The sequence below is a fragment of the Bidens hawaiensis genome, unplaced genomic scaffold (assembly GCF_021521415.1).
Source record: "Bidens hawaiensis isolate Kalapana, Puna unplaced genomic scaffold, B.hawaiensis_p1.1 tig00002507_1, whole genome shotgun sequence".
Taxonomy (NCBI): Eukaryota; Viridiplantae; Streptophyta; class Magnoliopsida; order Asterales; family Asteraceae; genus Bidens; species Bidens hawaiensis.
The window spans coordinates 2,788,935-2,861,023 of record NW_027491137.1 but is presented as its reverse complement, the minus strand read 5'-3'; the positions used below and the strand labels follow the sequence as shown (position 1 = coordinate 2,861,023).

Genomic DNA, 72,089 nt, shown 5'->3' with positions numbered 1-72,089 from the left:
ATATTTAAAACATTCTCTTTCTCTCTCTAAATATATATATATATATATATATATATATAGGGGAAGGATTTTTTGAGAACCATGTTAAGTTGTAAGAACTTAAGAATTTCATTCTAGGCCACACATTTAATTAAATGGATTGGAACATGTGGTTGAGATTAAATCTGGCAAAAAAGTCAAAATATGAGAGAAAATAAAGATGTAAATGATTACACTAACTTTTACGTCCGTTACACATGTGTAAAAAGTCGACTCGATGCGTAAAAAATTATGTAATTTTTTTACGCGTATGTAACCTACATATATTACGTATGTGTAAAAAAAATTCGAAAAAAAAATCGTTACACTGAGTTCTTTCGAGTTCTTAAAACTCAAAGGGGTTCTTATTTGAAATCTCCTATATATATATGGTTAGGTTAGAATAAAAACCCACTTGAGTTGTGAAAACTCTAGAGATCCATTCTCAACCACATGTTTTTAATTAAAGATTAAATCTTGTGGTCCACAATTAAAGTTAATAAAAAATATAAAAGTTTATTTACATTTTCTCTCTCCTGAAAACATATATAAAAATTACTAAAAAAATATATAAAAAAATAGCAAAACATTTTTTTTATGTTTTCGATGTTTTGTATTAAATGTAACAAAATATATTACATGTAACAAAAAAAACAATGTTACATAGGGTTTTCACGGGTTTTCTCAACTTATGAGGGTTTTCAAATTATACTTCTCATATATATATATATATATATATATATATATATATATATATATATATATACACATATATATATATATATATACATATATAGGGGTGATGATTAACGTAAATTAATAGACTATCGTACATTAAGTACGCTGCAGAACGTCAAATCATTACGCAATGATATATTTGTAAGTAAACGGAAATTGGTGGTACATCGGTTATCAAAAGGGTATTTCCATCATCGATTTAAACATGATATATTTGTATATATATATATACATATATATATACATATATATATAGGGGTGATGATTAACGTAAATTAATAGACTATCGTACATTAGGTACGCTGCAGAACGTCGAATCATTACGCAATGATATATTTGTAAGTAAACGGAAATTGGTGGTACATCGGTTATCAAAAGGGTATTTCCATCATCGATTTAAACATGATATATTTGTATATATATATATACATATATATATACATATATATATAGGGGTGATGATTAACGTAAATTAATAGACTATCGTACATTAGGTACGCTGCAGAACGTCGAATCATTACGCAATGATATATTTGTAAGTAAACGGAAATTGGTGGTACATCGGTTATCAAAAGGGTATTTCCATCATCGATTTAAAATTAGACTCTTCAATTTAACTTCCCCCAAATCCGTTCTTCAATTAAACTTCCCCCACTAAGTCATCTCCTTCCCAAAATCCAAAACCCGCATTCAATCAAGTGTTATCATGTGTCATGTGTCAACGCAAGTTTGCTAAAGACATGCTTTCAAAATTTGATACTTCCAATCTTTCTATCACCAACTCTGCATTGCCTCATCATTTACAACTGAAAGCTCATGAAGGACTCGTTCTTGATGACCCTTAACGATACACAAAACTTGTTGGTAAACTTCATTTCTTCTTTTCTTTCCGTGTCATCGATTTTGACGATTACAAACGCACAAACGAGAATTTAGATAAAACAAACAACAATGGGCAAATTCATTCCAAACGAACTAGAATGTGGGATGCTGGTTTTTAGCTTTGGTGGATGGTGATTAGTTATTATGGTGGAACCTGTTGATGAATTTTAGGATACTGAAGGCGAATGACAGTAGGACTGAAGGCTTCCTTTAGGATAATTTTATCCATTAAGTTTTCTAACACTCCAATTCCACTAAAAATTTGCAAACCAAACATGTTAAAGAATGTTCAAATGGTTCCATTCAAATCCCTTAACAAAAAAAATTGCGAATCAATGCGCACTTAAGTTGTTAGATTAGGTTAATTGAGTATAATTTAGAATGGAATAGTGTGCTTATTTAAATATTAAAAAGCTTTTTGGGTTATAAAAATGCTAGTGTGTTTTAAAAGGGTACCGGGCTTTATATATTTAAATGTTGTCGAGTCTAAAAAGGTAATTGTGTTCTAATTTATTGTTTTTTTTTTAAATCTATTTTATATATGTAAAATATTTAGTAAAAGTTTAAAGATTTTTACCCCCATAAGAAATTGTCATGTGTCACTGTGTGGTTGCCTACCTTATGTGTGGTTGCACGCCTTATACATAGCCATCTTATCTCTTTCTCTCCCCTAAGAACCGAGTTCTCCTTCTCCTTGCTGCGGTAACAACTTCATGTTGTTGGTACCTTAGCAACTCTTTGCAGTTGAAGCTAGTTTTTTCAACCAATTCGTTTCGTACCCTCCGCTAATTAGTTAGTGCCAAAGGGTGTTTTTGGAACTCCGCCTCTAGGTCATCTTGCAACGGGTTTTTTCATGGTATAGCTTGTATCTAACTATCTAAGCTTGGGCTAGTTCGGTAACACGTGTCGCAGCTTCACCTGAAGTAAGTAGCTGCCAGAATTTTGATGTATCAAGAAAACATTATATAAATTTTAGTTGTATACTGCTATTAAATTGAAGAAAAATGTATGATGTCTGTACACATATCTCCATTTATTGCAAGTGTGACAATTTTTTTAATGGCAATAGTGACGGTTATTGGACCGATTGGACGACATCTAGGGAATCCTCCATCATAAAACTTTTCAGCCTATGACAAAACTATCCTGAACTTCTTTTGTCCGTAACATCTACCATTAATGTTCCACCTACAATACTTGTAAGGTTATTAGCGTTATAGTCTTATAGAGCCCTCTTAGGTTTTACAAACAAATTGTGTATATATATATTTTTAATTTATTAAAACTATTTATTTTATACTTTAAAATATTAGATATAAATAGTTTGAATACAAAATAAACACATCAAAAGTTAGTTATTTGGTTTGGGGGGGGGGGGATGCTTACTGAAACCAACTCTATAAGACTATAACGCAAATGCTTGGTAATTTTTATTGAAACCAATTTTTGAAAAGTTAAATGTTGTTTGGGATTGCTTATGTTGTGTAGAGAAAAATTCATTACATTAGAAGATTTTGACATATAACTTTCCCAAAAAGTTATAAGGAGCTAAAATAAGGAAACCCAAACACCCCCAAATATTTTGATGCTTAAAAAAACAATCGCAAACACTACGCTAAGAAATAGGCGAGTAATAAACCGAATAAACATGAATATAATATTTTTATATGTTCATTTAGTTATAGCTAAGCAAACAATGAGCACGAATACTTAAAGAAGTGATTTTTTGTAACATCCCGAAAATCCCAAAATAATATTAATTATATTATTTAATAATAGAGGGAAAGTTACTCGGGTTATCAGGAAATAAATAAAAGAATAGAGGTTGGTATGGGTCTGGCTAGTGTCGGGTAATGGACGTGGGTTATGGACTTGGATTAATAGAGATGGGTTAAATGAGAATGGGCCTTAGGTCCATGGGATCTCAGGGATATAAATACCCTAACACCCCAAAATATCTTCATTCTATCTTTATCCAAGCACACTCCACACACACATACACTAACTTCGCCGGAACCGGGCCGAGCCAAGGGAAGAATCGGACTGATCCGAGAGTGAGAGAGGGCGACTAGTTGCGTTAACAAGTTAAAGGAGATCCAAACAAGCTCAAAAAGGTAAGATTCTTGAACTTTGAAGTTTAAAGATCCAAGCTTTTTAGTGTTAAGTGACCGGAAATGGTCGGGAAGCGTAGTGGGTGATATTGAACCATAGCAAGGGTGTTAAAATCGCTCGAAATGCCGATCAGAAACTAAAATAGCGGCTGCCTGGGCAACTTCGCCTTCATCTGGGCAACTTCGCCTTCATCTGGGCAACTTCGCCTTCAACGTGACGAACTTCGCCTGCAAGCTAAGTTCGCCTGATGAACTTCGCCTGCAAGCTAAGTTCGCCTGATGGCAACTTCGCTGTAAAGTTAAGTTCGCCTGATGATAACTTCGCCTGAAGCCAAGTTCGCCTAAGGTTTAACTTCGCCTGAAGCCAAGTTCGCCTAAGGTTTAACTTCGCCTGAAGCTAAGTTCGCCTGAGGTTTAACTTCGCCTAAAGCCAAGTTCGCCTGAGGTTTAACTTCGCCTAAAGCTAAGTTCGCCTAAGGTTTTAACTTCGCCTAAAGTTAAGTTCGCTTAGAAAATAAATTAAAAACCTAATGGAAAATGTGTTAAGACAGTTAATGGAAATAAAATTTTTCCAAGCTGACCTGGCAGCTCGACCCCAGCCAGGGGCTCTGCCCCTTGGACCCTGCTAGGGGCTGCCGCCCCTAGACCCCGCTGCCAGGGGCGCTGCCCCCGGACCCCCGTTCGTTGTGGGTCATATAAAGATAGAAACATATTATAAGTAGTGATAGTTAAATTGATATGTATACTTGTTATACAGTCAGCCGAGCTCAGATAGATAAGGGATTTACAGCTATCAGAAAAAGAAGCAGAATTCAGGTGAGTTTCTAGCCCCATTCCTTGTTATGTTTTCGGGGCTGTGTGCATACTCAATGTGATAGTTAATACACTTATCCTAAGAGATAAGTGTATGCCTTATGTGGATAATGTGAAATGTATGAATGAAAGCTTGTCGGTACGTGAACGATCTTCGGATATTGCACGTACTGTCAGGTTGTAACGCTATGTATAAGGTAAGTATGTTAGGTATGTTTATGTGTATGAACATGATGGAGATAATAGAAGAAAGAAATGATAATGTATGGTTGTATGGTAAACAAGAGGGAATCGAACCCTACTAATATTTGGGAACTAGGGAACCGAACCATACCAATATCCGAGAAAAGAGGCATATGCCGTGTATGACATATGTGTTAGATACGAATGATTGTCTGACGGTACGTGAATGATCTTCGGATATTGCACGTACTGTCAGGATATAAATAAAGATATTAATATTGCATGTAATGTAAGGATGATGTATGAACATTATGAATGAAAGCTTGTCGGTACGTGAACGATCTTCGGATATTGCACGTATCGTCAAGGGAAGTGATTAGCTCCTTACATGGATATTAAATCATAACGTATAGATAGTGTTCCTTTTATGGAAAGTATGGTGTTCCTTTTATGGAAAGTATAGTGTTCCTTTTATGGAAAGTATAGTGTTCCTTTTATGGAAAGTATAGTGTTCCTTTTATGGAAGGTACAGTGTTCCTTTTATGGAAAGTATAGTGTTCCTTTTATGGAAAGTATAGTGTTCCTTCTATGGAAAGTATACAGAGTGATCTTCCTATGGAAATTATATATAGTATGGAAATGGTAAAGGTTCTTTTAATAGATATTACGTGATGATCTTCCCATGGATATTTATACGAGGTTAAGATAGTAATATGTGTCTTCGGATACGGGAAGAAATATATGGGAATAAATTGTATGTATGGTAGCAAGTATGTAGGTAGAATAGAAGGGTAACTAGTGAAGTATGGATATGTATCTACAGATATGTATGTATGTGTATGTATTGTATGGCGTTCGATTAACTAGAACTCACTCAGCGTAGCTGACTTTTAGTATGCACGCAGGTGAGCTGGTTATAGAGTTAGCTTGAGGATGACACACGGCATGGATTGAACGGCTGGCATCTGAAGAATGAAGTAAAGATGTTTTAAATATAAAGTTTTGTGTTATGGTATCAAAGAAAAGATTTAATGTTTTGTAACAAATGATTGATGTTTTATATTCCGCGAAAGGTTTTAATAAACTCTGATTTGAAGAACTGTGTTTATGAGTAAATCCGACGCTAAAGTAGGGTCACCGGGTTCGGGGCCTTACATTTTTTGTTCGTGTTCTTTCATTAAGAAAATAAAGATGTTTATGTTTGTATTCAGTTGTTAATATTCTAACCAAACACTGACAAAATTTAAACGAATATAAAAGTGAACAAAAGAACCTCAATTAAACATAAACAACAATATTCAGATTAAAGTCTACATGTCATCATCATCACATGATTCATCAATATGAAATATCATATAAGTAAGCAACAATATCCAAACTAAAGACAGACATACCATTTGACGATTCAAGAATAAGTCAAATACAATCTTAAGAAATAAACATAAACCAAAGCATAAGTAGCCAACAAACGTAAGTGAGGCCTAAATGAACAAATGCTCATAGGCTAAACAAGCAATTCATATGTACTTCATGTTCGCTCATTTAATTAAACAGCTAAAAGTTTCTGCTCATGTTTGTTCGTTTATTAAAAGACTGAAACCATCTAATACGGGATTCAAGTTTAGTTGACATAACATAAAGTACTTAAAAAGACACAAGTGCTAAGCAAAGGGAGTAAACTAGACAAGCAATACAAGTGGACGGACTTAATGTCCGATTACTTGAAACTCGGAATGTATATGCTTTCAACAAATCATTCACAGCAGCCGATCATCCCCCATCACTCTCACGAGTCCAGCTTCCACTGGCCAGAAATAATAATATGGCCTCTTCCCATTTTACCCTTACTATATCTTTATATTTCCTCTTATTATTATTACACCCCTCCACCACCACCACCACCACCACCGCCGTTAACATCACCCACCTCTTATCCCCATACCCAGACTTCTCCGACTTCAACAACCTCCTCACCACCACCACCGTCTCCGGCGACCTCTCCCACCGCACCTCCCTCACCATCCTCGCCGTCCCAAACGCCATCCTCCGATCCTCCGACGTCATCCGCCACACTCCATCCTCCAACAACATCGCTGACGTCATCCGCTACCACGTCCTGTTACAATACCTCTCCGTTACCGACCTCACCGGATTCCCACCCTCCGGCAAGCTGGTCACCACTCTCTTCCAAACCACCTCACGCGCCACCAGCAACTTCGGCTGCGTCAACGTCACCTACGACGGTCAAACCAACACAACCACCGTCCGCTCACCGGCGGTATACTCCCAACCGCCTAACTCCGCCACGGTCATCTCCGTCATCGAGACGTTACCGTACAACGTCAGTATACTCTCTGTAGATTCGCTAATCGTCCCGTACGGCTTCGATCTACTCGCGTCGGAGACACGGCCGCCGTTAGGGCTTAACATAACAAAGGCGTTAATCGACGGCCATAACTTCAACGTAGCAGCGTCAATGCTAGCCGCATCTGGAGTCGTATCGGAATTTGAATCCGACGAAGGCGGTGCCGGAATCACATTATTCGTTCCGACCGACGACGCGTTCGCCGATCTACCGCCGACGGCGAACTTCCAATCGTTACCGGCGGATAAGAAAGCCGACGTGTTAAAGTTTCACGTGCTGCATTCGTATTATCCGCTCGGTTCGCTTCAGTCGATTGTGAATCCGGTTCAACCAACGCTAGCTACCGAAGACAAAGGCGCCGGTAGCTTCACATTGAACATATCTAGGGTTAATGGTTCAGTAGCTATTAATACAGGCATTGTTGAAGCTGCCGTTACTCAAACGGTGTTAGATCAGAATCCAGTTGCAATATTTGGTATATCTAGGGTTTTGTTACCGAAAGAGATATTCGGAAAAAACTTAATTGTTGCAAACGTACCGTTAATTCACGGCGCTCCGTCACCGTTACCGTTGAATACTAATGCTCCACCGGAACTGTTGGTTCCGTCATTGTCACCGGATTCCAGAGACGAATTGCACTCTTTAGCGACGGTACAGCGTGTCAATTTAGCTCTTTTGTGTACAGGATTATTATTGTATGTATTTGTATGATTTTTCATTTTTTGTTACATTTTATTATATTATAAATTATAAATTTATAATTCAATTACTTCATAAATTATTAATGGAAAAAGGATTCAAATTCAATGGAAGATTTGGGGGGTTTGGGTAGAACGGGGATTACGGGGGAGGATGAGGGGTAAAATGGTCAATGTGGATAAATTACAAATGACTTGTTTGGATTGTAATGCCAATTTGGTGGGTTGTTATTCGCTGTGGGAGTGTGTAGGGAAGTTTGTGGCAATAATAATGAAGGAAGTGGATGACAGAGTGTGAGTTATGGTTTGGACGGCTGCGATTGGGAAGACATTTATTCCTAGATAAATTGTTGTGGTGGACTGCCAGCACACTCGAGTAAGACTTTGTACGGCTTGGAGAGTGATAGATCCGTTCTGCGTTGCTGTCGTCAGTTGGATTATCATATCATGACCCAATTTTTTGACATTTTATTTGGGCCTTTTCAAATGTAGGCCCTTTTCAAATGTAGGCCCATTCCTGGTTGCATCTGTCTTCTAATCCGTTAACCTGAAGGTTCGTTGAAGCTCCCCCAAGTTGATATTTATTTAAACTACTAGTTTGAGGCTCGTGTATTACACGGGTAATTGATGAAAATTTTAAACTCTATCAATTAAATGAATTCAGTCAACAAAATGATCATATATTGTTAATACAATTACAATTTATGTTAAAATTGTAAAAATTACATAACTAAGGTTACAAAAATATGTTACAAATAAGTAAAAAACTTTCTTGTACACTAATTTGTTGTTGTATTGGTCAGTATACATTATTTATCAAAAATCAAAATCTTTAGTCCATGTGTTCTTGTAACTCTTGATAAGATAATATAGAAGTTTGCTTGTAACTTTTGATGTGGCCACGTATAGTTGTTCGTGTGACAAATAAGATTCGTTCAAATACATACCAACCCTAAATAATGATAAATATATTCATGAAACTAACAAAAACATTATACATACATATAAAATATCATACATTTTACACAATTAATATAATGTCATCTAAGATCATCTTTTCATGTTTATCCAAAAAACATGATTATCCCAAAAATCAGATTACCTGAACTTTTGTTGAAATAATCATTTTTAGAATCTTTAGATTATGAAATTGATTGATTATGATAAATTTGTTGTTGTTAATATTCTGTGTATGACAAATTTTTAATTTATTTTATATTTTATAATTAAAAGTTGTATAATCAAGCAACATATAAAATCAAAAATTAAAATATAACTAAATGATTTGTTTCGTTTAATATGAATGTAATTAATAGGAAAATGAAAAAGACATACTAACCTTAACGTCATTGTTGAAATAAATGTGAATATTCTGAGTTATACGAATATTAAAGCTTAAAGTTGCATAAAGTGAATGCAGTGATTCTTATTTCTTATTTATAATAGTTCAAGGTATTGAATAAGGAATTTTTAAATTTTGAATACCAATCCCGTGCTATTAGTTCATATTATGGAAAGTTGTTGAAATACTTAATTAATGGATATATATAAATTTTAACAACTTATAGAAGAAGAAGCAAAGATTTTGGATTTTATGAAAGCATGCTAAATAACTTTTAACATAATTAATTATTTTTTTACAATTAGTATGAAAATAGAATATCCTTGAAATGTAATGAGGAACATGATTAAGTTACAAAGAATAAGAAAAATAAAAATAATAAATATTTCTATTAAGTTGCATTATAATTAAGGTGTGAATCTTAATAAATTTTTATAACAGATTTTAATAATAAATTTTATAACTGTAATTTTTTTAAAATTTTATGTATAGCTTTATTATTTTGACTATAAACCATAATAAACACTTTAATTATATATTAACCAACAAAAAACACTAACATAACCTCAATTCGTTGTATTTGTATAAAAATAAAATTATTAAGTTAATATAATATTAAAATTATGTAAAAACCTAACGAAAACGATATTCTATGAATCTAGGTTTCAATATCTTAAATAAATTTTGAAAAGCGAAATAGTGGGATGGAATTGAAATATATTTTTTGTTTTAAAATTTCGAATTTGAATGCTTTTAATTAAGTAATTTGTCTTATGATGCATGTTATATTAAGTTAAATATATTTAAATGTATTAAAAAGGTATAAATCAAGTTATAAAATATATGTTTTTGTAATATTCATACTTCAGGGTGTGATAGTTTTGAAGCATTTTGGTCTGAACTATAAAAGAAAATATTAAAAACTAAATATTGGTCTTCTTATAACTAAAACCCTTTATATTACATAAAAAGTCAAATAAATAAATTACATCTAGTTCATATAGTAAATCGCTATATATATGGATTGTAGTTATAACATTCAACTTTAGTGAATTAATTAAAGCTAAACACCAAGATTTATGTAATAGGTATTCTCCATGTTTGCAATATTTATATAAAATGTTTAGAGAAAATTAAGAAAATACACATTTTCCTGAAATCAAACGCATATGAGAAAATTTTAAATCTAAATCTGAAACTAACCTTATATAAAATATTATGCACTGTTGCTCGAATCATAGTTTAAAAACAATTTGTAGTTTATTACCATACAAATCCAAATTCTTCGATAATGATGCGCCTTTATTTTCTTTAATTTGCAATTATCCGTGACTTGAAAATTTTATTCTTGCAAGCCTGCAACTTCAATGTTAAAATTTCCTTATTTTCTTATTTCACCATTAATGTTAATGAATGAATTAATTAGGATTTACCTTTAATAAAAATAAACTTGAATTCATGTATTAAAATGCCTTAAAGATAAGGGATCATTATTGAAATAGGTTGAAAAAAAAGATAAGAAGAGCTATAAAATTGACAGGTAGCAAAATTAAGTAGTCTTTTATTAGAATAGATAGATTGTTAGTATTAGGATCGATTTGTTGACATTTTGTAATTATTATCGATGATTATTTATAGTTAAACAGGTTGGTTATATGATCAATGTTGAAAGTTCAGTAAAAATAATTGTAAAAAACTCAATTTTTAGTACATGAATTGTTGGAAAATATTATTTTGTTATTATTAATTAATTAAGCTAAAGTGGACAAATGATGTCAAGTGGGGGTGCTCTTCATGTTTGTTTTTCAAGTTTCGGGTTTGTCGGGTCGGGTTTCGGGTTTCAAAGTTTCAATTTTAGACCCGAAACCCAACCAAAATCTCTCACGGTTTTTTTGGTTTGGATTATTTGGGTTCAGGTTTCTTCGGGTTGGGTTAATCAGGTTATGGGTCTCCAAGAAAACAAAAAGAAAATAAAAAACGAAAGTGAAGAAAAACTACAAAGCGAAACTAAAGTAACATATTCTTCTTTACTTGTTGCGTAAACAACCAAATAATAAATAAACATAACATGGTAAAGCAACACATTCTTCGATTACGGTTGTTATTACTTATTAGCCATAAATAGAAAAGATATATAAAGAATAAATAGTCGATCAACCATAATAGGTGAAATAGGAACAAGGGGAATGTGTAGAGTGTTCCTTATACGATATAAATACCTAATAATAATATCATATTTTTGATCAAATAGTTTATTCGGTTTTTTCGGGTTGACCCAAAACTTAGAAATCTGACCCAAGAACCAACCTGAATTACTTTGGTTCAGGCTTAGGTTGGCCTTTTCTCGGGTTCGGGTTTTCGGGTCGGGTTAGTTTGGGTTTGGGTTTGGGTTTTATCGGGTCGGGTTTCGAGTTTGATGTAAAAGTGGCAGCCTTAATGTCAAGCGATTTTAGGAAGTAGATTATGAAACTTGATTGCATAAACAAGAAATGGATTATGATTAAATTCAGATTAAAAGAGAGCAACCCCCTTGTATCTCTGGCTTAATGCTTTAACCAAACCTGTTTAACCAGTTGGAACTTGAAACTCACATAGACATGATCTTGTAAATGGTTTAATTCAAGTGATAATTAAAGACAAGTATTTAATACCAACTCACAATTCATTTAAAGTAAACCATACTGCTAAAATACAAACTGCTTACCTAGAAAACCAAATAGATTAAATAAGACCAAACTATATTTAAACTATTTGTATACCCCCCCCCCCCCCCTCCCCCAAAAAGCCCAGTTACCAAACTGCTTACGATGCAAGAAAACCAAATACAAATGCTAAAATATATATTTGCAACACACAATTCATTTAAAGTATTCAAACCACAAATATTTGTAAATCAATGAAAAACAATCCAAATAAATATATTAAATAAATCTCAAGTTTCACGTAAACAAGCCGTCCACCTTAAGGTGGTTACATAGAAGTTTAGCCGCTCATGATCATCCATTTGTGAGTTATGGCATTCATCAACTTTTAAACCTGAAACCCGATCCGTTTTAAATTTCAGTGTAATTCAGATTTTCACTTATCAATAAAGTTTTGGATTTCATGTTATTTTGTTGTTTATGAATATATTGTCACTTATGTCACTTTACTAGCACAGCTCATTTTGAAAATCTATGTTGACTAGGTTGTGTGTTGGTTGATAAGCAGATATTAATTTCTTAATTCCATATTATTTTTGTTAACTTTTTAGTCAACCTGATATAAAGTGAATATATTGCGACATATGATGGTAATTTGTTGTTGCAAATTCATCTCTAGTGTTTGATTGGATATGGCGGGTTGAATTGGTGAACTTGAACACGACCCACATTATTAATTGTCGGTGGTCTAAACACCAACCCTAACCCAGACAAAATTAATTTCATATAACCTGAACACAACTCATATAACCTGTTTATGTAACCGTGTCAAACAACTCGGTAGGCTTTTATGGGTTGGTGGGTTTTTAATGGGTTAATAGGTTAAAACAGCATGCTAAGCTGAGTGTGATAACATATTTGAATTAAAGTCTATATAATTCTTTTAACCAAAATTTACATTCTAACTTGAAGTAAAGGTGATATTGTGATTAACAAAAAATATGCGCAGGGGAATTTAAGGGGGTGATAATTCGTAGAGTCTGCAAAGCTAAATGGAAACAAAAAGTATACAACTTGGTAGCTAGAGTCTTTAAAGTCTTGCAAATGTGCAGTTTTCATTATTTTAATGTTCTATGCAGAGGTGCAGGTATAAAAACTAAGATGGTTGCTACTCAACGAGCAAATGTTGAAGCAACAGAAACTATGGAAGCTCCTACTGTCGTTCAAGACCTGCTCTTATCAAGACTAAAACTTTTGTAAGGTTAGATTGCATAAATTTGAATTCCTTATTGCTTTAGCTCTAGGCAAAGTTAGTTGTAAGGTGTGATTGTATTCAAAACATACACAAGCTTGAATAATTAAAATATTGAAATTATTAATCAGACTCTTACTCTCAAACTCAATTCATAATTATTATTATTTTGTTTATGGATGGGTTTTGCATTTCAGGTATGATTTTTTTCAGTTTCTCGGGGATTTGCTTCTTTTACATTTGAAATTCATTTTGCTATTTATAAGGTTTTAAACTGGTCTACCATATTATAAATAAGCGGAATGGATAAGAAAGAATACAACGGATATTGAAATAGACTATCTCAATTCTACTGAAGAGGAATGCATTTGGTGAATATGGATTTATGAGTATATATGAAGTTTGTTTTCAGAGTTAGGAGAATTCAACGCCAGCTTGAGGCAATCTAAGGAACCAGACAAATCAAGTTTATTTCCTCGAATACTTTAGCGGGTCAAGTTGACATAACTGCTTACAACTGACAGGATTGATAGAGAACACATTATTGGATTACGTTTGTTTTATTGTGATGCTAACATACACTTAATCTTATCTAGTAATTATTTATTAACAATGTTTTGAACTTATGATGAACTTTTGGACGAACATGTAATGCAAAATCAACCAGCTTCATGGTTTAACACTTTGCGGCGCAACGCACGCAGGTCACAATACTAGTTATTTATAATCAAGGGGTGAACTTGAAATTTTTTTAAATGCCAAATTGTGATGGATTAATTTACTATGCCTAGTTTGAAAAACATCTTAATCTTAAATATATATAAACGAAACATTTAAAAGCTCTCTGCTTGCTTTCTACATTTTCTCAAGCTATCAGATTGCTTTATTTGTAAATAGAGACTTCTCATTCATTTGACCTGAATTCACGGGTATGGGTCTTACCAAACCCAGATAGCCCTTAAACGGGTTATAGCATCTCATTAAATTAAAATTAATTTCACCATATATTTGATATGAATATCCTATAAAATAGGGATATATTAAAAATTAATATCCAATTTTTTTTTTAAAAAAAAAGATATTATTTATAATTAAGAAATAATTTTATAGTAAAACAAAATAAGCGGGTTATGGATATCACCAAACCCATATAGCTTTTAAACTGGGTTACAAGTCCCCCGAATTACGGTTGTTGTTTTACATTATTCGTTTACAATATTTATATATTTTTTTGGATTTTTTATTGCAAAATAGGGATATATTAAAAATTAATATCCAATTTTTTTTTAAAAAAAATATTATTTATAATTAAGAAATAATTTTATAGTAAAACAAAATAAGCGGGTCATGGATATCACCAAACCCATATAGCTTTTAAACCGGGTTACAAGTCCCCCGAATTACGGTTGTTGTTTTACATTATTCGTTTATAATATTTATGTATTTTTTTGGATTTTTTATTGCAAGAAAGTGAATAATATAATTAGGTTTTGATAATGAAAGTGTTCACAAATAAATGAGATGTTAGAGCATTCCCAATGGATTCTTCAAATTATGTGAGTGGTTCTTCATTTTTTAGAGATGATTAAAAATAGTTGTGAGAGAATGAGAGAGAAAATGTTACTGTTCATGGTTAAATTTAGAAAAATGCACTGTTCATCTCTATAATATTTTAATGTGGTTGTGAGTGAATGAGAGAGAAAGGTAATGATAAAAGTATAAAAAATATTATTTAATTGAAAATTAGAGAGAAAAGATAGTATTTTTAGTGTAATTATAGATATAGAGATGGAGAATTGAATGAGAATGCTTTTATAACCCTGTTTAAAAGCTATACGTGTTTGGTAAAGACACATGGCCTGCTTATTGAATTTAATTATGTTACTAAATCTTTTTTCTTTTAAGTTTAACTTAAATGAAACACTTCACAAATAATATCCAAATTATAACAAATGAACATAAACAAACAAATATAAAAATTAAGTAGTTGTTTCATTCAATGTTTCAACAAAAAATGAATATAACTTAACATAAATCGATCAAAATAGGTTCAAGTATATTATTAACTTCATTACAATAAATAAAATTAAAATTCAAAAAATATGTTCACAATATTATAAACGAAAAATATAAAACAACCCCCGTAATACGAGAAATAAAAACTAGTTATATATATTTATATAATTTGATAACTTTACACATTACTTATAACGTTTAAATGGAAATTAGAAATTTTAAGTACTTAGCATGTTAAAAAAAATTAATTTGAGTTGCTGGAGACCTAGAGTAAGGAATAGTTAAACCTAGTAGGAGTCTTTTGTTCGTGGCTTAGTGCTAGGAAACTTAGATTCTTTAATGGAGACTCAATTTTGATTCCTACTTGTGGTACTTTGGGTGGATATTGACAATTAAGGATTTAAGCTACATCTTACGAGGTTGTCAGCTCGAATCCCAAGCCCACCCGGGTTTTAGTCTCACCGTGTGTTACGAGAGAGTTCTGATCTTGTGGTGGCATAGCGACTGTCAAGTGGCAGGCGATGGTATGGTCTTCCGGGGGAGCGCTCAAACCAAACTCTGAAGCCAGCGTGAGCCCGGTTAAGACAACATAGTATGGCCAGAATAAAGTAACGGGCTCTCCAATCCAAATTGGAGAGTGCAGTGGCTAACAGATAAGAAAGTCGCTGCTCTGAAAAAAATTAAACCTAGTAGGAAACCTTTATCGTGTTGATGAGTCAATAGGTAAATCCGTAAATCTAAACACAACTGATATAATTTAGATGAATATCAATCTTTACTCAAAATATATTTAAAATAGTATAAGAGACCGTCTTTTTAATGATCATTAAGAGACTATCAAGCAGTCTTTAAATATATAGTCTAAATATATAATCTAAAGTATTTTTTTCTAGCTCATGCATTTAATATTATTAATAATACAAGGCACATGTCTTAAAAAGATTAATAAATTTTTTATATGATATAGTTTGAAAATTTTTAAAAATGCAATCATAGGGTTAGGTTAAAATAAAAACCAACTTGAGTTGTGAAAACTCTAGAAACTCATTATCAACTACATATTTTTAATTAAAGTTTAAATCTTGTGTTCCACAATTAAAGTTAATAAATGTAAACATATATATAACATTTTCTCTCTTCTGAAAACATATATAAAAATTAGTAAAAAAATGTTAAAAAATAGCAAAAAAATGTTTTTTTCATTTTTCGATGTTTTGTATTAAATGTAACAACATATATTACGTGTGTAACAAAAAAAACAATGTTACATAGGGTTTTCATAAGTTTTTACAATTCAAGTGGATTTTCATTTTATACTTCCCCTTGGATCATAAATCTATATATAGTATTCAATTTTATATAGGAAAGTAGAAAGACATACTTAATTACTTATGACTTACAGAAGGGCCAACCCACCTAAAACACTCAAGCTGTACTTCTTTGTCTTCATGTTCTCAACTTGTCCCAGATCTAACCACCCCTGCCCTGCCTCCCCAAAATTTAATCTTCATTTCTTCTTATCTTAAATTCTAAAAGAATATATTTATTGCGTGAAAACGTAACATATGCCAAGTTAATCAAATATTTTTATTATTTTATTAAAATATTAAATATAATCTATATATTGAAGTACAGGATAGGTTAAAATAAAAAATACAGCAAAAATAAGAATGGTGAGAAAGAATCTAATTTATCAATCTTAGATTTGGATAATGGAAATTAATTTAAAAATAAAAATTGATGACAAGAGCATTAGAGTAATAACACTCTTATGATTACTTTCTCTCTCCACATGCAAAACGTATTTTAAATCCCTCATCATTTTAAAACATTCATAATTGTTTCATACGGCATTTTTTTAAATTACCATAATAACAAGTGTTTTTTATATTATGTTATTTGCTTGTTAATTGTGTTTGGGTCTTCTATGTATTGTGTTGTAGATTTTGGTCATTATGTTTTTCAATTGGTACTCATATTAAAGATTAAAATGAAAACAAAGTTTACGCCATTGTGTCTTTTTGTTCGTCATTGTGTCTCTATGTTCAACATTTGTCTTTCTACTTATCATTGTGTTTTAGTCATTGTGTAATACGTTCATTGTCTTTTGTTCGGAATTGACATGTGTCATTCACTTAATTTGAGAAAAATAGTATTTTGTTCATTGTGCTTTACGTTCAAGTCATTGTGTATATGTAGTTTCTATTGTGTTTTGCGTTTCAGGTCATTGTGTTATATGTATTCACCATTGTGTCTTACGTTTCAGATAATTGTGTTATATGTATTCATCATTATGTTTTACGTTTCTGGTTATTTGTGTAATATGTATTAGATAATTTGTTGGTATTTTTCATTATATTTGTATATTGTTATTACACAGCGGTGTTATTAGTATTTAAAAAAACACAATGATGAGTTGAAAGACACAATGACGAAAAAAACACAATGACAAACAGAAAGACACAATGACGAAAAAAATACACAATGGTAAGTAAAAAAACACAATAACATAATTTTTGTTTTAATTTTTATATAACAAAATCATATTAAAGATAAAAAACGCTTGTTATTAAGGTGAATTTTTTTTAAATATAATATGAAAATGAAATTAACATATGACTTGCATGTAGAGAGATAATATGTTCTTTTACTTTTATATATGCTTTTTTTCTTTGGCCCCCCATCTGACACATTTCTTTGTAATATAAAATTAAAAAATGTTAGAGAAAAATAATATGTCAAATAAAATTATTAAATGAATTGAAATTCTAGAGAAAAAAAAAGTATAACAAGTAGAAGAGAATGGTTCATTTACTCTAGCCAATTGGGAAATATGAATAAATTATAGCAAGCCCGTTTAGTTAGGTCATGGCCCATGGGAACACATAAAGATACTTTTGAATGTATTGTTGTAACTTTTCATTGCTAGTATTAGTCAACTGTTACCCATGACCTAATGGTCTAGTGGTATGGTGTCCACCTTTTAAAATGGAGGTGGTGGGTTCAAATCCTTGCAAGTGCAAGGTTAGAGGGATTTGTTGTTTCCAAAAAAAAAAAAAAAAAAAAAAAAAGTATTAGTCAACTGTCAACTTCTAACTTCTTTAAGGTTTTAAATCTTTCCTTTTTGTCAAGTGTGAGTAAGAAGATGAATAATCAAATACTATTTAGTTTAGATGAACAAGTCAAACCAACAAATGGTTTTAATAATTAAAATACACATCTCATAACATTTTGTCTACAACTATTATTGAAAATGATAAGAACTTCCTATTATCTTAAAAATAATAACAACCATACGTGACGGATGGATCGCAAGTCGTCTAAACAAACTTATTTTGTATATCAGATTTGATAAACCTTGTCTTGGATGTTAAGATTCTAGTTTGGAAAATAAAGCACTGATTCAATAAATGATCTCTTGGAAATTAAGCTTTAGTTTGGAAAATAAAACACTAATTCAATAAACGGTCTCTTGGATATTAAGCTTTAGTTTGTGAAGTAAATCACTTATATCATTTTCAAATCGATACATACTCTAAGACACGCAACTAACTATCATTCTTCTAAGTATAGTCGCTTTATTTATTTAATAATTATGAACACCGAACTTAAGCTAGATTCTAAGACACCTCTTGCCAGTAAGGAAACTCAATGTTTTTATAAGTAATAAGTGTATGTTTGATTTGAGGTAACGGAATAAAGGGGGAATAGAATGAGAGAATGAATAGAATGAACAAGGTAATGAAATAAATCATTACAATTCCTTTGTATTGGTTGGTTAACATATGGGAATAAAATGAATTATTACTTAATGTTGTTTGGTATCTAAAAAAAATTGGAGGAAGGAAATAGAAATAATAAAAACACTCATATCTCAAAATAGTTTTTACACAAAAAAAAAAAGAAGACTACAATGGTGATGGTGGTAGCTCCAGCGACGAAAATGATGGTGGCGGTGGTGACGAAATGGTGGTGACGGTGGTCAAACTGTGGTAGCGTTGGTAGTGATGGCAATGATACGGTGATGGTGGTCATGCAACGATAGTGGCGGTGGCGGTGATGGTTAAGCAGCCACGGTGACAATGGTTGTGGTGGTTATGACGACGTTGGCAGCGGCGATGACGGTGGTAGCGCTGGTGGCAAGGTGGTGGTGGTGTCGATGGTAGTTATGGTGGTTGTTGTTAGATGGTAGTGTTGTTAAGAAAGTAGGGTGAATGAGGAATGAAATTTAAAAAAAGAAGGCGGGGGGCGGGGGGGAGGGGAATGGAATGAGATTCCATGTATAATGGATAATTCCATTCCATTGAGCAACCAGACACCACTTATTTCATTCTCACGTAATGAATTGTTCAATTTCCCCTGTTATTATTGTATACCAAACGCTACCTAAATGATCTGTGATCTTAGCTATGCTATAGTTTCCATTTTAAGAGTCTTAAAAGAGTTAAAATCCAAGACCAAGAAAGAAGCGAGTATGTATTATCAATGTAAAATCTTTAAATGGTAATTACTATTAGGGAAAATTACGAAAATAGTTCAAATGAAAAGAGAGGTTCTAAAAATAGTCCTTAAAAATGTCATATTCCAGAAATAGTCCTTAGAAATCAATCGGAGCCGATAGAATTCAAAAAAATCTGATGGTTTTTCTAATCCAATAAAAAGCTGCAAAGTGTCCCACTACCCACCTACCCCCGATGGTTTTCCAATGAAATCCGTCTGGACCGATAATTTTGGAATGAAAATCATCTCCCATGAAAACCATCTCCAAAAATCATGAAAATCTATGTTTTTTTTAAATTCATCTGAGCCGATGAAGTTCAAATGAATTTCGTTTTCGAATATAATTTTCAAAAAAACATGCACCACCACCATGATCTCCACTTTCCGGCCACCACCCCACCCACCACCAGGGGAATGGGTGGCCGACGGTGGCTTCGATTGTAAAAAAGACGCCGGAGATGACGGTGGGGCAATGAACGGAAGTACAACTCACGGTGGTTGAGACATGGTTGTTGGTGGTTGAGGTTCAGTTTGTAAAAAACTAGGTTCATGAACAATAACAGAATCACCAAATTTTCTTGGTATGTTTTTGAGATCCAAAACACAATGATATGTTCCAACATCTTCCCCATCTTCTTTTCTGTATAAAATGATTAAAAATTAAAATCAATCAGCAAACAAAGCTTGACGGATAATCAAGATTTCAAGATCTTTGAAACCCATATCTTAAAATTGAAAAAAAAACATAAACCCATCAAAGATTTTGATCAATAAACAAAACCAATCAACAGTTTATTCAAAAGATCATAATTGAATAATAAAGATTAAATTTTTTTAACCTGAACTGAAGAAGAGTGAGTTGCTCTGTTCTCCGCCATTTGGATCGCCGACGTGGCGGTGTTAATGGTGACCATGGTGTCATCATTCGCTCCTCTCATGATCAAGAAACCAAAGTGAAAATCTAACTTTGATTGAGTGTTTTGTTTCTCTTTCTGAAAGTATTTGTGATCTGCTGCTATTTGATGGTGTTGAGGTTTTGGTGGTGGTGGGTGGGTGGGGTGGTGGCGGGAAAGGTGTGATAATGATGGGCGGATAATGGAGGTAATGTTTGTTGGAAAAGCGGGAGTGGTGGTGGTGGCGGCGGTGGGTGGGGTGGTGGTCGGAAATGGAGATCATGGTGGTGGTGATGGTGGCGCATATTTTTTTGAAAATTATCCTCGAAGACGAAATTCATTTTAAATATATCAGCTTAGATGAATTTCAAAAAAACACGGATTTTCATGATTTTTGAAGATGGTTTTCATAGGAGATGATTTTTATTCCAAAATTATCGGTCAAGACGGATTTCATTGGAAAACCATCGGGGGTAGGTGGGTGGAGGGACACTTGGCAGCTTTTTATTGGACCAGGAAAACCATCGGATTTTTTTGAATTCTATCGGCTCCGATTAATTTCTAAGGACTATTTCTGGAATATGGCATTTTCAAGAACTATTTTCAGAACCTCTCTTTTCATTTGGACTATTTTCGTAATTTTCCCTTACTATTAACCAGTGTTGTTGTGACCAGACCGGCTGGTCGGACCGGTCCGACCGGGATTCAGTCAACCGACCGGTCCGGTTCTATATAGTTCGCTCGGCTGCCAGAGAACCGGCCGGTCCGAACTGGCTGGGCCGGTCGGACTGGAAAACCGGCTCGGTCGAACCGGTTTTCTATTAAAAAAATATTTTTTTTTTTTGAAAATTCATTTTTTAAGCCCGACTCTTCATTTTTTGACAGAAGTTGTTTGACCAGTCGGACTGATTCGACCGGTTGACCCATCCGGTTATGAAAACATTGCTATTAACTTGGTGAAATAGAAGATGTGATCACTATCTAAGAGCATTCTCAACCCATCCTCTATAATTTTGTGAGAGGAATTTGTAAATTATAGGATGAGGTTGTGAGTGTAAATTATAGGGTGGAGAGAGAAAAGGTAGTGATTTTTTGTAAATTTGGGGGAAAGATAGTGATTTTTTGTAAATTATAGGGTGGAGAGAAAACTATAATGATAAAAGTATAAAAAAATATTATTTAATTAAACTATAGAGAGAGACGTGGTGCTATATAGTGTAATTATAGAAATAGGGATGGGGAATGAGCTAGGAATGCTCTAACTAGTATACGTTTTAACATTGACCTCTGCCATATTAGAAAGTTGTTTATAGAGTGGATGTTAAGATAGTAACGACAAAGATGCATTAATTATTACCCATCTAAATCACTTCAGATATACTGTTATGTTTCTCATACTTTTGTTTACTGCAAATTTTATTTCATTACAAGAGTTAACATGGGTATCTGCTATGGTGGGGGGCTTCGATTTCCCTCAACAATGCCACGTCATTGTGTCGTAGAAAGCGGGGCATCGAAGCCCGCTCCGCTATGGTTTAATGTCCCTTGGGCGCCCAATATATATATATATATATATGTGTGTGTGTGTGTGTGTGTGAGAGAGAGAGAGAGAGAGAGAGATGAGAGAGAGCCCATCCACCGTGCCGATCGTCACAACGGCTGTTCCCCCTTCCACGCCCGCTTCAACCGCACCCTTCCGCAGGTGTTCCGCGCCCACCCCGCCTCCGCGTCCCATCCATCGCGCCCATAACAGCAAGTCTAACGAAGTAAGAAACAAACAAAATTTAAAATTATCAACTTCTCCCTTTAGTTTCTTAAAAGCAAATATATTAAGCATTTCCTTTTTCAATGTGACATCTCCTCTTTATATATTTTATTATACTTCCAGTTTTTACTAATAGCAAAATTTCACAGTTTGCATTTGCAATGATTTAAACCCATAGTCTTATGTTTGTAAGAATGCACACTATACCAGCAAATCAATTGATCATAGGTACTCTTAGTTGATAATGTAAGCATTTAATATCAAAATCATCTTTGAAAAATAAAATAGGAAAGAATGTTTATTACGTTTTTACAACACATATTATTTTAGTAAGATAATAATAAAAAAATCTAAATATCTCCAATGCGGTGCTCGTCCTTTTGATTCATAGCCAATGTAAAGAGAGAGAGACGAGTAAGACGTGACAAAAAGGATTGAGGCTGAAATATGTTTTCTTTATTGGCGAGTTCTAGTGAACCCGTAAAAGAGGACAGAATGGTCATTTGTGAAGATAGTGACGTGAATCAGTGTGAAAATAAAAAAGTAAAAGAGCAAAAAATTAAAACAAAAAAAATTATATTCTTTTTTTTTTCTCTTGCAAGGTGGTCTTATATAATTTGTTAAAAGTAAACTAATTCTTTTTTATATTATATACTGGATTTTGAAGCCGTGTATTACATGAGATATTTCAAATGATAAAAATAAATAAAATAGTTATTGAAATAAGTAAACAAAATTAAAGATAAATAAAATGAAATATATAGTACTAGCATTAAGAAATCAAGAATCTCAAATTTATAAATTTGAGAAAATCTTTTTATACGCTACATTTGTTGTTTTATCACAAATATTCCCATCGTTATTCAATAACAATTTTAGAACATATCTGTTAGTTAACCTGAATAATGCAACATATAGTATCCATAAGAAAATACCAGACGTCGAAGGAACAAACCTACCATTTAAAAAGATTGGTCTTGGCTATTTCTACTTAATTAACTTTCATATCTCTAATTGTTTGATCTTTAGTCAATATCTTACATTTAATTTCCTTACTATTTTATAATGAATTATCAAAATGGTTTTGATCCAAACCTAAGAATAATTAGGATGGAGATGAAATATTGGAAGATTAAGAGGGAAAATTGATTATTTTATAACTCAATTATCAAAATAGTCATGACTCATTATCTATGGATAACTAGATGGAACAAGATGATATATTCGAAGAACAAGCTTGAATGTGAGCCTCATACGTAAGCCTTGTTATTTTACTTTATTTTATTAGAAGAGTAAAATAATTATTAGAGGAGTAAAGAGATAATAATTATTATACATAAAAATATTAATAAAATTGAGACGAGTTTGAAATATATTTAGTCATTATTATATCATTCAAACAAAACTCAAATTGTTGAATTTTGTCGTATGAATTTAAAAACCTCCGTCCCAAAAGTCAACCCCTCTTTCTCTCTCATCCCACCACCTCCTTCACCATTCTTTTCTTTAACACATAATTCTTCTCTCCCAACTAAACCAATATCCATCCCATGAAGAAGAACAACATCACACATTCACTTTCACTCTCCTCCAAATATTATTATTATTATTATTCCTTCCTTCTTAAACTCATAACCAGTTATGGGAAACGACGTCGGTAAGCTCTCCGTCTGTTTCACCGGACCAGACCGCCGTAAAAACATCGCCGGTATCATCCCTGACCCGTTAAACGATCTGGGTCACTCCTTCTGTTATGTTAGACCCGACCCATCTCGAGTATCCTCCTCCAAAGTCCATTCCGAAGAAACGACGACGTTCCGGTTAATATCCGGAGCGTCGGTTTCCGCTAACACCTCCACCCCACTATCCACGTCATTCCTTGATGTATACTCTTATAATATTAGTGATAAGAGCTCGAGTTTCGAGAGCTCCACTAATTTTGCATCAATTCCACTGCAACCCCAGCCAAGGAATTGCGTCAACTCAGGTCCTTTGCAGGGGATGCAGGGCCCGAATAATACTGGTGTGTATTCGGGCCCAATTGATCGAGGGTTTATGTCAGGCCCGATTGAGAGGGGTTTTCAATCGGGCCCGCTCTTTTCTGGTCCCCTCGATCAGTTCCAAAGAAGCTATTCCCATGGTGGGTTAGCTTTCAAACCCAGATCAAGAAAGCGGAATTTGATCCGGGTCATCCAACGGGCGATTTCCCGGACGTTTAGGCCGCACTCGAGTGTTGCCCCGGTTAGTAAAAACGCGGGTAGTTTGAAATATCATGATTGGGTTAATGAGAAACAAAATGAATTGACTATTAGTAGTCTTAATTTGAGCAGTGAAGGTAGTTTTTTGGATGATGATGATTGTTTGAATCAGAGTCAGAATCTTCAATGGGCTCAAGGGAAAGCAGGGGAAGATAGAGTGCACGTCGTCGTTTCGGAAGAGCGTGGTTGGGTGTTTGTTGGGATTTATGATGGATTTAGCGGCCCGGATGCACCTGATTTTCTGTTGTCTAATTTGTATGCAGCTGTTCATAAGGAACTCAAAGGATTATTATGGGATGATCAGACCGATTCATCGAATTCGAATCCTGTGCAACCCTTAAATGTTATGGAGTCTAATATTAATGATCATAGTTTAAACAACCCGTTACCGAGTTATATTCATAAGCAGGAAAGTTATCCATGTGCTAATAATGATCTTGAAACAAATTTAAGGAAAAAGAGGAGTAAGGTTAGAAACCGGGCGAATTATAAAAGATGGAAGTGTGAATTCAACCGGGAGAGATTGGAACTTGAAAGAAGGTTACAGGAACACGTTAACTCAAATGGGTCGAAGTCAGTTAATCATTCGGATGTGTTGAAAGCGCTTGCTAAAGGGCTAGAGAAGACGGAAGAGGCTTATCTGGATATTGCAGACCAGATGCTTTATGAAAATCCTGAACTAGCTTTGATGGGTTCTTGTGTTCTTGTCATGTTAATGAAAGGGGAAGATGTTTATGTTATGAATGTTGGTGACAGTCGAGCGGTTTTGGGCAAAATATCTGAGCCTGATATTTGGAGACAAGATTTAGAGAAGATTAATGAAGAAACATGGTATGATCTTGAGGTTTTTAATGCGGAAATTACGGATACAGACCCATGTTTAACTGCTTGTCAGCTTAGTGTAGATCATAGTACATCCATTAATGAGGTAAAATCAAACAAAATAATTTCAATTCAAGTTTTATTAGCCTTCCAAATGTTGTTTTCTCAAGTTTAATTTATTAAATTTGTGCAGGAAGTTGAAAGAATAAAGAGAGAACACCCTGATGATGCGTGCGCAGTGATGAATGATCGTGTCAAAGGGTCGTTAAAGGTCACACGAGCTTTCGGGGCTGGTTTTCTTAAACAGGTAGTTGTTATAAAAGATTTGATCAATCTGATTGATGTTAAGAAAAGCAAATTGGGATTGATTCCGTTTAGTTCTTTGATAAAATAGATTCTCATGTGTTGGAATCAATGGGAGATTGAATATTCTTGAGCAAGTTGACTTTCGATTTTTCGAGTTGTTGGCTTTCGCGTTGACATTCATACTATTATAATTTTATTCACAACTAAGACATTATTTGATACAAAAATCTTGGACTCCTTTTTTACTTGTGCAGCCGAAATGGAACAATGCGTTACTAGAAGCGTTTAGGATTGATTATGTAGGAAACGGGCCATACATAAACTGCCACCCGTACCTTCACCATCACAGACTGGGCCCGAGAGATCGGTTCTTGATATTATCCTCAGACGGGCTTTACCAATACTTCACTAACGAGGAGGCGGTTTCTGAAGTCGAGCGTTTTATTCAGTGGTCACCTGAAGGCGATCCTGCTCAGCATTTAGTAGAAGAAGTTCTTCTCCGTGCAGCCAAGAAAGCCGGTAATAATAATCTCAACTTCAAAAAAAACTATATAGAATAATGAAAAACCTGTAACGGGTTAGGAAAAAATTGCTTTAAAAAGTGGATTCGAATGGTTTAAATAAGTTTATATATCTTATGTTTCGGTTTTGATAGGTATGGATTTCCATGAGTTGTTGGAAATACCACAGGGGGATCGAAGGCGCTACCATGACGATATTTCGATTATTGTGATTTCGCTTGAAGGAAGGATATGGAGATCATGTGTATAAGACAAGACAAGACACGACACGACTATAAACATAGAAATCCAAAATAAAATGGTTTTGTTACATAAAATAGCTAGATTCAAACTGTACTTGTGTTCAATTTTTTTTATTTGTGCTTAGAACTTGTATACATATTCCATGTTAAAATTGCAAATATGAAACTGTCATGCAAGAATTGCAAATATATTCTAATAGATGACGTTTCTTACAACAAGCTGTACGTCAATCACGGATTTTGCTTCATAATTAAAATTTCTTCAATTTATTTTAATCATCAAGTTATTTTTGGCTTTTCTTTAATTTATAAAATTATATTAGTTGCGTGGCTTGTAAACCTGTATAAACAAAACCGGATACATACTTGAGGTTGGTTGCATATAATTCAAAAGCAAATGAGAGTTTGGATTCTAAAGTCTTGGATTATTTAAAGACAAAACACGTAGGTTCCGGTCAAAGTCCTAGAATGTGTTGGATAAATGATATCAATGCATGTTGTGTTCAACTGTCATGATTTTGAAAACGTGTGATGAAATCAATTTCCAATTTAGGAAAAATGACTTTGATTTGGTATAACATTTAGTCAAACAAACCGCGTGGAAGAAAAACATGGTGAGCCGGTGAGGAAAAGTCAAAGGATGCTTCATGGTTGACTTTCTAAAATTAAAGACCTTTTAATGTTTATTTCCCTTTTTTATAAACACCGACTAGATTTTTTTTTGTTTTACCATACGCATCAGTTGTTCATTAATTTATGATGATGACTTTACGATTATTTTACAACTCTATTTATTAAAACATAGAAGCTCCGGACCATTAAAAAGGTACAAACTAAACCTATATTGAGTAGATGGAGTCGTACCGCTCCCATCACCTCACCGTTTCCGGGCTGGCCGGGTAGTTGTATGTATATATAATGTTTAAACTCGTTTAGACTACCACTAGCTTGGTCTAGTGACAAAGGGGTTTGATTCCCAACCAAAAGGTTGTGGGTTCTAGTCGACATTTTTATACAAAATACTTTTTACACAACCCAAATTATAACCAAGTAACTCCATTTAAAAATTAAATTGTTTAGACCTTACATAAAACCCTTTTTACTTAAGCCCCATTTTTTTCCGCCTTCGGGCCAAAAATTTTTAACAATTCTCAGAGACGGCCCTACCGTTTCCTTCTTGGTGGTGGGGCCGTTGTTGTTCATTGCTAGAATTGATATTTTAACAATTCTCAGAGATAGCCCCACGTCACCAAGAAGCCTCTTCTCCACCCCTTCTCTCGCCTCTAACATCATTTTAAATCCATTCAATTTGAATTGGTATTTTCTCTATTACAATTATTGTGAAGAGACATATACAATCGTTAATCTTGGGCAGTTTCTTTGTGAAAATGTATGTATAGCCAAAAAAGGACCGCATTTAAAATCAGGTCAAGTTCTAATTATTCAAGTTGACTCTGTGGTAATACGATCAGCTAAGCCTTATTTGGCTACTCTAGGAGCAACTGTTCATGGACATTATTGGGAAATCCTTTACGAAGATACATTAGTTACATTTATATATGAAAAATCAAGATCTGGTGATATAACGCAAGGTCTTCCAAAAGTGAAACAGGTGTTAGAAGTGCGTTCGATTGATTCAATATTGATGAATCTCGAAAAGAGGATTGAGGGTTGGAATAAATGTAGAATAAGAATTCTTGGAATTCCTTGGGCATTTTTTATTGGTGCTGAACTAACTATAGTACATCTTTATAACTAGAAAAACCTTGTTATGAGCTATCACATGTCTTTCCTTTTTTCTATTTGACTTTGTACATAAAATAGAAATTATTTATTAGTTCAATCTATTCCCAATATATTACTTTGTTGCATTACTCGTTATATTCTAGTCAATCCAATTGGTTAAATTATTGTTCATATTGAAATGATGTCGAAGGCGTCCTTGGGGTAATCTTGTAGTTCCTACGGGGTGGAGATGATGGGGTCGGTCCATGGATTTTCCTTCCTTTTTCCGTATTTCACTCAAAGGGTTGAAGGGAGATAGTGCATCAAGCTGTTCGCAAGGGCCAACTTGATCCTTTTCCCCAGGGATCCCCGATAAAGGAACCCCAGGAGAGCCGCCGACTCCAACTACCGTCCATGTACGATCCATACTAGATCTGACCAACTGCCCATCCTACCTCCTCTACGTTCTTAACAGCCCGTCTTTATCTCAGTAGAGTCTTTCAGTGGCATGTTTTAGTCCTCTTCCCCATTACTTAGAAAAAGTGAGCCACCGGTTCAGGTACAATATACTATCATTACCGCCTGGACAACAGACCCTCGCCTTTTTTCGGGTGTTGTTTATGTCCGGTGAGGTGGTATAATTATGATATAACACCTTCACTGTTGCTTATTATCGGGCCTTTTAAGCAATTTTGCACATAGTTACAGGGGCCCTGCTTTGCTATGCGCTATTCATGGTGCTACCATAGAAAATACTTTATTTGAAGATGGTGATGGCGCAAATACATTCCGTGCTTTTAACACGCTTGGTCCCTAAACCACATCTGGCAGATGCGATTCCTGGATGTAGTTGGATGTGATTATCGGTGAAAGCATAGAAGGATCTCCTGTCAATAGTCACATGGAATTACACTATAGCTTTAGGACCTGACCTGTAATAGGTGGTGTAAATGCCCTTATTTATTATAGGATGAAGATGATTCACTCATCAAGAAGACCGTCTACTCGAGCAGTAATAGTTGATTCAATTGCTAACAAAAGACCGTTTGCGACAACAAGACCATCAGTAGCGGAACTCCAGGTTGAGGAGTTACTCGAAATGCTGCCAAGATATCAGTATCCTTGGTTTCATATTCAGGAGTATAATAAGTCAATTCCTTATCTTTCAGGAGTATATTTATGTACTTGCTCATGATCATTGTATAAATGGATCGATTTGTTGGAAAATGAAGGTTATGACAATAAATCCAGTTTACTAATTGTGAAATGTTTAATCATTCGAATATCTCTCTCATAAACCAGTAGTTTAATTAACTTGTATTCTTCCTGTTTACTCTTCCTTTCCCTGAACCCGACTAGAGGTGTGGTGTTCACCATAGGGAAAGGGTGCCACATCACCGTCCCTTTCTTGTTTTCGATTCCCACACCAACCTTTATAATCATATGAGACATTTATTACTCTATATATTTTATGGCAATTGTGTTACGTATTGTTCAACAAATCTTTTATCAAATAATTTATTAGATGCAAAAAAAAAAGAAGAAGAATTAGCAGGAGGCTATCAAATTGAATATTCCGTTACTAAATTTAGCTTATTCTTCTTCTTCTTTTTTGTTACTTTATATTTAAATATACTAGTTTCTTCATTATTTGTAACTATTTTTTACCTGAGAGTTGGAATATTTCTATTCGTACATATATGACCCTAATACTTTCTATATTATTAAAAGGAGTAGAGTTTTCGGAACGATAATTTTCTTTTTATTACGTTATCTAAACGTTATATGTTCTCGTTCATTCCTACTGCGAACAGATGAGCTCTACTACGGCCGAAACTTGTTCTTTTTTGTTTTCTTTACCTATATATCTAGATAATCTATATTAACAACTTATCTCACACTAGAAAATACTTACATATTTGCGCGTGTCTCAAACACGAGAAAGAAACAAGTATATTATTATTATTATTTATATAAAGATATTCACTATGTTCATATGGGAACTAACTTTATGATTTATGGCCAACAAAAAATATGAGCCGCAAGTATATTAGTCAAGGTTTTATGATTGCTGTATCGCATGCAAATTGTTTATCTGTAACTATTCAATACCTCTAAGTAAATTGATGTCATTCGAGCGTTTCCATTCAAACTTGATGAACGAGTTATCATAATTAAATGAAAAACAAACGTCTAGAGTTTGATGAAAAAGAGTTAAAAGATTGTCAAGCGAGTTACGGTATAGTTTTTATGTATCATATTAGGCTCCAATTGAAAGCAAAGTGTAGAAACTTAGATATTATGTATCATGTTTAATAACATATTGTATTTTATGTAAATTGGTTTTTATTTTAGAATATCGTACATTTTATATGCATTATACCGTATTACACATAGATTTGTGCAACATGTAAGAATAAATATTAATATATATTTATTTATATGTGGCCATTATACTTATTTATATAATATTAGATCAAATTATTAATTTTACCCTTTCATATATTAATCTGATAATTGTTGATGGACCATATTGCCCTTAATTAACTAATAAAGGGTTTCTCCTTGGATGCTATAAAGAGAGCTAAAAATTAACATCATAACTTAATTAAAAAATACACATACAATTTTGTGTGCCTCTTCTCTCCTAAACCGAGTTCCTCTCAAAAACCCTAACAACTATACATCCTAAAGGGGAACTCGGTCAAGATGACAAACATGCCAACTACATCATACTCTGTCGTGGTTACTACTCTCTCTGCTTTAACAGGTACGCATATAATTATTTATTATATTATCATATTTTTCCATTACTAACATGAAGAACTGATCAACATGTGGTATCAGATAGATGTTGATTAATCAGTTCTTCATGTTTTCATAAAACGGGATCTAAATCGGAAAACATGGATTAAAAACTTGATAAACCCTATTTTTCCTTTTCGGTTTTCATTGTTCTAAAACTTATTTTCATCACGAAAATGTTTATAAAACTGTTTAGAGCATTAAAATTTGGTTTGACATATCCTTACTTTTGAAATCTATTAAAATCATGTTCAAGGTTTTGATCCAGAAAATTTGACGAGATTATTATGAATAATTCATTAGGGTTCTTAGAATTATTCATGATTTTCATCCTAATTTTTGATGAAAATTACATTAGTTGGTAGTACAATTTTGTGTGCCTACTCTCTCCTAAACGAGTTCCTGTCAAGAACCCTAACATCATCCTAACTATACATCCTAAAGGGGAACTCGATCAAGATGACAAGCATGTCAACTATGTCATACTCTGTCGTGATTACTACTCTTCCTGCTGTAACAGGTACGCATATAATTATTTATTATATTATCATGTTTTTCTATTACTAACATAAAGAACTAATCAATACTAACAGTTAAATAATTTATAGTATGTTACATTATAACATGCTACATGTAATATAGTCTAACAATTTTAATACTTATAGTATGCTACATCATGATTCTAATTTTTTTTATGTGCACATAGACTATCTACATCAATTTGTGACTCCACACCCGTATGATGTTTTGTTACAAGGAGAGGGGATAATATGTGTAGGTGATAATAGAAAGGCTATATATTAGAAGGGAATATTAAAATATGTCATGGGGAAGTTGATAATATGCAAGGAAAGCTAGGAATAGTATGTTTGTGGAAAGATAAAAAAAATAAAAAGGGCATCAAATGTTAAGTCGATTATCATAGGTTTAAGAACAAAGGATAATATGTCAAATGAGGAGAATAATATATATGACATACAATGATATGTTAGGGGGTTAGATAATATAGAGTGATAATAATAGGTTAGGCTGAGGGGTGTGGAGCGCTAGAGGGGGCGCGTGAGCCCATTCGCTCGCGCCCCGGGGCGCGAGCACCACACCACCGAGGCGCGAGAGGGGCGCGAGAGGGGCGCGAGCACGGAAAAAGAGGCAGGCGCAAGGCCAGTAGCGGCTGGGAATGGGCGTAAAGTGGGCTTCGGAATGCGTGCATGACCGTTGGGGCTTTATAAATTGAGCCGTTGGCTCTTTAAGTTTATTAAAAAAAATTTTTTTTTTCTCTATATAAACCAATATCAACCCAATATCACTAAAACTAGTTCGTCTGGAGCGTATAGCACTTCCGCCGGGTCGGATTGCCGGGTTGGATTCGACCTAAACGTTGCGGGGGAGGAAACGTCTTCACCGCCGAGGAGGCGGCCATTGGGAAGGGACGCCAGGGGGAAAAAACCGGCTGAGGGGGAAGCCGTAAACATCAACGATCTTGTTGAATCCCTCAATAAATTCAACAAAACCATGGAGGTGGTCTCTAATGACAAAAAGGAAAAAAAAAGAATGAGAGATTTGGACTTCCTTACAAGAGACTTCAGTAACCTGAATTCGGTCGACCAAATGCTGATGGAAAAACAAAAGGAACGTATCCGGAAGAGGTTGATCGAAGAAGACCAAGCCGAAGAATAAGAATAATGTTTTTTTTTAGTACTTTAATTTTTTTTTTAGATATTAATGTGTTTTTTTAATTAATGTGTGTTTTTTTAAATAATTTATGAGTTTTTTTAATAATACGTTTTTTTAATACATTTATAAAAAAATAAAAAAAAAACCGCTCGCGCCCCCTCTCGCGCCCCTCCACACCATGTCCCGGGGCGCGAGCACCACAACCAACACCCATCTTATCAAGTTTCTCTCTCTGCCACACGTCACAACATTATTGGCTGGCGCCCCCACTCGCGCCCCCTCTCGCGCCCCCCACACCCCTCAGCCTTAGCAGAAGAGGATCCTTATGTTCGTCATGGTTACGGAGGAGGAAAATTTATTAGAGAAGGGTGCAGCATAAAAGACATGGGATAATATAGAGGATGGGGATAACATCAAGGGTGGAGGCCAGGGCCGTCTCCGAGAACCCTTTAAAATTTTGGGGTCTAGGACGAGTAAAAAACGCCCCACTAAAATTGTTTTCTCAATTATGTAATAGATAATTTGACAATTTCGCCAATAAGGTTGCCTTAGCCCAAAACAAACAAATAATAATAAACATGTTACTAAAATGACATATAAAACACAAATGAAATTTTTTTTATATAAAAAATAAACAATAATTGTGGAAATTGAACCAATGACTTTTGTTTCCATAGTCTAGAATACTTTCCATCCAATCAAAGAGTCATTTTGTAGGCTTTTGTGTTAAAACAAAATTATATATAAAATATAATTTAATTTTTTAACTATGGGCCTCCCCGGAGAGTGGACCTGGGTCCGTCGCCCTCCTTGCCCTCCCCTTGAGCCAGGCCTGGTGGTGGCCAATGCGTTATGTTATATTCTCATGTAAATGACGAACACATACCCCTCTACTTTTAAATTTGTACCTTTTGTTTACCATGAGACTTAAACCTTCACACTTAAAATGAAAATCATTTTTCCAATACCTTAATATCACTAGGACAAAAGTCCTTTAGTATCCCCTTCATATGGCATATTTAATTTGAACTCTTAGGGGGCTATTTGGTTCACGTAATCTTTGAAATTAGGATGGGATTGTAATTAATTCCCATGAAATTTAATGTTTGGTACTTTGGTGGGCACATGATCGAATTGTAATTTGAACACTATTCATTAGAATCTATGAATCCTTCACTACCCTAATGGATTTTTAACTTTTCAATGGAATGTTAACCAATTACCAAAAATATCCTAAATCTCCATACTTATCCACTAATTCATCTAATTCCATTTATGAAGTTACCAACTAAACACAATTATATATATAGTTACCATAGAGTGAGATTTAAAACTAGCCGTTCGATAAGAATCCAAAATTGATTCTCAGCCTTCCGATAAGCATATAATGAGTTTAAATCTGACCGTCTGATAAGAACCGACTTTTAATCTGAACCCTACGATAAGAAACAGTTATCTTCAATCGTCTGCTTCAATGAAATCGGCAGTTCCGGAGCGGTTACACTCCGTTTCTCACGCTGCTGTTTCTTCCCTACAACTCCCTCCCACTCACAACATCTTAATTATTTATTTCTTTGAATTCGGAAATTGATGATGCGGACCGTCGGCTCCACTTGCAAATTGCGAAGCCTAATCAAACAATCATCTCCATCAGTTCTGATTTTGTTCCGTCACAAGCATTGCGTTGTCACGACTTGGTGTCTTCGTTAATAAGTTAGGAGGAGACAATGAGTTCAACCCATAACTGGCAAATTGAAGGTAATTAGATTGAACCGCCAGAGGTACGGTTTCAATGTATAATACTATAAAATAATACTGATTGTGAATTTATTGCTTCCCGAAATGGAATTTTGAATTGATAAAGAGGGTTACTTTTTGGTAATCGAAGAGACTAACATTATATAGTTTCTGAACCAAATATTACAATTCACAGACTCAAATTGAGGAGGTGGAATAGTCTATCTCTAAGAATCTTTGATAAGTTTCATGGGGTTTGTTTGTTGTTGTCAACAATTACACTCACACTTTTGCCAACAGAAGATGAGGAGGAGAACTTGGAGGTAAATTTTTATTTTTAATCCTAAAATTCTTAGCTAATTAATTAATTAATTAATTACACATCTATGAAAGAAGTGGTCATGCTAAATACTTAACATATTTGTATTTGTATCACTGCAGGACTTGATTTCCGCTTTCCTGTTGGAGCGCCATTTTTTCATCTCATAGTTTTGCTGCTTCAAACTTGGGAGAACTGATAATTTGATTAGAAGGGGTTGCCGATGGATCAGCTTAGCTGCATTTTTGAAAGGGCGAACCACGAATTTTCATGGGTATAGTATATTATTATATATGTTTGATCATTGTTATGCAAATACATATAGCTAATTGTGCCTTATTGTTGATGATATCATGTGTTGGACTCATGGTCACAGATCGAGGATATTGAACGGGCAATTGCTATGCAGAAAAAGGGAAAAGAAAACATGTGATTGGTAAGTAATTGGTCACCAATTCATGATTTATATATTGGTGAATATGCTATATATCATCAAAGATGGAATGTGGCTCAAAACACTAATCACTAGCAAGTTAATATGATAATATATGTATTTGTACATTTAATGTTTTCTAATCGTGCGCAGATTGATTCTATAAATTTAGACACTTCAAGCTTGAAGATGGTTATACTTTTATAGGTATGCACAAATTTTTTTATTTATGAAAGTCCTATATATTTTACTTACATTTTAGACAAAATTTCAATACTTTTGATGCAGGGTTTGGAAAAGACACCAAGTATTTTAGACTATGTTCAAAGTACAAATATAACAACAACAAACCCAAAGTTAGTGTTGAGTAGATCAGTTTGTTTGTTAATTGACAAGCTTCTGCCTTTTCTGCATATCATGACTGGACAGAAGACAAATACCTTCAGGAAGAAAAGAAGAAAAAGGTAATTTTTCCATGAATGCATATACATGGTTAAAATTATTATATGCCTTTTTATTGAAAGTTTAGTGATCTTTTTTTAACTTAATCTAGGCAATGGCTGAAGAGCGCATGGACCAAAATATATCATTAAAGAGGTTCTTTACACTGATTCTTTGGTAAGGTTTTTATTCAAATAACTTTCATTGGTTAAATATATTTATTTCTAGTTGATAATATTTATGGATGTGTCGGTTACACGTTAAGGAATGCTGCAATTTCTTCTATTTTGACAATAACTTTTCGTGTTCGTTTGTTTAAAATCTAAACAAACAGTTCACTAACATAAACATACATAAATTAACATAATCGAACCACGATAAACGAACATAAATGACCACATATGAACAAATGTAAATGACTAAATAAACACACATAAATGAACACGAACGAACAAATATAAAACCATTAAGTAGATGACTCATCCATATAGTATTTAATTATTATCTTTTACTATGTAAACAAAAATAAACAAACATACTCGAAATAAATACATAGACATAAACGAACATAAATGAACGAATAAAACATGTGTTCATGTTCGTTCGTTTAATTAAACGAACACATTTTTTTGTTCATGTTCCTTCGTTTATTAAATAAATGAACATAAATGAACTTTCGGTTTGTCTACAGGCCTATATATAACAATATTAGCATATGCAGTTTTCACTACTTTACATTGAACCATAACTTATTTTACATATAAGGGAATAATATATTTTTGTGTAGGATCCAAAATTGCTTAATATGCTATTTGCACAATGTTCTAAACTTATGCTTCTAAGAGCTTTTTTCTATCTTTGGGTCTGCAAGAACAGCAGTTGAAGCACATGATGACTTAAAAGCTACTTTAGCTACAGAGGTAAGTTTGGTTTTATGGCAACATTTATATCTTGAGTTCAATTATATAATTTTAAACTAGTCATTGCAACCATCAATTTTTTTTGTTCGCTGTTTCACAAATGAATTATTTATTAATTTCAACTAAAATGTTTCAATTTTCATCACGCTTTTTTAATAAATAATTATGTTTAGTAACAAATTAAGTTTCTTTCGTTTTCTGTTTCAATCGCTAAAAAAAATTAGTATTGTTTGTTTATTTGGGGCCTGTACCAACGCAAACATAAGTCTGGCAAAACGGGCGGGTCGGGTCGGGTGACGCGTCAAAACAGGTTCATCTCAGACTTGGTTTTGTCAAATGGGTTTGGGTGAAAATGAGTTCATGTTAAAACGGGCCACTTTTAAAAAAAATCAATTTAGTTCACGTCAAGACGTTCCATTAAAAAAAATTAGGTTCAAGCTAAAGCAGGCAGGTTGGATTGGGTGTCGGGCCAATACGGGTTCGAGTGAAATGAGTTCGTATGAAAACGGGCCACTTTAAAAATATTAAATCGGTTAGGGTCAAGACGGGCCACCTAAATAAACCAACTTGGTTCGGGCCAAAATGGGCTACCTAAATAATCAATTTGGTTCGGGTCAAATTGAGCCACATAAAAAGTCATTTGGTTTGGATCAAAATGGGCCACTTAAAAAACAATTTGGTTTGGATTAAAGCAAGCCGCTTTGATTTGAAATCGTTACAGGGATTTGAAAAAAAAAAACAATAATGGTAACTTTGTAACATGATGATGAAGTACAGAATTTGCAGAAATGACATAATTTGCAGGTTTAAATAAATAATGGTAACTTTGTAACACGATGATAAATTGTCAGATGGCTAAGCAGTGTGCACTTATCTATACTACTGTATGTGAAGAATGCGTCTCCATTTTATCATTGCCGTGCACAACTATGCTCAACAATCTTTTTTGATCCACTGATTTAGACACCCAGTTTTCATATTTAGTAAACGAGTCAAAAATATCATTTTCTGTAAATGGTTCAAAATTATAATTTGAGTAAATGGGCCAAAAAATCATTAATTTTGACTATTTTTGTCAAAATTTGTTTTAGGAGATGGGTTGACTTTTTTTTGAATTTTGACTTTTGGTTAGTCAGGTGGCTTAAATTACAGTGGTTTTTAACTTGATCTTTTTGTAAAACGTGTAACCCTTTTGTTGTAACACATAAATATATAAACATGATATATGAAGTAATAATTTATATTTGCTAATCTTGTGAGCCCGTACCCCCCCCCCCCAGAACATATTGGACCGTATATGTTATTAATTTAATGTAGTTGTCACATTCTTGTGTTGATATACCCGTCATTCCCGTCCACCGGACGGGTAAACCACTAGTTCTATTTATGATTGAAATTAAATTCAATTTCTTTAAATTTCAATTCCTTTCAAAATAATTCTGCGAACCAAGCAGCCCTTAACTTCCTTGACATTCCATATTATCACTTCCTTGTATATAGTTCCTTTCCACTACCATAGTACCATACTACCGCATACTCACTATATGCTTTTTGTGTTATAGTTGACAACATAGTAAGTCGACATCTAGGGTGTAGGTACAATGGATGCACCAAAAGGCGACACAAAAGAAGACGCCCAAGAACAAAGTGTAAAAGATGATAACAAGATACAAGAGCATGTTGCACAACATTTTGGCGAACAAGATGTGCATGAAGATTATATATATGGACAAGGATATGATGCTTCATAATTTGAAACTATCACACTAGACATCATATATTCTTGTACAGATTTGCTTGATAATATTGTGATCATAATTAAGTGTCTTCGTCAATGATGGAATGAAGTGTGGATACTTAAACTTTCTATAATTTCTAGGTCTTGATTTGTATCTCTTGAGACTAGGAGCATGTGAACATTTTAGTTTGAGTAGAATTTGTCTTTGATTAGATCTAATAACTAAAAATTGCAAATTGTACAATCAGTCTTAGTAACACTACAACAACTCGTTTGACGGAACATATATGATTTGTAACTACATCTTTATGGCTGCTAGAGTGCTAGAGATAAAAGTATCATCATAGATTCTCTATGTTGGATGTAAAACGGGAAATCAGGAAGAAGCTGCTGGGTTTATGAAGGCTTAATTGGGCCCGGGTTAGAAGACATATTTTGTGGCAGATTAATTAAATTGAAGACTAGTGGCAGGCCTGACCCGTTTATTTAATTAAAGCACATAATTAGATTCCTTGGGTAGTAAGTTGTAAACCCTGTATGTAGGGCTGTAAACGAACCGAACGAACACAAACAAGGCCTTGTTCATGTTCGTTCGTTGAGAAAAAAATGTGTTCACGAACGGTTCACGAACACTTACCGAACGAGATTTTATGTTTGTGTTAGTTCATTAAGGAAATTAATGTGTTCATGAACGGTTCACGAACACAAACGAACACAAATAAAATTGGAAAAGCGTAGAGATTGAGACTGATGTATTCATCAATGTGAATAATGAAAGCCTGTAAACGAATCGAATGAACACGAAAAATGGCATGTTCGTGTTATTTCATTTAACTTAAAAAGAACCCAGACACTTAATTGAACATATATTTATGCTCATGTTCGTTTATTTAAAAAGGGACATTTGTGTTCGTTTGTTTAAAATCTAAACGAACATAACTGAACAAAGATAAACGAACATACATGAACAAATGTAAATGAACACAAACAAACATATACGAACTTAAATAAAAACACCTAAATGAACACAAATTAACAAATATAAAACCTTTAAGCAGATGACATATCTAGATAATATTTAATTATTTTTTATTAATACATAAACGAACATAAATGAACAGACAAAAATGAACATAAATAAACAAACGTTCATGAACATAAATGAACGAACGGAACATGTGTTCATGTTCGTTCGTTTAATTAAACGAACACAAGTTTTTTGTTCAAGTTCGTTCGTTTATTAAATAAACGAACATAAACGAACTTTCCGCCGAACGGTTCACGAATGTTCACCGAACGTTCGGTTCGTTTACAAGCCTACCTGTATGTTCTCTATATATTCATTGTACTTGTAACATCCTTATCACGAGTGAGGTAGAGGCAATAAGAAAAGTATCCTGGTTGCAGCACGTGGACGTAGGTCAGCCGGTCGAACCACGTAAATCTCGCGTGTCATCTTCGTTTATATTTTCTCTTGCAGTATCACTGTGTTTATGTGTGTTTTGCAATACCCGAATCCCTAACAAGTGGTATCAAGAGCCGAGGTTACCATTACGCACATGAGGAACACAACGCGAGAGAAATTGTTTCGATCAAAGGGTTAAGTTTTTGGCAGCCGGCCATATTAAACCTAAGTTGTTCGATCGTCGGTCTTCACAACCCACCGATTTTGTAAGTTCATCAGCAAGTAAAGACAAAAAGATAGAGCCGCCGGTTGCAATTTTGTTTTGCAATTAGAATTGGTTTGCTGTCTTATACGGGAGATTGAATACAAGTGCCAACAAATTGTTAAATATTCTCCATATTAATTCAAAAGTCAACCTACAGTGTATAGTGTTTGCCTTTTACAATTTGAAGATACCACCGCTGCTTTATCATTATTATATTTGTCTTTGGCAGTTTGCCAAAGCAAAGGAAAATCCTTTTGCCATTTTTGATCAGAAAGAAGCTGGAGAATCAGGTTCGCGTTTTCTCAATTCGTTTTAGTTTTTGATTATTGATTAGGTTTGGGGTTGGTTGGTGAGTTTGCAGCGGGTTTGGTTATCTGTTTTTGATGTATTTGTCGGGCAGTTTAGCAGAGTGGTTTTGTGGTGATTTTCGGGGGTTATCTTGTTTGTCTGAGATTATTTTTCTTGATATTGTTACCTAGATCCAAAGTCGGAAATTCTTAGTTTGAGTTAATGGCGGAGAACGGGAAACTTCAGATTGAGAAGTTTGATGGTAGAGATTTTGGTTGGTGGAAAATGCAAATAGAGGATTTACTTGTTCAGAAAGGTTTAGACATGGTATTGGGTGAAAGACCATAGAAGATACAACCGGATGAGTGGGAAACTTTAGATAAGAAAGCCAAGGCAACTATTAGATTGTCGTTATCGAAGGATGTTGCATTCAACATCTTAAAGGAAACCACGGCGCGTGGGATAATGAATGCTTTTTCTAATATGTACAAGAAGCCTTCGGCAGCTAATAAGGTTTTCCCGATTCGTGAATTGGTGAATACGAAGATGAAAGAAGGAAGTTCAGTTATAGTACACATCAACAACTTTAACTCGATTTTGTCAAGATCTTGTCAGTTAGTATCAAATTCGAGGATGAGGTTCAAGCTCTACTACTGTTATCGTCCTTGCCTGATAGCTGGTCGGGAACTATTACAATGATTACTAGTTCTACCAGTGAGTTCACTTTTGATGGGATTCGGGATCTTATTTTAGGCGAAGATGTCAGGCGAAGAAATTCAGGTGAATCATCGGGTGATTTAATGCATGTCGGAAAAGGAAGGAAAAATAACAGAGGTAGTGGGAGCAGGAACAGGAAAAGGAGTCAGTCTAGGACTCGGAAGGATGTGGTATGTTGGAACTGCAACGAGGTGGGACACTTTAGGAATCAGTGTCCGAATGATAAGAATGAAAAGAAAGAAGTCAAACATAGCAGAAGAATACTCAGAGGACGAGGCTTTAGTTCTTAGTGTTGAGGATAATGTTGATTCCTGGGTCATGGATTTTGGTGCTTCATTTCATGCTACCCACAGCAGTGAAGCATTACAGAAGTTGAAGGAAGGTGATTCCGGTAAGGTTAGACTGGCGAACAATGATGCTCTTGATGTTACGGGCATGGGTGACATGAATTTAGTTACTTCAGCCGGTTCATGGACCTTGAAGGATGTCAGAGTGATTCCAAGCTTAAAGAAAAAGTTGATTTCTGTTGGGCAGTTGGATGAACGGGGACATGAGGTTAAATTTGGGAATCAAGTGGAAAGTTGTTAAGGGAAATCTTGTCATAGCTCGAGGAAGAAAGAAGGGTTCATTGTATATGGTCAATTTATCGTCTGAGGGAGTGACCAACCCAGTTCAGAAAAAGACCAAAGTCCGGTTCACAGAGTCTAGTGGGCAGAAGAAGGTTTGTTTCGCAGGAGATAAACCCAGAGCCATAGGTCAGATTCAGGTTGAGCGCGCTAGAAAAGGTTCAGAGAAACCAGTCAAGAGTTTTCGTGGTGGTGGGAGCATTGGCAGTCGACCAGTCAAAGCTTTAGCCAGAGTTACTAGACAGTGGGTTAAGAGAACCAATGTTTCAGCAGTTAGTCTCTCCGGAAGATTACCTGCTTAATATGGAGAGTGTTGTTTGTTCTCAGGGTATTCCAGGATCCGGCAGTCCGTGTAAGTGGGAGCCGGTAGGGACAGAGGACGAGTTAGTGGCAGTTGTAGCCATGACTGAGGTGTTGGAGCTTGGGGGAGCTTCAACGAACCTTCAGGTTAACTGATTAGAAGACAGATGCAACCAGGAAGACGAGGAAGATGCAAGAGGTACAAGCGATCATCGATAGGCAGTTGAAGATTATCAAGCCTCCAAGTGGGAGATTGTTGGGTTTATGGAGGCCTTATTGGGCCCGGGTTAGAAGACATATTTTGTGGCAGATTAATTAAATTGAAGACTAGTGGCAGATCTGGCCCGTTTATTTAATTAAAGCCCATTATTAGATTTCTTGGGTAGTAAGTTGTAAACCCTAGTATGTTCTCTATATATTCATTGTACTTGTAACATCCTTATCATGAGTGAGGTAGAGGCAATAAGAAAAGTATCCTGGTTGCAGCCCGTGGACGTAGGTCAGTCGACTAAACCACGTAAATCTCGCGTGTCATCTTCGTTTATATTTTCTCTTGTAGTATTATTGTGTTTGTGTGTGTTTTGCAATACCCGAATCCCTAACAGAAGCTAGTGAGCAAGACTATCTATATTTTTAGCTTGAAACTTGAACTTATTCATGCTACAAGCTGAATTTCAAAGAGGATATATATCTTGAGGCATATTTAAAGATTAAATACCCATGTTCGAGTCTAGTTGTTGATTCTCTTAACTTGTATTAAGTTGAATACGTATATCTCCCACTCCAAATTTCTAAGTTTTTTTAGACTTGATTTATCACATCAACCTTTTACTAAATATAAAAGGCTCGTTATATTTTCGTTTTTCTTAATATTAATATTTAAATCGTTATATCTAATTTATTAAAACTCAAAACTAACTAGAAAATATTTGTTGTGGTGGCCTTCGATCATATCTAAAACTTTGGATGGTCCTATAGTGTTCCTTTGTTCCTTGTTTTTATAATGTTTTCAAGGGCCCCTATAAAAGTATATAAACTAATTTAAAACTACAAAAATCTAAGAGAAAAACAAAACCACTTCCAACCCTTGAGTAAACAATATAAACTTTTCTTCATAAAGAAATTAATATCACATATAGAGCATCTATTCACATACAAATAAAGTTAACATTAAATTGTTTATTTTAAGCATATATAAGTGCTAACTGATATTAAACATGCAAAAAGGTTGGAGCCAGATCAAATAATGCAAAAGACATGGAGCCAAATTAGAATAAAGCAATCATATTTTGTTTGATTTGCTCGGTTTCAAGATCTTAATATTATTTTCATATGAGATCCAAATCTTTGAAGTCATTGATTGTAATACAGATCAGTTTATTTCAACTCTTACAATACTTAAATAGTATTTTTATTCTTTCTTGCAAATAACAAATTTAGTCTTTATTTCAACCACAATCCAAAATTAATATTTTTTTTTTGGCAAATTTAAATAAAAAGTTCACGCTCAACACATTATAAAGTCCAAAACCGTACGCAACTTCTCAGTTCTCTCGAATGATTCTACCAAGATAACAACTCCGGTGATAGTCAATAACCTTAATACATGATGGTCTAAGTTTTTTATGGTAAATTAAAACATGAAAACATGAAGTTATTCATCACTAAAAGATTTGGGTATATTTTTTGGTTACATGATTAAATTTGAAGTTTCTGGACAATGTAATATATCAAAGAAGTAAGATTTCTGGTAAATACAAAATTTCATTTACTTGGTATGCATAAAATTCATTCATTCATTTTCACCATTTTTAATTATACACATGATGATATTGAAGATATCTTGTTTCTTACAATGTACAAATATGTTTTGAGCTCATTGATACATTGCCATTAGTCAACAGACGAACCATTTCTTCATCTATTATATATCTACTATGTTCAACATTCTCAACGGTACAGCTGACAAACCGCAAAGTACACTATAGACTCAAGGATTACACAACCAGTCTTGAATCGCAGCCCGAATATTATGATTCGGAGTAAGATCCAAATGGTCAAGCTGTAAGTTTGTCATTGGAGAAGTTTCACGTCCGTTTTTCAACCACCCACGCAACGCTTCACCTTCGTACGTGAAACCGTCTGCCGCCAACTGCGGATCATGCATGATTTCCTGTAAAAAAAAAACAATCGAACCATTAAACCTACTCCATTTGTTGTAAGTGCATAAAAGGTGGGGAAAATTACTAAAATTGACATTTTGATCTAACATGTTATCAAAGTAGTCATTGATTTTTAGCATTTATAAAATAGGCATATCCAAAACTAGGGGAGGGTTAACGTACAAATGAAATTAACGTGCTAAACGTGAGAATCAAGTAGAGTAATTATATATACAAGTAGAGTAATTATGTAATTACATCATAGAGTAATTACGTTACTCTATGATGTAATTTCATAATTACTCTACTTGTATATATAATTACTCTACTTGATTCTCACATTTAGCACGTTAATTTCATTTGTATTTGATCCAAACCCTCCAAACTAACTAACCAAATAAGGCCAAATAAGCACGTCTGACTAAGAAAGGTGAAATTTAGCCGGCAAAAAAATCTTTGAAAAGTACAATAGGGGTCCACAAAATAAACCAATAATAGCAAAACAAGTGTAAAGCGCCGGCTGAAATCAAGCCGCCGCCGCCTAAAAGTGCCGGCTAGATTTCAGCCAGTTTTTTCTAAGCGGGGGACAATTCAGCCGTCGTTGTGCACTTGTTATGCCGTTATGGTTTATATTATGAACCCCATTGTAACTTTTAAAGATTTTTGTGCCGGCTAAATTTCCGCCTTCTTAGCCAGCTGTGCTTATTTGGCCTCTATTTGATTTATCACATCAAATTCCTATTTTTATAATTTCCTAAAAAGTGGCACTCCAAAATCACCTTTAGAATGGGGCACAGGAAAGAAGACGGCACCCGGCGGTCTTCAAGCACAGACAACTGCTCAAGTTCTTTAACCATAACCATGGAGATCACGGGCCGGTCTTTGGAGTTCAACTCACAGCATCGCAAACCCAAATCAGCTAACCACTTAGACACAAAACCGGGCCACTCGCCAGCTGACACATCCAAAATCGAGACCAAATCACAACCTGAAACTGCTTTTCTCACTTCATTAGCTAACCCAGCTGACCGACTACCCGTGATTAACCACAAAATAATCATCCCAAAAGAGTAAACATCAGATTTAGCTGTCAAATCTCCCGTTTGAAGAAAATCGGGATCCGTAAACAAAAACGCTCCATTAGAAGACGGTTTAGAATACTGACGAAAGCTACGACACCGAAACGTTTCCTCGTTGACCAGTTTGGAGACTCGGAAATTGCATAGTTTACTGCAGAGTTCAGAATCGAGAACAATGTTTTCCGGGCTTAAATTCCCATGCAGCAGCTTTTCGGGTCTGGTACCGTGCAAGAACAAAAGGGCGTTTGCAATTTCGGATATGATTCGGGTTTGGGTTTTCCAGGATGTGGAAATAGAGTTGAGTTTATGAGAAAAGTGACTCTCGAGGGTCATTGGTGTGTACTCGTAAACAAGCGCTTGAGCTTCATGACATACACCAATTAAACTTAGTATATGCCTATGTTGTAGTTTCCCAACCAGCTGAACCTGTGTGATGCAAACAGAACTTGGTTTGTAACAGAAATAACTGACATAACGGAGCTAAATTAACCGAACCCAATCAATTAATCACTAATTAACAAAAAAATTTTAAACCAAATTCTTGGCCCGAATTCATTATTTTGGGTCATTTTTCTTTTTGGACCAAAATTTTCAAGCACAAATGACAAAACAAAAAAAAATCGAAACCAAACACATAAAAACCGACATTTATTATTGAATTATTGGATGGAAATTTTTATTTGTAAATGTTAAGTAATTTATAAAAAAATTAAAAAATGGTGTAGATTAACAAAAAAATTTAAAACCAAAGTTTTAGGCCCAAATTCATTATTACGAGTCTATTTTTTTGGCCCAAAAATTTCAAGCCCAAATGGCAACTTGTTGTGAAAACCAATCACTGAAACTAAACGGTTTGCAAAAACCCAAAAATCGAATTTTCAGTTTATGGTCCGGTTTTGAGTCCAAAATCGACCCGTGCACACTCCTACATGCGTGCGTGTGTGTGTCACAGAGAGAGAGAGAGAGAGAGAGAGAGAGAGAGAGAGATTAACCTCTTCTTGGAACTCTTGTTGAGCTTGCAAATTATTTGTATGCAGTTTCTTTATCATGACTGTTCTATTCAGCATTTCGCCTTTATACAAAGAACAGCCATAACTTTCATACCCGATCTTGAAGCTCTCCGAGAACCCACACGTTGCAGTTTCCAAATCCACCAATGAAAACTCGGTTAATCTCAAAGTTGTACACGATACGCTTCCCACTTGTCCCCGAACCTTCCACCTGTCGAGCCAGTTTTCAGCTTCAAACCGTTGTCTTTGAACTGTTAGTTTTTCAATCTTCAAAGTTGCAACAGATGCTTCGATAAGTTTAAGTTCTTCACATGATTCTTCACGTCTACGGTTTGCTTCGTGTACTTGATTCTCTAAGATTGCTATGTTTGTCATCAACTTATGCAATTCTTTTAATGTTGATTCCTTTTGTTCCATGAGTTGCTCATTTTCTTGTCTTGCAGCGTTTAGTTTTTCCTCGGATGCTTTTCTTAACTCGACTTCTTGAGCATGAGTGGATTCATAGGCCTTCACCTAACGAAGTCAAAGAAAAAGTTGAGTTGTGAAGTCAAATCAATTACCTTTTAACATATGTGAGATTTACACTTGTCATTTCTTATTTGAAAACAGTTGACTATATCGTTTCATATTGAAACTTGAAGAAGAGTTTGTTGACTTCAGGAGTCAAATAAATGGTATGCATTTGACTCCCCATGACGGATTCATAGGCCTTCACCTGATAGAGTCAAAGGAAAGGCTGACTTCTGAAGTCAAATATATTACATTTCAAATCCAAAATCTTGTTAAAACTTGCTATGTAAACTTAATTCAACATTTTTCCATCAGAAATATTTTGTGAGATTTACACTTGTCATTTCTTTTATGGAAACTGTTGACTTAACTTGTTTCATATCGGAATTTGAAGAGTAGTTTGTTTGACTTCAGGAGTCAAACAAATATAAAATATGATATCCCACCTTGTTGTTCGCCTCCAAAGCGTGTGATTCTAATCTTTTCCGCTTTAAGAGCTCTTGAAACGCTTCATTCTTGGTTGCTTCAACTTCCAAGTTGACTTCTTCAAGCTGTTTGCATAAGCTTTCTTCTTCAACTTTTAGATCATGGTCAGATGAATACCCGGATTCTGAAGAAGTGTTCGACTGTAAACTCCTTGTCATGCTTGTAATTCCTGGAACAAAACTTGTGCTTGAGCTGGAATGGTGGTAAACTTGCTGTACTTCCCTTTCAATGGTTGGATGATGTAACGATTGTGACCTTAACGCGCTGAAATCTTGATGGATTGATGATGGCAGATCATAGTCAATAGCTGGTTCTCGGGTGAATAGAAGTTGACCTTTGTTGACCAACCATATTTGACAAAATGGAGGAGCGTTTTTGGCAGCATACCTTGATTTGCTCGAGTTTTTCTTCACCTTCATCCAACTGAATACAATACTTTTCTGTTACTTTTGTTTTCAAAGATTTTTAAAAATAATAGAATGCTTACTTTTCCGGGGCGGCTCCCATAACAAGCTTCTGCACTCGATATTTGTTAACCAAGTCCATAATTCCTTTACGGACTTGACCGTTTTCCGTAGTCACAACGTATGCTTTAACCTACACACAAAAGTTTGCCAATATAATATTACTAATATGTTACCTTTCACTTTTCAGAAGTCAAAAACAGATGATCTATTGAACGGTTGAAAATATACCTTTGAACGAAAGCAACGGTTCATGTATTCAAGTAGAAGCTTCTCCATCTCGTCTCTCTCCTCTCTTCTATATGCAGACACAACATCAGGGTTTGCTTGAGTTGCTGGTAGTTTTCCCACTGCATTTAGAAACCATAAATCATATAATATGTGCATTAAGAGTATTATATAGTTGTCATTTAGCTATTATAGCAGATTTCTAGGTGTAACTATAGCTATTTTGCTTTGGTATAAAGACACGTTAATTCGTTACCCATGCAATTGAAGACACGAAAATATACATCCCTATCTGACTGCATGGTATCAGAGCCATGGTGGCCTGAACCTCACCGGATAGTTAATCCGTAGTAGCACCGGTCCACCCTTTCACCACCATCAGTTAGATGTCAAGACTGCCATCCTAAATGGCATCCTTGAGGATTGGACATCTAAATTATGCTGGCTGACACTGTATCAACCTACGCAAATCCTACATCGGCCGTGGACCGGAGAGATTCTTGATTCATAAGAAATGTCCTGCCTCAAATATCACTAACGCGTTTTGGGCATTGGCTGAGAAGAAGATGAAAACTCCACAGTCAAGCGTGCAAAGGTTAGAGTAGTACCAAAATGGGTGACCTCCTAGAAAGTCATTGGTGATACGAGGGGCTGGATGCTATAAACACACTCATTATATGGTCTCAACCAGTCTCCTAGAGCATGATTTGAATGACTTCCTGACATTCTTAAGAGACTTTTGCATGACTTGTGGATCCCAAGATGATTTGGTATTCTTTAGAAATCACCCAAAGCGACAAATCATTCTTGTAGTCTATGTGGACGACAATACGGCATTATCATCACTCGAGATGATAGCCTTAGGGTTTCATAATCAGAACAACTCCTATGGTCTCAATTTTCATCATCATCATCATCATCATCATCATCGTACTCAGTATATCCCACCAATAGCAAAGCTATGGTAGGGTCTAAGGAGGGTAAGATGTAGGCAGCCTTACCTCTACCCCATAGGGATAGAGAGGCTGCTTCCGGTGAGACCCCCGGCTCGATAGTAGTTTTGCATCAAGCCTTGGACATAAGGCACATAGCACTCAATCATCGGGACACCGGCTGATCGGTGCATGTACCCTTATCTTTCAGCTATCAATGCCACTACATGATGCCTGATTAACCGTCCGTCACTTTTAACGTTATTTTCACGTGATTAGTAAAATAACGTCAAAATTAGTGCAATTTCACTTTTGCCCACCCGAGGGTTCACACATATATACATCATATGTGCGCACCGCAAGCAGGGCTAGTTCAATTTTAGGGTTACTAATTTGGGGCATCTTCAATTCCTATTTGATATAGCTATTTGAGCAAGTATTTTTATGATTTACAAGCAACCATCTCTTTACATTCTATCTGAACGAAAGTATGTCCTTAATGTGATCCCTAAGTGTGGTTTATAAGGATGCAAAACCAGATCCTCATAGTAGATTAAGTCTTCCATGAGACAACCAAACACAATGAAGTTGATTGTCACTTAATTAAAGACCATGTTGTGGAACACAACCTTACATGGATCTACCTGTATCATAACTCAGCATCAACTTGAGACATTCTTACAACGCCACTACATAAATAGCAAATAAATTTTATTGTTAAAAGTTGGAGATTATTATTGCTTTTGCTCCAACTTGAGAATAGTAATATTATATTGTATTATTGTTACTAATACAGTATAGTTGTCACATTATTGTCATTTAGCTGGCAAAACATACATGTCTAGCTAGTGTAGCTACTCTGCTTACGTCTAAATACAAACATAATTATTCAATAGAAAACAAAGAAACATTCCATGTCTCTGTGACCTCACTATGTTTCATTTAACAAGATCAACTTGATTTTCTTTATGTTCTAAGATAACATAGATCACCTTTCTGTGTGTTGACCGGAGTGCTTTTTGGTTATTTTAAGTCAATTAATCTTGTCTTTTGTTCTTTTCGTGCGCTTTAAATATCTTGATTGGTTAGAGATGACACAAGATGTTCATCTGTAATGATTAAACAATCTAACTACTCTTCAAGATCATGATATTAAAAGGCTGATTACACTTGGTCAAACCTGTTTCTAATAAACTTTTAAAGATTTTTGCAGATAATATATTTCTTTGACCCATGAAGTGTTGTGCAAAATACACTTTTTTTTTGTTATGAAAGCTATATGTTTGGTTACAAACTTACAATGTCTCATTTGCTGGTAAAACATTAACATTAACAAGCACTAACTGACTATAGTATGAAATATACCTTCCAAAGGAAAACTTCACTTTGACTTTTGAAGTCAAACAGACTATTTTCAACCTCAAAATCAAAACAAATTCCTGAACTTTTTTTATAATCTAATGATAAGTTTTTGTTATATGTTACAATATACACCAACTTAAATCAAATTTGCCATCTAACATGTGCTGCAATCATATCAATTTGGAGTTTGGATACTTCAGGTTTGACCTAGCTACCGGTCAACTTATACCAAAACTGAAACTAATTATGAATCTACAAATCAATTAGAGTAACTCACGAAGTGTTGGAATCAAGGGCGAAGGCTGATGAACATGAAGTATGCAAATCTCTCGATCTCTAAACCTCCTAAAAGTCCAATGAAACAAAGATACCGCCTTTTCAACAGACTTCCCAACCGCCACAAAAACCTTATCACCGCCGCCAATTTCCGGCGCCGGAGGACTATTCCGGTCAAACCCATCTCGGAAACTGGCCGGAGAAGAAAACCCAGAAGGGGTTCCGGTGGCCATGGTGAGAGAAGGGTGAGATGGTATCAGAAGCCTCATTAGTTCGTAAGAAGAAATGAAATTATTATGTTTCTTGGAAAGATTGAATTTTGATGACCATTAAGCAAGGTGTGATTTGAATTGAGGAATGATTTTAGTCGTGCAAAGGAAAAGTATGCTTGACTTTGAGTTAGACTCGATTGTGACGTGTGTGAGATTAGTGGTTTAGGTAGACTAGAGGCAGGTTGGATTTTAATTTGCATAAATAATGGTGGAATGTAAGAAAAGAGAAGACACAAAGTGACAAATTGAGATGAATGAATTCAAATTAGTTTAGTTAATGTTAGGTCTAGATGACTAGAGTAGGAATGGTATGTTTATGTTCTTTTGAGTAGCATCTTGCCTACCCTTTTTGAGGTTCTTTATGTAACGGCAGTGCATCAAATATATCAAAACCAATATAAACCAAATACGGTATCGCTTTTTTCGGTTTGGTACCGTTATTAAAAATATTTGAAATTGAAACATAAACGAATACAAATACAAGTTATGTTCAATTGGTGTTGGTTTGATATGGTACCGGTAGTTAACAAAAATTACACTTTCTTACTAAAGATGTATGAAATTAAATAACTATAAAGAAGTTGCTTCAAAGCATCTTGTCAAATATTCAGTAATTTTTTTCATGTTTAGATTAAACCGGCTTAGCAAGCTCGTTAAGAAGCCTAATTAGATTCTGCAACATATACTTGTTTGTTTTCAAGGCTCAGGAGAAGTTTCGTCTTTCAGTTCATGACTAAATTAACTTCATTTTTCCGAAGTTTCGTACTCATGACACCGTTTTGCATTTTGCATATTGGTGTTTAGAACAAACTTGAAAGGGAACATTAGCCAACACAATAGTTACTCTTAAAATTAAATTAAAATAATCGTTCTTATATGCCCCTCAATCTAGACATTAACAGTCGGAGTCACGTGCACGTACGTACAGAAGTATATCAAAGCGAGCGGTTAATGTCCCCTTGGTCAAAATGGCTAACAATTTGAACATCAGCTGGAACATACCGGACATTGAGATTTTGTGCGAGGACTATATTCTGAATAAAATGTGGATTGATCTTGAAATGTTTGGTACGCTAATAAAAGATAGGATTAACCGCCATATAAGTAGTATGAATGTTGTCACACCAAAGGGTAGGTTCACAACTAGAGCTTATACATCAATGACACAATCCATTGAAGCTCTGCAACACCACGAGCAAGATTCTGATACTTGGCATCCGTAATAGACCGGATGCTTGCTTATTGGAACTCCAACTAATGAAGTTGGAGACAAGGAAAACACGGTAGCATGTGATGGAGAGGTGATCGCCAGGCACCCAACCAAATTGGCTTCAAAATAAGTATATTGGCAAGACTAGATCTGTGGATACTCAATCCATGGGTAAAGGTGAAGTTAATGTATCCAATGGCGGTCAGTAGGTTTTTTGAGAAACTTTACCACCGCATAAGTGGCATAAGCAATCTCTAGATAAGTCAATACTAGATAATGTGAAACACCAACATTGCTCATGTATAAATTATATGGATATTATCCATAGACACACCGGAACACCAGGATATATATATAGTTGACGTCTGAGAAAGATATAAGTAGACAAGGGTCCGCACTTACTTAGACCAGTACGTTGCAAGAGATCATGTAAATACCACTACTAAGAAAGATGAAGAACAACATCAGAGAATGTGGCTTGTATGCCCAAATCCTTGAGGACAAACTGATAGTGTAAATACCTGATAAAATCTTGCTGGAAAATATTCTAATGAATGTGAGATCAATGCATGACTTTTCATGTATATCTTGTGAAACTACTCTTAATTATGTCCATAATGAGAAGTAAGTTACAATTAATATACATAAGTAAGCTTTATTGTTAGTTTCTTCATGAGTCCTCATGATTATGTATAAATAGAAGCTTTGTGCCTTGTTTAAAGTAAGAAAAAAGAAGAGAAGTTTTGAACTAAATGATGATCATAAAAAAGAAACCTTAGTATATTTCTGTTTCAAGAAATATTGTAAAGGAGTACTCTCTAACTTCATCTTCATATTTCCAAGTTCTAACACATTAAACTATCCGGTGTAGCATCGGGCGCGTGGCCTTCCCCGACAGTACATACTGCTTCGGCTGTTGTACCCTGGGAGACAGACGAGCTCTTTAGTAGAGGCTCGGAATCTGTTTTAAGGGACCCGTGTTGAACACGAATCCTTAGCCACGATCGTCAACATTAGTTTGTTCGTTCTTGTAGCAACGGATCGTACAAGAAGGAGGCACTGCTCAAGCACTCGTCATACAAGAAGATGTGGATCAAGATCTCGTTGAAGACTATATAAAAGATTGTTCAAGAATACGTAATTCGAGCTTAGTCGAAGACAGAATGTGATGAAAACTCAAGACGAACATATTATTTGAAGACCCATTAAAGTACCTACTAAAGACACCGGTTCTAATTAATTTTAGAATATGAAAAACCGTTTTTTTTTCAATTTTGTAAACGGTATCGTACTAGGATGTTTCCCATTACTAACGAGAGTATCGTTAGCTTCTTACTTTATTTTATTATTTTAAATAATATTATGACACACGTTCTACAATCTTAAAATAGATTTCGTAAGACTGTTGCTACAATTTTAAAACCTTATTTATAAGGATTTTTGGTTCACGAAAGAATTGATATAAAAGGTTTTTGAATTTTTTTTTTGAAACTTTTAAAAATAATTTTGGGATATAATATCATGTGTAGTACAACATTGTTTTGGATATTTTAAAAGATTGGAGTACAATCTTATATTTAAAAAAAATATTGTGTTACATAACGAAATGTTTGGTTTAGAAACGATTTTTGTAATCGTGAGTATTCTAACAACAATGTTAGAAACAATTTTTTGGATAACCATTGAGGTTTTATATCTAACAACTGTGTTAGAAATGGTTCTTAGTAAACCGTTCATTATAAAATGATTGTTGTAATTAGCGGTTTTCTAAAATCGTGTTAGAAATGGTGCATAAAAAACATCAGTTTAAAAACCAATTTTGTAATTGGTTATTTTTCTAACTTGTGGGTTAGACTGGGTGCATTGGTATACAACATATGTTTAAATATCTAACATGCGTGTTAGATACGTTTTATTATATATATTAACATATGTGTTTGAAACGTTTTATGTAAACTACAATTTTTAACATGTGTGTTAGAAAAAAGTATAGTGAGACCTCCATGTATATTTTGGTGAAATAGTGCACAAAAGCTTTCACATGTGTCTGTTCATATTCTTCCCATTAAGTTACCAATAATTCAAGCATTAATTCGGTGTTAATGGAGCGACTTTTGAGCTATACATTAGAAAAACCAACAATTTAAAAGGTTTTTGTCTTAACGTGTAATTTTTCATGTATGTATAGTTTTTCCTCTAACGTGCGCGTTATAATCATTTAAGTTCTAACATGTTTGTTAGAAGATTTTTATTTTATATACCATACTAACCGGAAATGTTCTATGTAAACATTTAATTATCTAGCATGTGCTTTAGAAACAATTAGAAATGCTTTCTTTTATAGACTCTATCATTGGAAAACGTTTTATGTAAACGTTTAAGTGATAACGTGCGCGTTATAATATGTTTTTTTTACTTGCGTGCTACAAACCGTTTTAGAACATGGGTATTAAATCTAAAACTTATGAAACCATTTGATATTTTAGGTTTTGATTTTTGATGTTATAACCTCTATTAATATTATTAACATAATATATTGCAAAACCAAAGAAATGCTTTAGAATGTTTTTTCTAACAAAGTTTTGCATATTTTTAGATAATTCAAAATGGTTTGCTACCCATGCTAAAAGTAGTTCATGTTAAACTAAGATTAAGTTCTCAATGATACTCTATAGTGAAAACAACTTCGTGTTGTGTGAACAAATTGACTGTTCAACTTTCGTGACTTTAATGTAGTAATTGTAACAACTTGAGGTTATTTTGAACATATTTGTTTAAGAGTATAGTTTAAATATTAGAATGAGGATATGAGGATATGTGTGCATGGAGTTTTATTTTGAGAGAGTATCTCGATACATAACCTAATATGATATCATTGAGATGATTCCTGTCAGATGATGAAAGTGTTGAAAATAATAACACTTTAAGATTTGATGTCTAGATTCCGTCTGTTTATCCATTTGAATTATTATTAAAGTGCTTTACACTTTATGTTGTATTTCGATTGTATTATTATTTTGTGTTCAATATCTTCGGATAACACATGCAGTTTTATAACCTATAAAACCAATATTTATTGTGACGAACAAAATTACTTTATAGAATTTTTAATGAAAATTTTGTGTTTAAAAAGAAGAATAATTTTAAATGGATAATACAAAAAGAATATTGCATAAGAAACAACTTGTGAGTTATTGCATTAACAAAAGTCTAAGACGAGACATCAAATATATAACCATATCATGAGAGGGTTATGGAATAACAAGGTGATTGTATTAAGATGAAATACACAAGAATGTGTTATTTAACTCATTGGAATCAGTAAATGCGAATTAATATATGTTAATGACGTATTTAACTCCTTGGAGATTAAATAAGTGTGAACTGAAACATATGAATTAATATATGTTGATGAGATATTTAAATCCTTGGATATTCATCATTGAAAATTCACCGAGTTGAATCGTAAGAGATTTATTATGCTATTATTGTAATTGATATTAAGTAATCTCAGGAGATTTATTATAATATGCGTACAATAGCGATGGAGATACAGATGTTTCTACCACCATTCACTTTGTTTGAACTATGTGGAAATTTTATCTTTCATTTTGGGACAGTATCTCGATAAATAGTTTCAAGAAACAACAATGAAATGTATAAATCTTTCTATGCAAATATGAATTCCAAGAGTTTGAGTGTTAATCCATTTGACTTTATCTCAACATAATAGTGTTAATCCATTTGACTTTATCTCAACATCAAAATGATTTGGATTAAGACTTATGTTCAAAGTCTATATAAGTAAATGATGAAGCCTTTGAGATCAAAGGAAAATAAGTTATGTTCTTTAAATGAATGATGAAGTTATGTATGTGCTACGTACAATAACTTGTGAGACTTTCTTAAATACTAAGTTTTAGAGATTGTTAATAAGTCTCATAATTTTGTCTAAAATTTTGGGTTGAACGTTTCAAAGTGAGATTATAATGGCTGTAAAGAATCAGAATGATGCATCTTCTGTTCACATGCTAAAGTATTGTAGTCTAAAGCATGCTAGACGAGTACTTGTTAATTGTGGTGCTTTGCGAAGACTAATTAATGTGAAACGTTCACAACACAAGAATGAATTCGTGCATAGACAAATTTAAAGAGGGTCATCGTTCAATCTAAGGAAATGATATAACCTATGAGGATCGTCAGAAGACCTCAACTTTTTAGGTATGTTCTAGAGAGTGATTTATATTCCTTTTAGATTTGTAATGGTTTGTTAACAACCTTATGACATGTTTAGCGTAAACTTTATTAGGTGGTGGAAGCTAACACTAAGGCATGTGTTACTTTATTAGTTACATACAAAGACATGGTCTTGTTCAAATCATGAGTGTCGAGTTGTCTTCATAAGTAAAGTTAAACAAACTATATTAAAATGCAAGAAATGTGATGGCGGGGGGGGGGGGGGGGAGTTATTTAAGAAACTGCTCTTTAGAAGTATGCAGAAAAGGTAATTGATATGATTTATCAATCTTGTGTAGAAAGGAAGAACCTTTCTTTACCCCATTCAAAAGTTGGATGATGTTATCCAACAGCACTTAAATGTGGAGGGTGTCTTGCATTTGAACTTGTAAGGTTTAGCAATGAGGATTATTGTGAAGCAATCTAACATCGCAAACACACAACTAAGTGGAGGACAAAAAGGTGGTAGTGCATAATGGATATGTGTTTGCCTTAATGATAAGTGTATCTTACAAAGACAAATATTATAACCAGATTCAGGTGGCCACTGTGGTTATAGTCTTAGAAAGTTGATAACAGGCAATATTAACTTATAAGTTAAGAACACATCATGACAACTGATCTCAACTACGCAAGTTATCTGTAGTGACTAGACAAAGTCAACGATAATGTTATGGATTCAACAACCTGAGGGTTTAGTAGAGATCGTGTTGTGGAATGAGACTAAAGCCCATGAAAAAGGGTATATAAAGGAAAACCTAACTTAGTTGTCTGGATACCAAGATCTAAGTTCAATAGGTCAACCTAATTATATATCCAAGGGTGGTCACTGTGGGGGCATAACTTATGTATAAGTTGACACATAAGCTAATATATATATCCTCCTAAATTATAAAGGGAGTCTAATTACTTCCTAGTCAATTCCTATAACAACAGTGACATGTTGTGAGGCTAAGCATAATATATATATATGGTTAATGATTTGTGTAAATCATTATAACCTTAATGCTTTTAATGATTTTTTGGATAATCACCTATGTGAAAGAGAAGTGGGGTCGCTTCAAATGAAATTGTGGGGTGTGCAATTCCTAGAGCTTTCACAGAACCAGGCTAGTGTTCTAGGACCATAATGGACACGACAATGAGGGGATGTGCCCGGCTAGGGAGAGTATTGTGTGAAGTTTATTGTCATCTACACGAATGGGGGTTTGTTCAAGGACATCACGTCTACTAACCGCTAGGAGACTAAGTATGCTTCACAACGGAAGGTTCAAAGCTTACAACTACCTATCCTGCAATACTTAACTGTCGAGGTTCCATTGGATATTTTGTGTGTGTTTGATCGATCTCCATTCATGTGGGGGATTGTTGGAAAATATTCTAATGAATGTGAGATCAATGCATGACTTTTCATGTACATCTTGTGAAACTACTCTTAATTATGTCTATAATGAGAAGTAAGTTACAATTAATGTACATAAGTAAGCTTTATTGTTAGACTCTTCATGAGTCCTAATGATTATGTATAAATAGAGGCTTTGTGCCTTGTTTAAAGTAAGAAAAAAAAGAAGAGAAGTTTTGAACTAAATGATGATCATCAAAAAGAAACCTTAGTATATTTCTGTTTCAAGAAATATTGTAAAGGAGTACACTCTAAACTTCATCTTCATATTTCCAAGTTCTAACACATTAAACTATCCGGTGTAGCATCGGGCGCGTGGCCTTCCCCGGCAGTACATACTGCTTCGGCTTTTGTACCCTGGGAGACAGACGAGCTCTTTAGTAGAGGCTCGGAATCTGTTTTAAGGGACCCGTGTTGAACACGAATCTTCAGCCACAATCGTCAACATTAGTTTGTTCGTTCTTGTAGCAACGGATCGTACAAGAAGGAGGCACGACTCAAGCACTCGTCATACAAGAAGATGTGGATCAAGATCTCGTTGAAGACATATAAAAGATTGTTCAAGAATACGTGATTCGAGCTTAGTCGAAGACCGAATGTGATGAAAACTCAAGACGAAGATATTATTTGAAGACCCATTAAAGTACCTACTAAAGACACCAGCTCTAATTAGTTTTAGAATATGAAAAACTGTTTTTTTTTTCAATTTCGTAAACGGTATCGTACTAGGATGTTTTCCATTACTAACGAGAGTATCGTTAGCTTCTTACTTTATTTTATTATTTTAAATAATATTCGTCCTACAAATCTGACTTAAATACTGATTAACTCTTTACTCTTTATGACATCAACATGTACAAGTACAAATGTAATAATACAAGCACAGAGCAAGTAACTGAATCTAGACAGCAAATGAACAAAGACATATATGAGACATTGAGTCCATCCAAATGTAAGGAGAGCTGAGGATAGCTTGAAATCAAGCTCTTGTGGCTTTCTTGAGGCTAAAGATCCTTTTGCAGCAAAACATGGTGTGGCCAGGTCGAGTCAGGAAAGCCACAAGGTTGTGCGATATATACTGTCTCAAATAATCGGCCTTGAAAAGGATGTTTACGTCTACCAACCATTATATCCAAGTTACGAGAATAGGTAACTGATAAAACCAATCTGGTAGTGGTTGGTTTAATAACCTAGCTAAACGTCTTAGCATAATCAATGCCCTTAATGTGATGAAATCTTTTGGCATACAATCTGGGTTTATATTTATCTAATTTCTAATGATTTCATTTGTGTTGAAAGTATTTTTCCCACCTAAAAATGGGCAACTTGAGTTCTTTTTCAAGTGAGCTTGAAATGGGTAACTTCAGTCTTCAAATTCTTTTAAGTATATATCATAAATTTTTTTAATGTTGAGTGACATAGTTATATTAAAAGTCTGATAGAAATAGTGACAAGAATAAATTAATTAGTAAAAGCACAATGATTAGGTCTCAATCACTCAATTATGAGTGACAAGTATGTCATGATGTTTGGATTAGTAGTGATGTTGGGATCATGCTACTCTTTTGCTTCAAGTAATTAAAAGATAAAAAAGGCAAAAGGAATGATTTGGGTGCTCACAAATACTATCTGTAGTATAAATAATTTTGCTTTACTAATTAAAAAGATGTTTACGCTCAACAAAATACCCATCCAATTAATTATATATCACAAGAAAATGTTGAAGTTTAAGTTTTAACAGAAAATTAAGATGAAAGTATCTAACAAAGTATATAATGTAAAACTTGGAGTAATACCAACTTGAAGGACCCGAATGGTTAATACGAAAAGTATATGGGTGGTACGGAAGATCTCAAGGGGCGGTTTTGTAGAGATCTAAAGTTCATGGACCAAGTTGAATAACTTTGTGTCAAAGTGTTATCTTTTATTAATTATTATTAAATAAAGTAGAAGTCTAGTTTGATTATGTTTCCTAGGTTGAGTAGGATTAAAATTGTGGGTACTATATAAGCCCATCAAAAGTTTTATTTTTAGTTAGTTTTATGAATTCCGTTCTTGTTTCTTATTAATAAAAAGAGTCGCATAACGTTTATGCAAGATTGTGTTTTGTTTTCTTGATTCACTTGTTTAAGGTTTAACATATACTTGTGATAAAAAGTAAAAACAAAGTACTAGTGAGAAAGTTCAGTCAGGTTATGGCTACTCCATGTTTCCATGAAGTTTCGCATCCTCATATTATGTTAACAAGGGAAGCTAATTATACTATTACTATCTACTAGTTTAATGCGGATCAAAATATTGCCAAAACTAGGTGGAGAAGTTCGATCAGTACCATGTTATTATATATTTGCGCATGTGATCGAGATTGCTTTGTCCACGCACCAAGAAATGAAGAGCATTTCTTTGCTGGACATCCCTGAAAAGATGAATGAAAGCAACACAACCAATTTTTACAGAAAACTAGTCTTAGCACCAGAATTAATTGATATATAGCATTATAGCCATGAAACTGTTAGCTATTTACACTCATAATGTCACACTAATATATTGTATCATGTAGAGTAAGTGCACGTTATGCATATAATGAAGTTCGGTTACAACTCTAAAATTCCAATATCTAGTTGTACATAGAAAGTATTTTGTGGCACAACATGAAGAAAATTATATGAGATCAGGTTACGCTACAACTCAAGACTACCAAATGTGCAGCCTATAACCTTCAGGGGCGATGCAGTGTTAAGCACATGGTTCCCACTACAGAGCTCTCAATTAGAATCTTGTTTAGCAGCCGGGACCCATTAGTTTTCCTATAACATGAAATGCGCAGTGCCCTATCAGCACCTCAAAGCTGTATCTCGGGCCAACAAACATACACAAACGTTTAAAGTGTGACCCTAGTGTACCAAGCTTGTTAGCTAATCAAAACTCAAAAGGATCAACATCTGCCATACATTTGTGGAAATAATGTTTTCTGGAACTCAACCAATAATCCCAAGTAGCAATCATGCAAGGTCAAGCACGTTGCAACACTCACTGAGGGAGTGATGATTACATTTGAGTTGACGATGGCCGCCTGCAGGTAGATAGGGAGTATGGGGTAATATTTTGATTTAATAATTTCATATATTGAAATCAGCATTAATTTGTTTTCATTTAATAATTTAAGAGAATTAACTCAGATTTCACTTCTATACAGCTATACTTCAAACATGTTATTATATGCTATTATGTAAACTTGGGTTCAAATTTTAGATAACTAACCGAACATCTTATGAAGTTTACCAATTAACCTAATACATGAATTTGTCTTTGTTGGAATCTAAGAGATAGGATAAGTCTAAATCATAACCGAGTGGCCCCATGAAATCCGAACAAGTTAGAATCTGACCTAGTTCATCATTTGGAATTGGACGATTGTGAACAAGCAATCAGGTCGCGCTCGATCTAGAATGGGCTGGATAAATGGAAATCGTTAGGTGATTCTTGGGTTCATTTTCGTACTTTCGCTACGAAATTTGATTTTTTCTAACGGCAGATGTTACTCTACTCTAGATTGCATCAATAATCCTAAACTATACCATTGGCCAGGTTTTGAACTTGAATTACGAAATTTGATTGAACAAAACCTTTTCGGCTCAAATAGATACTCACCTTGCTAGTGAGGTTCTTTTTTTTCCCTCTTTTTTGAATCCTGAGTAAGGCTTGCTGCAGAGCATGCTCTAGGGTCACGTTCTTCTTCTCCAAAAAAGCATTTTCTCCTTCAGCATTATATTCTCAAATTCCAAGTCAGCATTTTCATTTATGTGAGTATTGACATTTGGTCTTGAAGGTGGGGTTTCATGAGTAGGTTTATAATCAGGTTCAGAAAGTGGTTTAGGTGTAGATGATTCAGGTGAGGGCATAGTGTATGGTGTAGTTGTATCTTGAATGATTTGTGATGTAAGAATGGGTAGGTTCAGATTGAATATGTGCATGTAAAGGCGAAGTTGGTGGTGTAGGAAATATAGTGTCTTGAATGGGTTCAGGACTCGAATAGATTGGTTCTGTTGTGATAGGAGATGAGGGAATATTATCATGAGCAAGCTCTCCCCCTCAACTGGTGAAGCCTCTGCTGCAGAAGGCTCTTGTGGGGATACAGTCTCGGTGACAGTCTCTTCCAAATTTTCTGATGACGGTTGAGTGGTGTCCATAGATTCAGACGGGTCGACACTCAGCATTAGAGACTTTTGAATATTAGCAGGAACATCTTCCTCATCATCAGCAACAGTAGAAGTTCCTTCCCCTATGTTTTCCGTATTGACTACTAGAACTTAATATGTATATTGGTTTGCTGATGCTCAAATATATATATATATATATATATATATATATATATATATATATATATATATATATATATATATATATATATATTAAGCTACTTAATACAATTTAAATGAAATGATCTAATAATTATAACTGAATTAAAAATGGTATCGTGAGAAAAAAAAACACTATGATGGGAATGATTTTAAACTTAAGCATGAAAGATGCACTTAATTATGTGCCCGGCCATGAGAGTATGTGTTTTCATCCTTTCTTTTCTGTATTTTCATGTCGTATATCATGTTTCATAAGTAGTGTTTTTAGAAAGTTTCATATAAGTTTTTGAAATGATTGCACGTAATACTTTAATCATTTCATAAACAATATATTTACTAATTGAGATATGATTTTTATTCATTATTCATAAATATAATATTTACTAATAGTTTTTATAACTAAACTCGCCTATATACATTTGTCGAGATAAATCATTATTATTCCAAATTTGAAAAGGGATTGCTGCCAATTTACGAACTAAAAATGTATGACAAAGGGTTAAAATTAATTAGTACACATATGTATGTTTGATACTCCATTTGTCTATTAGCTATTTTACTCTAAGGGGATGTTTAGTTCATTCAGATCTGAATAAACATTTGTTCTATTCAGTAACAATATGAGTCTGGCTGCTTCAGACCTAATTATTCAAATGTTTTTTTGTCTGAAACCAAATAGACTGAAATCTGAATGAATCGAATGTTTTCATCTGAATAGTTTCATTCAGGTGTAAATGATAAACACTTAACTTTAACTTTAAATATTGTATTTCATAAACCCATAACTATTAACTATTGCACTATACTGTAGTTGTATGTAATTTTCATTTATAACTTGTTAAATTTTGTATTAGTTGTTTTACCTTCAATTCTATAATCCTTCTAATGTTATCTTATGTTTTAATGTTTGAGGGCTATTACCTGCTATGGATCTATTTGTTGGGCTAGAATGGCTAATAGGCTAGAGCTGTATAGGAGTCCATTTGTATATGTTGAAGACCACTTTGACTCAAAGCCCAGGTCTCTTCAACCCTACTGTTAGCTTCTCTTTGACGCTTCTTCAAGTTTGGCAAGGAGCGTCCTTTACCTGCTATGGAAATACCAATTTCTCCGGGTTTATTTTTGGAAAACCGCCTCAACAGTTGGCTCCTTCCTTGTTCAATTTGGTCGTCGCCCACTATAAGAAGACATCCTCTTCATAGTTTTTTTTCATATACACAACACTTCTATTTCAATACTTTATTTATCTTTCTTGTTAGTATAGCAGAGTGCTAACAACGTTCTGGTTGTAATCATCTAAAGTATTGTTCTTGTTCTTGGTTTCATTATAATAAATTCAACCTTTTGACATGGTATCAGAGCAATAAGGCTCTGATCGTTCGCTCTTCCGTAAGTTGGCCTCTGATTGAAAATTAGGGGTTTTCACTCTAACTAAAGAATTAGGGCTTCTCATATCTGAAACCCAAATTTGGGATATTGTACATACGTGTTCTTGACGGTCTTCTTGGCCCTAATCAAATTGGAACAAAGGCTGTGGATGATTACTGACATATTATTCAGGTTGTTTTCAAGAGTGACTTGTTGTAAGTCATCAGTGGACAAATCGCTGTGAGATCGTTCTTTTCTCTAATTCTTTACTTTTGTGTTTTTTTTGTCCTTGCCATTAGTTTTTTTTGGTGTTTCTTGACTAAGTTGGGCCAGTTTTTCTGTGCATCATTTGTGTGATATATGCTGTGTGTTGCAATTTCTATTAAAAATGAGTGATGCTAGTGCTGAGACATTGATTAGTAAACTTGATGTTAGTAATCTGTTATATTTGCATGCTAGTGATTCGAGCAGTCTTAATATTGTTAATATCAAACTTAAAGGTACTGATAACTATAATGTGTGGTCTAATACTATAAGGTTAGCTCTTCAAGCTTGGAATAAAAGTGGTTTTATTAATGGAACTTGTGTCAAACCAACAGAAGATGCTACTCTCATTAGTCAATGGGAAATGTGCAACTCTGTTGTTTTGACTTGGATCCTTAACTCTGTGTCAAAGGAACTATATGTAGGGCAAGTGTATTGATAAAGTTGATGGATCTGTGGTGTTTGGCTTGTATCAAAAAATTAATTCCGTGACACAAAATGGGTCCACAGTTTCTAAGTACTATAATAAACTCAATACTATGTGGAAACAGTTTGATGCAATTGTGCAATTACCATCTTGTTCTTGTCAAGCTTTTAAAACCTTTAATGACTTTAACACGTTGATAAAATTAATGCAGTTTCTCATGGGCCTTGATGATTATTATCAACCCGTGAGAACTAATCTGTTAACCAAAGAACCTCTTCCATCTGTTAAAAATGCCTTTGCTGTGGTTTCTAGAGAGGAATCACATAGAAATAATAACAATAGCAACTTTTCTTCAAATGGACAAAATGGGGTTTGTTTCTAAATCTGGACAAAATTTTGATAATAAAAGAAAATTCAACAAAGGACCAAATCCAAATCTTAAATGCACACATTGCAATAAACTTGGCCACACAATTAAGAGGTGCTTCGAAATTGTGGGATACCCTCCCAATAAAAAGTCTAGGTTAGGACAAACTGCTAAACCAAATGTGTCTAATGCTGCTTCATCTAGTCAATCAAGTTCTGTTTCTAATAACAATAGTAGTTCTTCTCCATCACTTACTTCTAAGCAGATCACTAGGCTTCTTGGTTTGCTGAATGATAAGCCTAGTGAAACTAAGTCCAGCAATGTTAATTGTTCTTTTGCAAATTGTTTTAATACTTGTGTTTATGGATTCAATAGTTATGATCAATCCACAACCCCTTTGTCTAATTGGGTTGTGGATTCAGGAGCCAATCAACATATGGTCATGTCTGATAAAGATGTTTTTATTCAAGTTGATATATCTGATTTAAACATTAAAATTAAACATCCTAATGGATCAAATGCTACTATCACTAAAATTGGTAGTTTAAAACTAAGTGATAGTATTATCTTAAATGATGTTTTTGTGGTTCCTGAGTATTATGTGAATCTTCTTTCTGTGTATAAACTAGCCAAGAATAACAAAGTGTTTGTCACATTTGATGAATATAAGTGTTATCTTCAGGATTTGTTCACAAAGAAACACCTGGTGACTGGTAATCAAATTGATGGTCTTTACTTCTGTGGTGATGCTTTTAAAAGTGTTAAGGTGTGTTTTAATAGTCAAGTTGTTTCTGATTTGTGGCTGATATAACGCTAAATATATATTAATCCCTTGTATATTTTAATTTATATTTTTATCATTTATGTTCGGTTTTTATTAGGATTTGTATACTACTAATATATTGTTATGTCCTAGGTTTCGGGATTTAATTTCGGTGAAAAGAGGGCGAAAACGGAGCAAAAACAAGCCGAACCGGAGAACCGACGCGTCAGGAAACGAACCGGACCGAACCAGGAAGTGAACCGGACCAGCAGAACGAACCAGACCCCCCCCCCTTTTGGCTGGTGCGCCGCGTGACGGGGGAGGGGAAGCCTGCCGTGCGGCGTGGTGTGGTGAAGAGGTGCCCGACTTCCAGAATCTTCCGTGTGTTAGCCGACTTAATCTATTTTTGGACCCCTGTTGCCTATAAAAAGACCCCTAAACTCTCCATTAATCATACCTTGAAGTCCAGACGAATTTGGTGAGTTCCGAGGTGACCGAGACGAGTTTTCGGTAGCTTTGGAGTCGAAGAATCAGTTGGTGTTGAGCATGTTGGTTGAAGGCGAAGAACACGGGTTCTATCTGTTATTTCTTTCGTTTTCATTATTTTATCGCCATGAATTCTTATATGTTTGTTTTGTTTAAACCTAAGATGCCAGGCTAAATTGCATGAACTGCCTAGGCTTATGATGAACTTATCTTGATGTTTTGATTTGACTTGGGATTTATTTACGTTATGGTTTTTATGATTTAGTAAAAAATTGTCTATAATTAATTGACGCGTATGGATGCTTAGGATTGTTTGATGAGTTTTATTCCATAGTTTTCCTTGATTATTGTTTGTCATATGATAGGATTTCTATTAGGTCAATTACTTTGTGTTCTTGATTATTTTATGATTTGATTTCGCGATAAGATCATAGGAATAATATTGTTAAATAAACCTAAATGTGCTGCTAATCTAAAATCTGGAAAGTGCTAGATTATTGATAAGTCTTTACTATTTAATCTGGTTAGATTTAGTTCTTCGTAAGGAGTCCGTCTAGGGTTGATTATTTATTATTGTTTATAAAATCAATTAAGTATAGTAAATTGCCTTTGATTTTCACGCTGTAAGGTAGGATTTCGTATAAAGGAACTAAATTATAAACAATTGGGTGACCGTAAGCGAACTTGATTTTTAATACTGGTGTGCGTTAAAACTTGTTAGAAATCCATAGGTTTTCTCTTGAGAAGGGTCAGGGGTTCTATTTGGGTTTTCTTTTAAGTGTCTATTTTACGATCCCAGTCCATAACTAAATATTTTCTCGAGTCAATTCATTACTAAAATTTAAGGAAGTCTAGCCTAGGTAGTCTTCTCATCATCATCGTATTTTAATAACAAACTTTGCTTTCGTTTAAATTACTTGTTTTCTTAATTAGTTTTTAATTATAGTATTAAATTAGTATTTTAAATAAAAATTCCGCAAACAAATATAAATAATAAGTCATGTCTTGTAGTCGAGTCTAATTAGCAAATAAACGTAATTTAAAGAGTCTCGTGGGTTCGATATCCGGACTTACTTAGCTTTACTAGAGTCGATCGGTTCACTTGCCGGTTAGTAGTTTAGTTGAGTTTTAGAGAGTCTAGAATATTACTTAGTGTTTATTTTTAGTTAATTTAGTTAATAAATATTAAACTACTTCAAAGCATATCAGCAGAATTTTAGATTAGGTCATCCTTCAGACCATGTCTTATATGTTCTAAAGGATAGGATAGGTATTAGGAACCCTCATAATCAATTAGTTTGTGATGTATGTCATTAAGCTAAACAACATAGGGAGCCTTTTCCCTTAAGTGATCACAAGACATCAAGTATCGATGAACTTGTGCATCTTAATGTGTGGGGTCCCTATAAAATTGCAAGTAGGGAAGGTTTTAAATACTTCCTCACTGTTGTTGATGATTATTCCAGGGCTGTATGGGTATATCTTCTTAAAAGTAAAAGTGAAGTTTTTTATAATATTGTAAGTTTTTTTAATTTAGTTAAAAATCAATTTGGTGTAACAATTAAACATTTTAGAAGTGATAACGGGACTGAGTTTGTTAACTCTCAAATGCTTGATTTTTTAAGGGAAAATGGTATCATACACCAAACTTCTTGTTCATATACCCCACAACAGAATGGAATAGTTGAGAGAAAGCATAGACACCTTCTCAACATTGCAAGGTCTTTATTATTTCAAGGAGGAGTTCCTCTTAATTTTTGGTCTGATTGTGTTTTAACTGCTGCATACTTAATTAACAGGACACCCTCTTCAGTCTTAAGTGGAAAATCATCATATGAATTAGTGTTTAGTTTTATCCACTCCTTAGAACATCTTAGAGTTTTTGGCTGCTAGTGTTTTTCTACAGTTTTAAATAACAATAACAAATTTGAAAAACGTGCTGAAAAATGTGTTTTTTTTAGGATATTCTAATAATAAAAAAGGTTATAAAATTTGGAGTTTAGAACAAAAACAAATTTTGTTTTCTAGAGATGTCAAGTTTTATGAAAGTGTATTTCCTTTTAAAGAAAATAAAAGTTTAGATCTTTTATTTGACAAACAAGTCAATACTTTAAATTTTTTTGATGTTTTTGACACATGCGAGCCAGTAAACTTTTTTGATGAAAAACCCGATGATGAAGAGGGGATGCTAAAAGAAACTGCTGCCAATGTTGAGTCTCCAACTGATAACACTAGCGCCTTTGGTAGGGCTGATAATCAGCAATTGGGGCGTTCAAGTGATGGTCATGATGAGGTTGGGCATGGTAGTAATAGACATGATGAGTCTATATCTCCTGAGGGTATTAATAATTCAACCGAGTCTGAATTAAATGAGTCTGATTTAAATGAGTCAGTCATAAACACTAGAAGGTCCACTAAAAAAATTTATTGTCCAAAGAAACTTGATGATTTTGTTGTTGAAGGGAAAGTAAAATATGGTTTTGAAAAGGTTGTAAATTACTCAAAACTTTCAATTGATAATTTGTGTTTTGCCACTATTTTAAATAAGACTGTCGAGCCACAAAGCTTCAATGAAGCCATGTCTGATGTTAATTGGTTAATGCCATGAATGAAGAAATGGAAGCTTTAAATAGAAATAATACTTGGAATCTAGTTGAGTTACCAAGTAATAGAAGACCTATAGGGTGTCGTTGGATTTACAAAATTAGGTATAAGTCAACTGGAGAAATTGATAGGTATAAAGCTCGCTTAGTTGCTAAAGGTTATAATCAGAGAGAAGGTATTGACTTTGATGAAACCTTCTCTCCGGTGGTCAAAATGGTCACAGTTAGGACTGTGATTGCTATGGCTGTTCAAAACAGTTGGCCTTTATACCAATTAGATGTTAATAATGCTTTCCTTTATGGAAACTTAAATGAAGATGTCTATATTGCTCTCCCTGAAGGTTTCTTTTATAAAATGAAACTAAAGTTTGCAAGTTGAATAAGTCCTTGTATGGTCTAAAACAAGCTCCACGAATGTAGAATGAAAAGCTTGTTAGTGTCTTATTAGAATTCAGTGTCCTTCAAAGTAAGTTTGATCATTCTATGTTTGTGCTAAATGATAAAAATGTGTTTATTGTTTTGCTTGTTTACGTAGATGACATAGTCGTTACTGGTAACAGTAAATCTGAAATTGATAAAATAAAACAATTATTAAAAACCAAATTTCTTATTAAAGATCTTGGAAAATTAAAATACATTTTGGGTATAGAAGTTATTCAATCTGAGAAAGGCGTGTGCCTCTCTCAAAGAAAATATTGCATGGATCTAATTTCTGAATTCGGTCTTAGTGCTAGTAAGCCTAAACATTACATTGTTATGGACCTGTGTAACAAGGATAACTCCTTTTTAACGGACATAACCAGCTATCAAAGGTTAATTGGTAAACTCATATATTTATCTCACAGTAAACCTGACATAGCTTATGTTGTACATTTTATGAGTCAGTTCATGCATAAACCAAAAATGGCTCATTTTCAAATCGCATTAAAACTTTTGAAATATCTCAAAGGTTCTCCGGGAAAGCGAATTATGTTCAAAAAAGGTGAGTGTTTTCAGCAGAAAGCCTTTGCTGACTCTAATTGGGGAAAGTGTTTGGAAACTAGAAGGTCTGTGATAGGCTATTGTGTTTTCTTGGGAAGTTCTTTGATTTCCTGGAAAAGTAAAAACAGGATACCGTTTCCAGGTCGTCGACTGAAGCTGAATATAGGGCGTGTGCTCTGTATTGGGAGAAATAATTTGGTTGAAAAATGTTCTGGGTGAGTTGGGTGTTAGTGTGAAACTTCCTGTTGAGATTTGTTGTGACCATGATGCAGCAATATCAATTGCCGCTAACCCGGTGTTCCATCGAACCAAGCATTTCGAAGTTGATCTTTTTTATCTTCGGGAAAAGATAGCTAAAGGTGTGGTTAAAATTGTTGGTGTCAAGTCGGAGAATCAATAAGCTGATATACTAACTAAAGGGCTGCCTATTACTCAACATGAGTTGCTGTGTAAGTCTCTTGGTCTACATGATATGTTTAGATTATCGAATTGGGAGGGGGTGTTAAATTTTGTATTGGTTGTTTTACCTTCAATTCTATAATCCTTCTAATGTTATCTTATGTTTTAATGTTTGAGGGCTATTATCTACTATGGATCTATTTGTTTGGCTAGAATGGCTAATGGGCTGGAGCTGCATAGGAGTTCATTTGTATATGTTGAAGACCACTTTGACTCAAAGCCCAGGTCTCTTCAACCCTACTGTTAGCTTCTCTTTGACACTTCTTCAAGTTTGGCAAGGAGCGTCCTTTACCTGCTATGGAAACACCAATTTCTCTGGGTTTATTTTTGGAAAACCGCATCAACAGTTGGCTCCTTCCTTGTTCAATTTGGTCGTCGCCCACTATAAGAAGACATCCTCTTCATAGTTTTTTTTTCATATACACAGCACTTCTATTTCAATACTTTATTTATCTTTCTTGTTCGTATAGCAGAGTGCTAACGACGTTCTGGTTGTAATCATCTAAAGTATTGTTTTTGTTCTTGGTTTCATTATAATAAATTCAACTTTTTGACATAACTTTTCATATGATCTAACGGTGTTTTGTTTAATAAGTGAATAGATTAATATTAATTACTTAATTCATCAAGTCCTACACACGAAAAAAATTAAACGAAAATCACACTTTATAAAAATTGTCAATGATGCCTATACGTTTCTAAACAATCTAGCATGGCTAATTTTAACTTGCCCCAAAAAGTCAACTCTACAAAAATATTTAAAATTTATTTTTAATAAACCAAGATTTAAAAGTTATTATAAAAGCAAAGAAAACAACATTATTGTTTAATTAATTTTCCCATCTAAGTATACTCAAAATAAACTATACTTGCTATTTTTTTTTTATTTTGATACAAACTTTCAATACTAAAACGATTGAAATCATTGTTAAGCCTAACAATACACTTACATATGGTTCATGAACCAATTCATTAACTGAACCAATCAGTTTGGATTTTGTTTTTGAATTACTGATTTACCGTAGTTAATAATTAGATATATTTTTTTTATGTTTTTTTAACGGTTAAACTACTTTTAAGTCCGCTAACCTATTTATTGCCATATTTAAATCGTCAATTCTAAAGAACGAAATCACATATCATACATCCGGATGCCATTGGACGAATGCCATTGGTAATATTTTAGCTCTACAGTTATTATAAAAACTAATTGAGCAGGAATTAATTAGAAAAGACTATCATTAATATATAATTATATCAAAATATTAAAAATAAAAAGAAACTTTTTTGAATGATGATGGGCACTTGATAAATCTGAACTGGGACTGTTTCCATTGGATCCACCATCGAATTAGAGACTTGCTGTGTTTCCTAGGTATGTATGCTTCGCAGCTTATGCCCACTCATGTTTACATACATTTACAAGATACCGGTTTATTTTGTTGTTTTGTTATCAAGAACAATTTTTATTTCATAACAAGAGCTTGAAATAAAGAATCATCCTTGGTTAGAATTTCTAACCGAGAAGAGAACCAAAACTACATACCAAGCAACAAATTTTTTAGCGACGCACACAATTATGGTTATTTATGTTAATAAGTTTGAATGAAATTCAACAAAAATGACACAAGTGATGTGATAAAGATATAATACATGATTAAGGAATCTCTTTGTTAATTTTTACACTAAAAAAGTATGAAAATATTGATGAAACATATTATTATAATTATAATAATAATAATTATTATTATTTTAATTGTTGTTGTTGTTATTATTATTATTATTATTATAATATGTGGTGTAGTGGTAGGGAGCTTGGATTTCTTAATGGAGACTCAAGTTCAATTCCCACTTACAACATTTTGGGGGGATATGGACGGCTCTATGAAGGAAGATTGAGATCTTTGTGATTTTCAGTTCAATCCTGAGAGCATTCGGGTTTTACCACCAATGGGCCTTCGAGCGATGGGTTTTCTCCAGAACTGGAGATAACTTGGAGACGCTTAAGGGTTCCGTATGACTGAGTTGGGGCAGTTGACGATGGCCTTTTGCCATTGGGTTCTTTAATAAAACAACAATACACACTAAAATTTTTTCACTAATATCTAATAAATTGAAACACTAGACTGAGATCTTTTAACGACAATCTATTATACATACAAAGCTAAAATACGTGTGTATTATATGCTATTAAACATTTAAAAGCATAACTAATGATATGCTATTAAACATTTAAAAGCATCTTCTATCGACAATAAAAACGAGTTCATATACATCAACACCTTTTTCTTGAGTAGAATTTGTCGGTCTCACACGCCTCTTTTTTATCTTTAACGACAATCTATTATACATACAAAGCTAAAATACCACATCAATGCCCACTACGAAACTCAGATACTCAACTCCTAAAGAAAAAAAAACACCTTATAGCACAAGTCCGTCTCAAATCACACCCTCTCTTCCATATCATACATGCTTTTCTCTAAAACATCCAAGGACACCGTTATTGCTAATTTAAAACTCAACTAATTTTCACACTTGGATTCCCTTTAGTATGCCAAATATATGTGCGACATGATTATGTTCACAAAGTGACACCCTCCCTCACCAACTTTAACCCT

The 72,089-nt window shown here is 34.1% G+C and overlaps 2 protein-coding genes and 1 pseudogene across 2 annotated transcripts; 2 read left to right on the top strand and 1 right to left on the bottom strand.

Annotated features, from left to right (window-relative positions):
• Positions 1-6,528: 6,528 nt before the first annotated feature.
• LOC143619763 (fasciclin-like arabinogalactan protein 4 pseudogene) lies at positions 6,529-7,821 on the top strand (annotated as a pseudogene).
• Positions 7,822-23,799: 15,978 nt separating this feature from the next.
• Positions 23,800-26,506, top strand: LOC143619829 (putative protein phosphatase 2C 4). The gene is made up of 4 exons (XM_077091670.1): positions 23,800-25,404; positions 25,492-25,605; positions 25,859-26,123; positions 26,260-26,506. The coding sequence occupies exons 1-4, from the start codon at positions 23,860-23,862 to the stop codon at positions 26,373-26,375; spliced, it is 2,040 nt and encodes a 679-aa protein (XP_076947785.1). The 5' UTR covers positions 23,800-23,859; the 3' UTR covers positions 26,376-26,506.
• A 17,213-nt stretch (positions 26,507-43,719) lies between these two features.
• On the bottom strand, positions 43,720-50,708 carry LOC143619828 (U-box domain-containing protein 33-like). The gene is made up of 7 exons (XM_077091669.1): positions 50,271-50,708; positions 47,703-47,821; positions 47,495-47,604; positions 46,968-47,430; positions 45,994-46,524; positions 44,702-45,427; positions 43,720-43,933 (listed from the first exon to the last, which is right to left on the bottom strand). Exons 1-7 carry the CDS (start codon positions 50,536-50,538, stop codon positions 43,751-43,753), a joined length of 2,400 nt encoding a protein of 799 aa, XP_076947784.1. The 5' UTR covers positions 50,539-50,708; the 3' UTR covers positions 43,720-43,750.
• Positions 50,709-72,089: the final 21,381 nt, after the last annotated feature.

Coding starts and splice junctions, on each gene's coding strand:
- LOC143619829 (XM_077091670.1), top strand. CDS start 23,860: ATGGGAAACGACGTCGGTAAGCTCTCCGTCTGTTTCACCGGACCAGAC. Junction 25,405..25,491: donor ATAGTACATCCATTAATGAG/GTAAAATCAAAC, acceptor AAATTTGTGCAG/GAAGTTGAAAGAATAAAGAG. Junction 26,124..26,259: donor CCGTGCAGCCAAGAAAGCCG/GTAATAATAATC, acceptor CGGTTTTGATAG/GTATGGATTTCCATGAGTTG.
- LOC143619828 (XM_077091669.1), bottom strand. CDS start 50,538: ATGAGGCTTCTGATACCATCTCACCCTTCTCTCACCATGGCCACCGGA. Junction 47,605..47,702: donor ACCGTTGCTTTCGTTCAAAG/GTATATTTTCAA, acceptor TTTTGTGTGTAG/GTTAAAGCATACGTTGTGAC. Junction 45,428..45,993: donor AACAAGAGTTCCAAGAAGAG/GTTAATCTCTCT, acceptor TGCATCACACAG/GTTCAGCTGGTTGGGAAACT.